General features: G+C 41.5%; 1 protein-coding gene and 2 long non-coding RNA genes across 3 annotated transcripts; 2 read left to right on the top strand and 1 right to left on the bottom strand.

The window, feature by feature from the left end:
* Positions 1-3,711: 3,711 nt before the first annotated feature.
* LOC115172745 (uncharacterized) lies at positions 3,712-8,074 on the bottom strand. The gene is made up of 4 exons (XR_003871481.1): positions 7,197-8,074; positions 5,568-6,596; positions 4,945-5,261; positions 3,712-4,704 (listed from the first exon to the last, which is right to left on the bottom strand). It is a non-coding gene; the product is annotated as an uncharacterized LOC115172745 (long non-coding RNA).
* A 25,339-nt stretch (positions 8,075-33,413) lies between these two features.
* On the top strand, positions 33,414-36,509 carry LOC115172744 (hepatocyte nuclear factor 3-beta). The gene is made up of 2 exons (XM_029730463.1): positions 33,414-34,182; positions 34,941-36,509. Exons 1-2 carry the CDS (start codon positions 34,111-34,113, stop codon positions 36,123-36,125), a joined length of 1,257 nt encoding a protein of 418 aa, XP_029586323.1. The 5' UTR covers positions 33,414-34,110; the 3' UTR covers positions 36,126-36,509.
* A 1,849-nt stretch (positions 36,510-38,358) lies between these two features.
* Positions 38,359-41,710, top strand: LOC115172743 (uncharacterized). The gene is made up of 2 exons (XR_003871480.1): positions 38,359-38,847; positions 38,932-41,710. It is a non-coding gene; the product is annotated as an uncharacterized LOC115172743 (long non-coding RNA).
* Positions 41,711-60,948: the final 19,238 nt, after the last annotated feature.

Here is a 60,948-nt window from a genome sequence, read left to right as displayed (position 1 = left end):
ACAAAACATTTCACCACGTCATTGGATTTAGGTGCAAAAATTTCGAAATGTTGATACTTTTTGCAAATCCAGTCAGTTTTCTACGTTGATTCAATCACAGATTTGGGGGGTAGAAATTACGTGAAAACAACTTTGATTCAACCAGTTTTCGCCCAGTGGGATGAGAGTCAACTAAACACTAAAGCACCAGCTCCACAAAGAGATCATGTGTAAATTCGGCTCAGTTAGGAGCATGATGTTGTGATTCAATTTCTTGGCTTCTCTCATCAGCCACCACTCATACCCTCTAAAGAAGTTCTTAATAAATCCTCTTTATGATCGGACCCCTTTTTTCAATTTTCGCCTAAAATGACATACCCAAATCTAACTACCTGTAGCTCAGGAGCTGAAGCAAGGATATGCATATTCTTGAAAGGGAACACTTTGAAGTGTGTGGAAATGTGAAACTAACGTATAAGAATTTAACACATTAGATCTGGTAAAAGATAATACAAACAAAAAAAAACATGTGTTTTCAATTATTGTTTTTTTCCCCATCATCTTTGAAATGCAAGAGAAAGGCCAAAATATAATATTGCAGTTTAGGCGCAATTTTGATTTTGGCCACTAGATGGAAGAAGTGTGTGTGCAAAGTTTTAGATTGATCAAGTGAAGCGTTGCAATACCGGACAATATTTTGTAACAAGTCTGCCAAAATGTGCCGAATTGATACATTTAAGTACATAACTATAGAGAACATACAAAAATGATATGGTAATACAAAATGTAAGTTAACACACTCCCAGGAATGTCTTACATGATGGATCATTAGCTTATACACTAACTTTCACACATCTAGATGACCGGGCGGGGTGGTGTGGAGCCAGAGACAGCAGGGGTTCAAACTGTAGAACCCAGTTCCTACATTTGAATATAGATTTTATCAAACAAAACTATGCTACATTTTATCTCTGGGATCCTCATGATGACAAATCAGAGCAAGATTACTGAATTTAAGGTCTTTATTTACTTTCAGAGGTGAATGTATCAAACCAGTTGCCTTGATACGTTTTTGTTGTTGTTGTGCACTCTCCTCAAACAATAGCATTGTATTTTCCCACTGGGATAGCTACAGTAAATTTGAGAGTTAGATTAACAAGAATTTAAGTTTTCTGCCCATATAAGACATGTCTATGTCCTGGAAAGTTTGCTGTTACTTACAACATCATGCTAATCACATTAGCGCACGTTAGCTCAACCGTTCCATCTATAACCGTTCCACATGTTATGTAAAGTAGCCTGAACTCAAAGCCACTCTGGCTGCCATAATTGATAAACACATTTGTCCAAAATGGCACCCCTATTCCCTATATAGCACAATACTTTTGACAGGGCCCTGGTCAAAAGTAGTGCACTATAAAGGAAATAGGGTACTATTTGGGAACCAGACAAAGGGATGAAGGGAACACTTTCCATGTTTACCTGTGGTCTGTCTAGGTGTCACCTCCAATCTGTCATTTGTAGAGGAGCCCCAAAGTTTGGCTGGAGACAGCAAATAAAAGTTACATAGGGATACTCTTAGACTACATCACACCAAGACACGGGTAGTGCATGGTTATCCATGAAATGAGATTAGAAGAAGTCAGATTTAACAATGAATGTAAACCACTGTAGACCTTGAAGAAATTGTCCAATATCAGGCTGCTGTAGCGTTCAGCACAGCTCTCAAAATCCCTTCTCTATGTAGGGTTTTCAGCGGTTAGCTTTAGCCACGGCTGTCCATATTTTTTACATCAGAGAAAGATTATTTCAAATAAAGATACTTGCTGTAGCAGATTTGCACAGATCCATACGCTGTGGGCCTCCACGTTGATGAACTACAATTCCTCCCCAGTTACGCTTACACACAGGTGTTCGCAGCACGCTAGATAGCTAATTAGCACAGGCACCTGCCTTTTTTCTGTCTTCCGTAAACAAGCCCTGTAACATTTGAGATAAGGCCTTGTGGGAACACTAACCCTATTAAGGTGTTTAGTAATTGAAACTTCTTTTGGTTGAAAATTATTTATTGCTGATATGAAAGATGCGTTCTTTAATGTTTCCAAAACCGTACCGCAAGTGAAGCTTGTCAACGTTTAGAGCAAGCGTTGGGGCTCTTAGCAAAAGTCCCAAGGAAGAAGATACCTTCATCAATAGGCACTAAAGGTAGTTGGCATCTATGAATGGGCTAGGTTCAGCACAATTCACCAACAGGGAAAGGTGGCAGAAGTGGTTTTTTTTTTTGCAAATTGCCAGAGTGAATTTACAAATGTGTTTTGTCTAAAGAATGGTCCAAAAGGAACACATTTCCCCCCTCCAGTCTCCATCACCTGATGCCAATGAGGTAGGGTTAGACTAGGTCGTATGCCAACTGGGAACTTGGAAATCTCTGACTTCAGAGCATTCAAGACAACTGGGAACTCTGATAAAACAAAAATTGTTTTGAATGTCCGAAACTCTGTCATGTTTCTAGAACTTCGACTTTCCGACCTGAAGATCATTGACCTCATGAATTGACCTAGTTTTTTCTCGACTTTCCAGTTGCCTTGAAAGCACCCCAAATCAAAAACATTTTTGAAAGCACTCCCTCCCCTGCTCAGATGTTGCATGCATCAACCAATGATTGCGTGCTCTGTCATCGACTGTGCCGTCTGACAACAGATTGCTATAACATAAACTCAGCAAAAAAAGAAAAGTCCCCTTTTCAGGACCCTGTCTTTCAGAGATAATTAGTAAAAATCCAAATAACTTCAGATCTTCATTGTAAAGGGTTTAAACACTGTTTCCCATGCTTGTTCAATGAACCATAAACAATTAATGAACATGCACCTGTGGAACGGTCGTTAAGACACTAACAGCTTACAGATGGTAGGCAATTAAAGTCATAGTTATGAAAACTTAGGACACTAAAGAGGCCTTTCTAGTGACTGAAAAACACCAAAAGAAAGATCCCCAGGGTCCCTGCTCATCTGCGTGAACATGTCTTAGTTATGATGTAAGGAGGCATGAGGACTGCAGATGTGGCCAGGGCAATAAATTGCAATGTCCGTACTGGGAGACGCCTAAGACAGCGCTACAGGGAGACAGGACGGACAGCTGATCGTCCTCGGAGTGGCAGACCACGTGTAACAACACCTGACAGAAATGTCAGTGTTCTGCCATGGCCAGCGAAGAGCCCGGATCTCAATCCCATTGAGCACGTCTGGGACCTGTTGGATCGGAGGATGAGGGCTAGGGTGGGGTAACATCTCACAGCAAGAAATGGCAAATCTGGTGCAGTCGATGAGGAGATGCACTGCAGTACTTAATGCAGCTGGTGGCCACACCAGACTTTGTTCAGGGACACATTCCATTTCTGTTAGTCACATGTCTGGAACTTGTTCAGTTTATGTCTCAGTTGTTGAATCTTATGTTCATACAAATATTTACACATGTTAAGTTTGTTGAAAATAAAAGCAGTTGACAGTGAGAGGACGTTTGTTTTTTTGCTGAGTTTGTGGTTAGCCGATATGTAAAATACCAGTGGTGGAAAAAGTACCCAAAAGCCATACTTGAGTAAAAGTAAAGATACCTTACTTGAAAATTACTCAAGTAAAAGTCACCCATTAGAATACTACTTGAGTAAAAGTCTTAAAGTACCTGATATTAAATGTACTTAAGTATAATAAGTTAAAAAATGAAACGTAACAGCCATAAAGCAAAACAGACAGACCTTTTATTTGGTTTGAGCTTTTTTGAAAGGTAACATTCTTACGGATGCAAGAACAGCTCCGATTTTTTTTAAATTATGTGGATTCTCAAATAGGCAACACTTCAAAATATATCTTACAGACAAAATAGAATGCCTTAATGAAGGAATATTGCCAGTAAACATAAGCACTGACAATCACAGTCACTTTGCTTTAGAAAGAACATGCTATAATAGAACCCTATACATAAAAAAAAGTACATGTACAGAACTACACCCAACCTTCCTAAAGCAATAAGGACATCACCACTGATGGAACTGTACTAGAAATCAGTGTGTCAGGTCATGCTTTTGTAACAAGGACATCTATAACTGGTGAATTTAAATAAATGAACAAAATGCATAAGGCATCCGTGTCCTTGGGCTTGCTAGCGTTAAGCTGTCATTATTTGAAGTTGAAGGATTTTATCTTCAGTAAAAGCTGGTTATCAAAGTTTATGGAATCTACCCTTGCTCTCCTGGGGCTAAAAACAAATCCTGCAATGCTGAACAGCCTTTCACAGCCAGTTGATGCAGGTAAGGGTGTGTTTAGCCTCAGACAGCTTACAGACTGCCGGGAAGGACTTGAGCAACTCCATATGATCAGCTGAACAGGCCAGGTATCTGTCCAGCTGTTTGGAGCTTTCTTGTGCTTGAGACGTCTTAATTTATTTTATTTAACCAGGCAAGTCAGTTAAGAACAAATTCTTATTTACAATGACGGCCTACCCCGACCAAACCCTAACCCGAACGACACCGCCCTATGGGACTCCCAATCACGGTCGGTTGTGATACAGCCTGGAATCGAACCAGGGTCTGTAGTGACACTTCTAGCACTGAGATGCAGTGCCTTAGACCGCTGCGCCACTCGGGAGAGAAGATGTCCTCATCTGATGAACTGGTGCCATCACCTAGCTGCAGCAAGGGTTCTTCCAGGTGGTCCTTGATGTAGTCCATTCCTGAAATACAAGGAAGATGACAATAGAAATCATGTTGATATGAGTCTACATTAATCCATCCCTATCCCCCATCTATATAAACCAAGCAACAGGGCTAAGTAGGCTACCCATTGGACTGAACCACAAAGTCAGGATTGTAGTTTATATGGGTGGTTCTCAAATCTATGAAGTGTCAAAATGTACACTATACACAGCTGTTTATGAATAATAAAATACTGTTAATTAACCACGTCGTCATACCCATTCTGATGGTGGCGTCATCCTTTGTCCACGTTGTTTTGAATTTGGGGAGAAGGATTGCAGCTGTGATCAGCTCAGGGTCGCGAATGTGTGGCTGAAGCGCTTCTTCAGTCCCAGTTGTAGCACATCCACCAGAGGCTTACAGTACTTCAGAGACAACTTGATTTGGTCCAGTTTTGTGATCAGAAGGTTGATAGTAGGAAGTAGCCACCCCATCTGGATATTGGTTTCAGCCTGCAGGATGTTGATGGCCTTTGAGACTGGGCTCATGGTAGAAGCATACTCTGTGAGGAAGGATGAGTGCAGCTGGATTGGACCTGTAAAAAAAATAATTATTATATATATATAATATATATATATATATAATATATATATATATATAATAATAATAATAATACTCTGTTTCCTAACCCTATACAAAAGGGGACTACTAACCATTTCACCTGATTTAACTGCAGTAATCAATGGCTGGATGAGTAGTTTACTAAATGGATCAATTTAGTGTGTGGCTACAACATGTGAAACAATTATTAGTCCCCAAGCAAAAGGTCAGAAAACACTGCAACAGATTTAGACAACATTCAAGACCTTAAATTATGACAAAACACATAATCCTTACTTACATTGGAACCTCGAAGTCTATGCAGAGAACTCTGATGGCTGCCTCTCCTTTGTCGATCCTCAGGAGTCTTTCTACAGCCATGAACCAGGACTTCCACCTCGTAGCATTTGGGCGCAGCAGCTGGAGGTCGCAAGCATCCTTCAACCGTTTTGGCTGCAAGTGTGTATCTTCCGCATTTGTTCCAAAGTGCTTGGCACTTGCCAAATGGGACACTTTTTTGTAAGCCTCACTGGATGTTGGTTTCAGGGCATCGACTGTAGATACTAAGTTGAGTAGGTGGTAAGCACAGCGCTGGTGCTTTGCCAGCTGGTACTCAAAACCATCATCTTCATTCAGGATCGTTGCCACATCAACAAACTCCACTTCTTCACTCTCCTCTTGTTCCTCGTCGCCATCTTCCTGTCCTGGCTGAGCTGCTTCACCACACACTGCTTCCACTGTCTCGTTTTCACCTTCTCCAAAAACTTGGAAAGCTTTCAATAAGTTAGAGCCGTTGTTGTTCACACAATCTTAACCTGGATTTCAAACTCAGAATAGATGTCATTTAGGGCGCCTGCCAACACATCAAAGTTGTGCGATCCTCTCAACCGTTCACAGGCAGGGCTGCAGAACATCTGTTGAGACTGTCAGGGTCTATCCAGTGGGATGTAACACCAATGAAGCTCTGTCTTCTTGCAGACCAGCAGTCGGTGGTGGTGGCGATGTGGTCAATTCCTCTCATGGCCTCAGTCACCTTCTTAATTTCCTTGGAGGCTTCATCAATCCCGGAGTGCAGTGTGGGCCTTGATAAGATCTTTGAGTTAGGCTGCAGATCTTGGACAAACTCTCTGAATCGTTCTTGTTCTACAACAGCAAATGGTTGGAGAACTTGGACCACATACTTCACCACAGCTTTGTCAATGGATTTTTGAGACACTGTCTTCAGTAATGTGCTCTGCTTGATGGTGGAGGGAGTCTCAGGAGCATGTTTTCTCTCCAGTGTGTTTGCTGTCAGTTCTCCATACTTCTTAAGATGGTGTACATGCTTTCTCTGAAATAATAAGAAAAGATAAATAGTTACTTAGCTAGATAACTACCATCACCAAATACTTAAGGTATAGGATACTATTTTTAAAGCTATAAACATTAGTTAAGTGAGTGCTTGTGACCATTTAATATTACAATGATAAAAAACAATTGATCTAGCTAGTAGGTTACGTCAATAACTTAAGTCTACAGTAATTAGCTAGGCAAGAACAACTGTATCAACTAACAAGGAATAAAATGGCTAGCTAACTGAGTGTTTGCTAAAATTCGAAAGCTAACATTAGTTAGCTAGCTAGACCAGGTGTTTAGGGAAAATGTATTCGGCTAGACTAACGTTAGCTGACTAAAATGTACCCAGATTCATTAACTACTATTTAGCTACTGTAGCTAGTTAGCTCAAGTCAGTTTAGTTAGATTGCGTTAGCTAACAAAGCTTCCAAATCTGGCCATATTTTAGCCAGCTAAAGTAGGTATCTACTTGCTAGTGAACTATTGAGGTGTAGGATTAGCTAACATCAACTAACACTGCTTGTTACATTAGCAAATGTTGGTTAGCTCATGTTAGCTAGCATGCTAACTTTATTCTAGCTAACAGTAGGCTTACCTCAATTTGTTTTTTAAGTTAGACGGCGAGATCTTGAAGGCTAGTATTTCCTGAACTGTTGGTAAACATAACAGACATTTCATCCGGTAGGATGAAAACTTCATTCCGAGAAAAGACAACATTTATTATAGATACAGCCAAGGGAGTTCATCCTCATCAGGAAGTGGTGGTAGAACGATGTCGGACATGATTGTGGATGACTGTTTTGGGTTGGCAAGTAACGTTAACAGGCTCCCTCCCGATGGGTGGGGTTGACACGTTAGGACCCTTGGATTTGCCCAAACTGGTGAGGATTGGATCAACTCTGCATGTCGTCGCCTGCTGCCTAGCAAAACAAGTTCCCCCATGAGCGTGCCGATGTTTCTTGCATATTTTTTCCAACATGATTGTCTTTTTCTTCCAGCTTCAGATTGATTTGATTTTGTAGCGAGTAACGAATGTCTCAGGGGAAATGTATCGGAGTAAATGTAGACTTTTTTTCATTTTTTTATGTAGTGAAGTAAAAGTTGATAGAAATATGAATAGTAAAGTACTGATACCCAAAAAAACGACTCAAGTACAGTAACGAAGTATTTCTACTTTGCACAACTGTAAAATACATATCCACGTGTTGTAAGATCTACTGGGCATAGCAACGCGCCCAAGATCGGTTTGGTTGAAATGGGAAACGCTATCAATCATGGGACTATTTGGTGGGGAAGAAAATGGAATGTTCTCGATATCCCGCTGTACTACAGAGAAATACTGTAAGTTATTTCTTACCAAAATGAAGTAGCCATGGCAGGAGTGTTCCATACAATGGCATTGTATTTATACCAATTGGCCTTAGCCTCTGGTCTCCACAGGCAAGGTTTACAACCATTCCGTTACTTATGATGTAGGCCGAAGGCTTGGCAGTGCATCAAAACGATTCTAAATATTTCAGAGACCCCAGATCAAGCAGGTTTGTACGTATATATTATATAAATACGGGTAATCAACTCCAGATCATTTCTACGGCGCTTGTCCTCGGGACACATGCAGAACAACATAATTGAACCCTCTCATTGCCTTGCCACTTGGTGTCGCTTTACATGAGAGGAAAATCAGGTCAGGGACCTGTAGCTCCAGAGAAGCACAGGTTCCATTGTGATTTTGTAGATGGCGAAACGATCCCTAAAATGCCTTTCTCTCGCAAAATGCTGTATGTAACAGATATCAGTTCAACAATGATTGTGATGTCTCTCAAACGGAGGTGGTGGATCTCCCATATTATGTATTTAACATGGTTCAATGGCGCCGGAAGAGATGGCTGCAGTTTTTCAGGTTCAAATCAAATGACATTTTATTTGTCAAATGCGCAGAATTTTTTACATTTTGTATTTTTTTATTTAACCTTTATTTAACCAGGCAAGTCAGGTAAGAACAAATTCTTATTTACAATGATGGCCTATGAGGGAACAGTGGGTTAACTGCCTTGTTCAGGGGCACGACGACAGATTTTTACATTGTCGGCTCCAGGATTTAATCCAGTAACATTTCGGTTATTGCCCAACACTAACCACTAGGCTCCCTGCCAAATACAACAGGTGTAGACTTTACAGTGTAATGCTTACTTACAAGCCCTTAACCAACAATGCAGTTTTAAGAAAAAAACAAGTGTTAAGTAAAAAATAAAAGTAACAAATAATTAAAGAGCAGCAGTAAAATAACTATAGCAAGGCTATATACAGGGGTTACAGGTACAGAGTCAAGGTGCGGTGCACCTGTTAGTCGAGGTAATTGAGGTAATGTGTACATGTAGAGTTAAAGTGACAATGCATAGATAATAAACAGAGAGTAGCAGCAGCGTAAGGGGGGGGGGCAGTGCAAATAGTCTGGGTAGCCATTTGATTAGCTGTTCAGGAGTCTTATGGCTTGAGGGTAGAAGCTGTTTAAAAGTATTTTAGACCTAGACTTGGCGCTCCGGTACCGCTTGCTGTGCGGTAGCAGAGAGAACAGTCTATGGCTAGGGTGGCTGGAGTCTGACAATTTTCAAGGCTCCTAACCAATTGTGCTATTGTGTGTGTTTTTTTGCATTATTTGTAACTTTTTTGGTACATAATGTTTCTGCCACCGCCTCTTATGACCGAAAAGAGCTTCTGGATATCAGAACAGCGATTACTCACCTCGTACTGGACAAAGATTTTTTCTTTAACGAGTCGGACACAAAGGATTTACTTCAGACACCGGACAAGGCCAAAATCTCCATCCTTCACATGAAGAAGACACAGAGATATAGGGGACGTAGGTCTGGGGGCCTTATAAGAATCCGACGGCGAGTGGGTAACCCGCCTCTATCATCCGTCATTTTAGCCAACATGCAATCATTGGATAATAAACTGGATGAGCTCCGATCAAGACTATCCTACCAACGGGACATTAAAAACTGTAATATCTTATGTTTCACTGAGTTGTGGCTGGACGACAACATGGATAATATACATTTGAAGTCAGAATTGTACATACACTTAGGTTGGAGTCATTAAAACATGTTTTTCAGCTACTCCACAAATTTCTTGTTAACAAACTATAGTTTTGGCAAGTCGGTTAGGACATCTACTTTGTGCATGACACAAGTAATTCTTCCAACAATTGTTTACAGACAGATTATTTCACTTATAATTCCCTTTATCACAATTCCAATGGGTCAGAAGTTTACATACACTAAGTTGACTGCCTTTAAACATCTTGGAAAATTCCAGAAAATGATGTCATGGCTTAAGAAGCTTCTGATAGGCTAATTGACATAATTTGAGTCAATTGGAGGTGTACCTGTGGATGTATTTCAAGGCCTACCTTCAAACTCAGTGCCTCTTGCTTGACATCATGGGAAAATCAAAAGAAATCAGCCAAGACCTCAGAAAAAATATTGTAGACCTCCACAAGTCTGGTTCATCCTTGGGAGCAATTTCCAAACGCCTGAATGTACCACGTTCATCTGTACAAACAATAGCACGCAAGTATAAACACCATGGGACCAGGCAGCCGTCATACCTCTTAGGAAGGAGACGCGTTCTGTCTCCTAGAGATGAACGTACTTTGGTGTGAAAAGTGCAAATCAATCCCAGAACAACAGCAAAGGACCTTGTGAAGATGCTGGAGGAAACAGGTACAAAAGTATCTATATCCACAGTAAAACGAGTCCTATATCGACATAACCTGAAAGGCCGCTCAGCAAGGAAGAAGCCTCTCCTCCAAAACCGCCATTAAAAAGCCAGACTACGGTTTGCAACTGCACATGGGGACAAAGATCGTACTTTTTGGAGAAATGTCCTCTGGTCTGATGAAACAAAAATAGAACTGTTTGGCCATAATGACCATCGTTATGTTTGGAGGAAAAAGGGGAGGCTTGCAAGCCGAAGAACACCCTCCCACAGTGAAGCACAGGGGTGGCAACATCATGTTGTGGGGTGCTTTGCTGCTGGAGGGACTGGTGCACTTCACAAAATAGATGGCATCATGTGGTAAGAAAATTATGTGGATATATTGAAGCAACATCTCAAGACATCAGTCAGGAAGTTAAAGCTTGGTCGCAAATGGGTCTTCCAAATGGACAATGACCCCAAGCATACTTCCAAAGTTGTGGCAAAATGGCTTAAGGACGTCAAGGTATTGGAGTGGCCATCACAAAGCCCTGACTTCAATCCTATAGAACATTTTTGGGCAGAACTGAAAAAGTGTGTGCGAGCAAGGAGGGCTTACAAACCTGACTCAGTTACACCAGCTCTGTCAGGAGGAATGGGCCAAAATTCATCCATCTTATTGTGGGAAGCTTGTGGAAGGCTACCCGAAACGTTTGACTCAAGTTTAACAATTTAAAGGCAATGCTACCAAATACTAATTGAATGTATGTAAACTTCTGACCCACTGGGAATGTGATGAAAGAAATAAAAGCTGAAATAAATCATTCTCTCTACTATTATTCTGACATTTCGCATTCTTAAAATAAAGTGGTGATCTTAACTGACCTAAGACAGGGAATTTTTACTAGGATTAAATGTCAGGAATTGTGAAAAACTGAGTTTAAATGTATTTGGCTAAGGTGTATGTAAACTTCCGACTTCAACTGTATCTGTCTATTTACCACCACAAACTGATGATGGCAGTAAGACCGCACTCAACGAGCTGTATAAGGCCATAAGCAAACAATAATATGCTCATCCAGAGGCGGCGCTCCTAGTGGCCGGGGACTTTAATGCAGGGAAACCTAAATGCGTTTAAATAATTTATACCAGCATGTCAAATGTTCAACCAGAGGAAAAAATAACTCGAGACCACCTTTACTCCACACACAGAGACGGGCACAAAGCTCTCCCTCGCCCTCCATTTGGATAATCTGACCATAACTCTATCCTCCTGATTCCTGCGTACAAGCCAAAAACTAAAGCAGCAAGTACCAGTGACTCGCTCAATCCTTAAGTGGTCAGATGACACAGATGCTAAGCAACAGGACTGTTTTGCTAGCACAGAGGGATTCTTCCGATGGCATTGAGTACACCACATCAGTCACTGGCTTCATCAATCAGTGCATCGATGAAGTTATCCCCACAGTGACCGTACGCACATACCCCAACCAGAAACCATGGATTACAGGCAAGATCCGCACTGAGCTAAAGGGTAGAGCTGCCGCTTTCAAGGAGCAGGACTCTAACCCGGACGCTTATAAGAAATCCTGCTATGCCCTCTGACGAACCATCAAACAGGCAAGCGTCAATACTACACCAGCTCTGACGCTCGTCTGATGTGGCAGGGCTTGCAAACTATTACGCACTACAAAGGGAAGCACAGCCACGAGCTGACCAGTAACACGAGCCTACCAGACGAGCTAAAAGACTTCCATGAGCGCTTCGAGGCAAGCAACACTGAAGCATGCATGAGAGCACCAGCTGCTCCGGACGACTGTGTGATCACACTCTCTGTAGCTGAGTGAGTAAGACCTTTAAACAGGACAACATTCACAAGGCCGCAGGGCCAGACAGATTACAAGGACGTGTACTCCAAGCATGCACTAACCGTCTGGCAAGTGTCTTCACTGACATTTTCAACCTGTCCCTGACCAATTCTGTAATACCAACATGTTTCAAGCAGACCACCATAGTCCCTGTGCCCAAGAACACCAAGGTAACCTGCATAAATGACTAACGACCCGTAGCACTCACGTCTGTAGCCATGAAGTACTTTGAAAGGCTGGTCATGGCTTACATCAACACCATTATCCCAGAAACCCTAGACCCACTCCAATTTGCATACCGACCCAACAGATCCACAGATGACGCAATCTCTATTGCACTCCACACTGCCCTTTCCCACCTGGACAAAAGGAACACCTACATGAGAATGCTATTCATTGACTACAGCTCAACTTTCAACACCATACACCTTACCTTTCTAAGGGCCCTGGCACTAAACACGTCCCTTTGCAAATGGATCCCTGACTTCCTGATGGGTCGCCCCCAGGTGGTAAGGGTAGGTAACAACACATCTGTCACACTGATCCTCAACACGGGGCCCCTCAGGGGTGCGTGCTCAGTCCCCTCCTGTATTCCCTATTCACCCATGACTGTATGACCAAGCACGACTCCAACACCATCATTAAGTTTGCCAGTGACACAACAGTGTTGGTAGGCCTGATCACCTACAACGACGAGACAGCCTATAGGGAGGAGGTCAGAGACCTGGCAGTGTGGTGCCAGGATAACAACCTCTCCCTCAACGTGATCAAGACAAAGGAGATGATCATGGACTACAGGAAAAGGAGAGCCGAGCACACCCCCATTCTCATCGACGGGGCTGTAGTGGAACAGGTTGAGAGCTTCAAGTTCCTTGGTATCCACATCACCAACAAACTATCATGGTCCAAACACACCAAGACAGTCATGAAGAGGGCACAACATGCCTATTCCCCCTCAGGAAACTAAAAAGATTTGGCATGGGTCCTCAGCTCCTCAAAACGGTATGCAGCTGCATCATCGATAGCATCCTGACTGGTTGCATCATCGCCTGGTATGGCAACTGCTCGGCCTCCGACCGCAAGGCACTACAGAGGGTGGTGCGTATAGCCCAGTACATCACTGGGGCCAAGCTTCCTGCCATCCAGGACCTCTATACCAGGCGATGTCAGAGGAAGGCCCTAAAAATTGCCAAAGACTCCAGCCACCCTAGTCATAGACTGTTCTCTCTGCTACCACACAGCAAGTGGTACCGGAGCACCAAGTCCAGGTCCAAAAGGCATCTTAACAGCTTCTACCCGCAAGGCATAAGACTCCTGAACAGATAATCAAATGGCTACCTGGACTATTTGCATTGCCCCCTGTGGTGGTTAATTTCTGTATTACCAAATGAGGAGAGAGACAAACTTCACAAACCAGTCAGAGTTATACTTAAACTACATCTTTAATAATAACAGCCTTGCAATAGTAATGACTTTCAACGATTCCCTATTTCTAATGTACCATTGAGAGTGACAACACAAAAGTACAAAGATCTTTTATAGCCAAGATACACCCCTCTCAACCTACATGATGAACAACAGATACATAGAATGGTCACAAGGTTAAGATTTGTATGAAAGACATCTATAATACATAGCAGACAGCAACTGCTGTGTCAACAGTTTTCATTGTATAGACCAGTGTCTGGCCCTCCTACTCCAAACTGGAACCGTTTCTTCCTGGTACGGTATAGAACAAAAACACCAACTCATCCAATGGCATAACTCAATTGTCAACTCTAGATACTCCCATCTCAAGTAAAACCCCTTCTTGACCCCACTCCTGGACAAGCTCACTGAGGGGAGTGAGTCTCTAGGTCATACACTATCCCAGGATAAGTGCAACATCAGAGAGGACATACAATGGTTCCATACACTGCCATACACCTCCACCAATGCCAAAGGAGGGAGTGACTTGCGCACAGACATTGTGGAGACAAGTAATTGGTTCCCCATTAATCACGCCATCCCTTCACATGGTTTAAGAATAGGTAAAGACACATTCACATATGAAGACAATGTTCCATCCTGTCCTCTTCCCTTTCTGATATTCTGCATAGCACCAGAGACATGTAAAAGACAAGTCTGACCTCTCCCCTCTCTGGGCCCCAAGTGACTGAGCCCCAGCTGAGGGAAGAAGTGTAACTGCCGACACCAGAGTCCAAAGGGATACATTCCAATAAGAAGTATATCACATAAGCATATTATGCAGATAAGACATCTTAATTATCTATGTTACCCAACTAATTCTGATTCATCTGCCACACCCCCCCCCCCCCCTTTTACGCTGCTGCTACTCTCTGTTTATTATCTATGCATTGTCACTTTATCACTACCTACATGTACATATTACCTCAATTACCTCGACTAACCTGTGCCCCCGCACATTGACTCTGTACCGGTACCCCCTGTATGTAGCCTTGTTACTTTTATTTTATTGTTGCTCTTTAATTATTTGTTATTTTTCTATTTTCTTATTTTTTTACTCCAGTTTATTTGAGTAAATACTTTCTTAACACTTATTCTTCTTAACTGCATTGTTGGTTAACCTGTCTGGGGTATGTGGGACGATTTCGTCCCACCTACGTAACAGCTACTGATATTCCAGTGGCGCGATTTTTGAATCGTTAGAAATACTATTACTTCAATTTCTCAAACATATGACTATTTTACAGCTATTTAAAGACAAGAATCTCGTTAATCTAACCCCACTGTCCGATTTCAAAAAGGCTTTACAACGAAAGCAAAACATTAGATTATGTCAGCAGAGTGCCCAGCCAGAAAAAATCAGACAGCCATTTTTCAAGCTAGCATATCATGTCACATAAACCCAAACCACAGCTAAATGCAGCACTAACCTTTGATGATCTTCATCAGATGACACACCTAGGACATTGTGTTATACAATACATGCATGTCTGTTCAATCAAGTTCATATTTATATCAAAAAACTGCTTTTTGCATTAGCATGTGACGTTCAGAAAACGCATAACCCCCGGCAAACTTCCGTTGAATTTACTAACAGTTTGCTAAATTACTCACGATAAACGTTCACAAAAAGCATAACAATTATTTTAAGAATTATAGATACATTACTCCTCTATGCACTCGATATGTCCGATTTTAAAATAGCTTTTCGGATGAAGCACATTTTGCAATAATCTAAGTACATAGCCCGGCATTACAGGGCTAGCTATTTAGATACCCACCCAGGTCAGCATCCACCAAAATCACATTTCCTATAAGAAAAATGTTCTTACCTTGCTTGTTCTTCATCAGAATACACTGCCAGGACTTCTACTTCAATAACAAATGTTGGTTTGGTCCCAAATAATCCATCGTTATATCCAAACAGCGACGTTTTGTTCGTGAGTTCTAGAATGCTTCTTCCCGGTTTCGCGCATGGCGCATTGGCGTGTCAAAAATGTCTAAATATTCCATTACCGTACTTCGAAGCATGTCAACCGCTGTTTAAAACCAATTTTTATGCCATTTATGTCGTAGAGAAGTGATAATATTCCGACCGGGAGTATGCATTGAGCCTAAACAGCCGAATAAAATTTCTCCTCAGAAGCGACTCATGCACGCGCATCATTCAAAGGTCCTCGGAGCATCCACTTACAAAAGGCGATAATATGTTTCAACCTGAGGCTCCCTCGTAAACCTTCAGTTATTTCGCGGGCTCTGAGAGCCTATTGGAGCCCTGGGAATTGTCACGTTACAGCTAAGATCCTTACTTTTCAATAAAAAGATGCAAGACGCACGACTCCTTGTCAGACAGGGTACTTCCTGCTTGAAACCTTGTCAGGTTTTTGCCTGCCATAGGAGTTCTGTTATACTCACAGACACCATTCAAACAGTTTTAGAAAATTCAGAGTGTTTTCTATCCAAACCTGAACAATAATATGCATATTCTAGCTTCTGAGTTGGTGTAGGAGGCAGTTAAAAATGGGAACATATTTTTCCAAAATTCTCAATACTGCCCCCTAGCCCAGACAGGTTTTAAGGGCTTGTAAGTAAGCATTTCACTGTAAGATCCTGCAAGTTCAGGGAGTGAGTGTTTTAATAAAATAAACACAACATAAAACAAGAAACACTAAAAGCACACAGACATGAAACTGAAACAGAAACAATGACACCTGGGGAAGGAACCAAAGGGAGTGTCACGTTCTGACCAGTAAAGGGGTTATTTGTTATTGTAGTTTGGTCAGGACGTGGCAGGGGGGTATTTGTTTTGTGGTTCGGGGTGTGTTATTATATGTGTTTATGTAGAGGGGTGTTTGGTTAGAGTATTCCGGGGTTTTTGGGTTATGTTCTATATTTTGTATTTCTATGTTCTGTCTATGTTGTGTATTTCTTTGTTGGCCTGGTATGGCTCTCAATCAGGAACAGCTGTACATCGTTGTTGCTGATTGAGTCATACTTAAGTAGCCCTGATTTCACCTGTCCCTTTGTGGGACGTTGTTGTTGCATAGCTGTGTTTAGCCTGCAATCCTGTTCCTTCGACCGTTTTCTTGTTTTGTTTGTTCAGTGTTAAATAAAGTCACTATGAGCACTCAACCCGCTGCGCCTTGGTCCACTACGTACGACGACCATTACAGGGAGTGACATATATAGGGCAGGTAATCAAGGAGATGATGGAGTCCAGGTGAGTCTGATGACGCGCAGGTGCGCGTAACGATGGTGACAGGTGTGCGCCATAACGAGCAGCCTAGTGACCTAGAGGCTGGAGAGGGAGCACATGTGACAAATAACATTTGATATGATGTTGAACATACCAAAGCTTTTGTCTTTAGCGAAAGGAAAATACATAATCCTCTGTGAGACAGCTTACATTGCACACAATGTGATGTATGATATCCTTATGTTTCATGATACTTTAGATGAGAAATGCATATTTTTCCTACACAGCAGATAACACAATTCACCCTCTTTTTGTGTCTACACATTTACACACAAGTATAGTATTTGGAGGGAAAATCCATTCATTTTTTCATGTAACAAAGGCTCATAGAGACGGGAGTCTGTCTTGTTGGGGACCTCATGTCTGCTTGTATTTGAGAACAGCTTTGCTCAGTAGATTCACTGTACTTCTCGTCACCTCTTGTGGAGGTCTAGTGATGGCTCGTGCCCTTCCTTCTCCATTCCGGGTGTCCATGGGTATAAGACCAAATAAGCAAACAAACAACACAAGAGCAAACCATTTCACAGAAAAGATTCGTCTGGGCTTGGGGAGAGATCTTGTTTGCACTGTGGTGGGCTGGTTCCATTTCAGTGTGATGACATAGGATGGCATAGGAACCCTCTCAGGTTTTAAATTTGTTTTGTCTGGTTGATACAGCGGCCCTCTATATCATAGCGCACCACCAGACCCAATACACTTTGTTATAGACCTAGTCTTTATCTAAGCTAATCAGAAATGTATTTAAGATTATACAGCATTCTGCTCGTATTAAGAAATCTTCATCTCAAGATAAATTGTGCTGTAGCACTCACTCATCATCCTTCCATCCTGCCACACATCATTTGATTTGCCAGTCCAAGAATGACATAGTGTGAAGAAAACATTTTTTAGCATATAGTCTATTATAAACCATCCAAAATATACCAAAGCACACTTACCAGGTAGCCTGGAAAACCAAAGGGAAACCAAAATGATGTGACACACTGAATCAAACCGACAAATAAACCGACTTCGCTACAATGTTTACTTCAAAGGTTTAATTCTGTATTCTTTTAACATTCCCTATGTCTTTGTTTCTGCTGTCCTTCCTGGAGGACAAACAGGAGCAGGTAAAGTCCATGTCTCCAATCTCTAATGCAATCTCACAGCCGACATTATTTATTTTCCCTATCTTTTTATTCACATTAAGGCCCAGGTGAGAATTGAAAGCAACGACTGGGGGCATTTACACCTTTGTGTATGTGTATTAGGGACAAAGGTGTTTTAAAAATGGCGAGTGGCTGACAAGATCAACTTTAAATTCCCCTGCCTGTTTACCTATCCGCAACACAGCATAATGACGAGACTCATGGGAGTAGCATATATGCCCATTTTCAATAAAGGCAAATAAAGTAGCATGTATGTTAGAGAATAAATAATTCATTTGGATAATAACATGAGTTTTGTCACTAAAGTCAGGTTTTTGCTATGCTATGCCAGAAGCAATCTCTGACCACTGGAGTCAGAAGAATGCAAAATGTCCAGGTTTACTTCTTGATATACTACAGTATCATGACTGTGGAGGGTGACACAAGTTTAATGTCCATTATATTTTTGTGATGACTGCAGAGATCTCTTATTCTTGTCCGTATTTTTTGAAACTGCATTGTTGGTTAAGGGCTTGTAAGTAAGCATTTCACTGTAAGGTCTACACCTGTTGTATTCGGCGCATGTGACTAATAAAATTTGATTTGATAATGAATGATTTCCTCAATGCTGGTAAATGCAGATTTGCTGAGCCCAGCTGTGGCTGAAGGTTTCACATGACTTGACACTGGCAGGGCTGCTGCGTGGGGCCATATGTACGCTCCTGCAAGCAGGCACAATACGCACCCCAGAATGGGATGGACATTGAACTCTTAGGCAAGTGGCAATATTTGCTCACCTGAAATACCCACATATTGCCGGTTGGGGTGGGTAAGGGCCCCTGGTGCAGCTGTAGCCTGGAGAAAGGGCAGAGCAGGAAGTTTTGTTGGGGGCTCCCCTGCTGAGCGGCTGTTTAGCGGTGGCTGCTCCATTGTGTTTTATGTGAGGCACGGCCATATTTGTCCGAAGCTGCAGGAGGCTGATGAGGTGCAAATCTGTTGAGTGACCGTGTAATTGGACCTCCTTTGCCAATGGCCTGTTAGCTGTCAGGGACGGTAAAAATGCCAAATTTACAGGCTCACTAAGACACTGCCAAGGATGTTCACGGGTAAGCTAACACAGATTGGAGACTTATGTTGTTGGGCAGGCAGGGAAGCTTTACCGCCAAGACCCTGGAGTGACACGTAGGCAGATCTGTTTGAGCCTTCTTCATTACCCAAATGGGACACTCGCTATGTTCCTCAGTAAACACTACAAATGACACATCTACATATGGATGGCCACCGGAAGATACAGGAAGGGTGCTGGACGACTGAACAGAGATCAGCTCTCCACAGACACCAGCTTTTAATTTCACTCTATTGTGAATAATCCCAGATGTTACTTATAAACCGAGGTAGTCTGGTGTGATGGTAGAAAGGCATTTCTGCCTCTGAGCCAGTGGGATCTAGTGGAGGCTCAGGTCATCCGTGGCTGTATCAGAGGTAAAACCAAACTTGAAATTCCCCATCAGCCTAGAATACAGATAAGACAGCTGCAGATATGGGACTGATGGAAAAGGAAATGGCCAAATGCCCCCGACAGGCAGATGAATAACTGATACGTGAATGTTTTCTAAACAAGTCCCTTTTGTTTCTCAGATTCAGCTCAATGGATTTCGAGATCTGAAGTTGTTGTGATGATTAGAATAAGTTATGTGCTCAATCATATAATACACAGTATGTGTTAAAAAAACTTAACATGAAGCTATGAAATTTGCATTTGATGATAACAAGGAATAGCTGGTCAATTATTCCATATATATGCATCAAAACAAGTGCAAAGGTAGCTTTTTGAGAAATCCCTTGATAATGTTTACCATTAGATGGACCAGTAACTGATAGATTCATTTCCAATCAGCCCTGATTGCGGCCTGTGATTTTAGAGCATAGCAGGTGAATGTGAATGACAGTACCTGACAGTTTATCAGGGCTGGTTGAAGTGATATTAGACTCAACTCTTCCCATGGGATCACACCAGGTTAATTAGCATAGCACTACTTGGCCCTACATTTAATTGCCTTCTGTCTGTGATTAAATGTGTATTGACTCTGCTAATGAATAAATCAAATCAAATTGTATTGGTTGCATACACATGTTTAGCAGAGCATATGTAGGCAATATTACATATTTTGCCCTAATACACATCAGTTCAAATGGTTTAACATAACATGTTGGAGCAATATGCAAGTTTGTTGTGTCCAAGCAATTGTACATACAATATTTCACCAGAAATAGAGGCTCATGGACAAAGATAAGAATGGTTCAGAAGCTAACATCACAAAGCACGCTCCACACGTGACCCTGTACCTCTTGTTGTATTATGTCCTTCAAAGTCCTTTGCTCTTAACATTTTGAGCATCTGACTGTAGCATCTCAAGATGTTGGGTCCCATGATATCTCCTCCTGTGGTCCACGGAGTAGACACTAGACAGTCACCTTGTTTGATCAATGCAGAGCATCACTCAGCTTAGGCCTCCTTTTTACATGACAAGAGAAAAGTATCACAAATGAAATTACCAGGCCCTAGATACAGCAAACATAAAACATAGGCTATTGCGTGGCATTCCTCAGCGCATTCCTCTCAATATCAAAAGGTACGTATTTGAGGAAATCCTTAGTCCATTTACGCCAGTGTTTGCCCCTGGACCCAGTGGGATGAATCAGTGTAATAACTGCTGCCCCCTTCCTCTGAATCACATCACTATGGCTGTCCTCCCTCTTCATTTAGCCGGGTTGTATGCCTTCCCCGTCTAGTCGCTTTTCACATTCATTTCCAGGTAAACACACTGTGGCAAGCCGCAAACCTGCAGCCAACAGGCGTTGTCACAGCTGTGGCAGATAATGGCAAGTCCAAACCCCGGGCCTGCTCTGGTATGTTTACTGTCACCACAGGCACTTGCCAGCAAACATTTTCCCATCACTTTCCGAAGAAAGAGGATCTTTATTCATTTCATTTTGATGATTCGCAAGCTTAACCTATTGGCCCCAGTGTTTTGTTTGAGGAGCCTCGGAGGAAAGTAATGCAAAAAAACCCTCAAAAGGTGGAAACTAAAGTGAAAACTGATGCAGCACAGTGGAAAGAAATCCTACTTTGAATGTGAAACTTAAAGTAACACATTCCAGCCAACAACTCCTAGGTGTTTGAAGGAATGTTAGATGGTCCCGCCTTTCTCACAGAGCAGAAAACACCAAGTTTTCCTCCCCCAGCCCAGCTCTGTTTCCATGCCCCTCTCAGGCACCCGTGGATGACCCTGAGGTGACGGGGATCCAAAGAACTAAGCTTTGTGATATGGCGTAATAGGATAATGTAATAGGATGATGTAATAGGATGATGTTATAGGATGGCGTAATAGGACGGCTTAATAGGATGATGTAATAGGATGATGTTATAGGAGGATGTTATAGGGTGAGATTATAGGATGATGTAATAGGATGGTGTAATAGGATGGCGTGACAAGATTATGTATTTAAAAAAAAAATAATCACCTTTATTTAACCAGGTAGGCAAGTTGAGAACAAGTTCTCATTTACAACTGCGACCTGGCCAAGATAAAGCAAAGCAGTTCGACAACATACAACAACACAGAGTTACACATGGAGTAAAACAAACATACAGTCAATAATACAGTAGAAAAATAAGTCTATATACAATGTGAGCAAATGAGGTGAGATAAGGGAGGTAAAGGCAAAAAAAAGGCCATGGTGGCAAAGTAAATACAATATAGCAAGTAAAACACTGGAATGGTAGATTTGTAGTAGAAGAAAGTGCAAAGTAGAAATAGAAATAATGGGGTGCAAAGGAGCAAAATAAATTAAATAAATAAATACAGTAGGGGAAGCGGTAGTTGTTTGGGCTAAATTATAGATGGGCTATGTACAGGTGCAGTGATCTGTGAGCTGCTCTGACAGCTGGTGCTTAAAGCTAGTGAGGGAGATAAGTGTTTCCAGTTTCAGAGATTTTTGTAGTTTGTTCCAGTCATTGGCAGCAGAGAACTGAAAGGAGAGACGGCCAAAGGAGGAATTGGCTTTGGGGGTGACCAGAGAGATATACCTGCTGGAGCGCGTGCTACAGGTGGGTGCTGCTATGGTGACCAGTGAGCGGAGATAAGGAGGGACTTTACCTAGCAGGGTCTTGTAGATGACCTGGAGCCAGTGGGTTTGGCGACGATTATGAAGCGAAGGCCAGCCAACGAGAGTGTACACGTCGCAGTGGTGGGTAGTATATGGGGCTTTGGTGACAAAACGGATGGCACTGTGATAGACTGCATCCAGTTTGTTGAGTAGGGTATTGGAGGCTATTTTGTAAATGACCGCCGAAGTCGAGGATCGGTAGGATGGTCAGTTTTACAAGGATATGTTTAGCAGCATGAGTGAAGGATGCTTTGTTGCGAAATAGGAAGCCAATTCTAGATTTAACTTTGGATTGGAGATGTTTGATGTTAGTCTGGAAGGAGAGTTTACAGTCTAACCAGACACCTAGGTATTTGTAGTTGTCCACATATTCTAAGTCAGAACCGTCCAGAGTAGTGATGCTGGACAGGCGGGCAGGTGCAGGCAGCGATCGGTTGAAGAGCATGCATTTAGTTTTACTTGTATTTAGGAGCAGTTGGAGGCCACGGAAGGAGAGTTGTATGGCATTGAAGCTCGTCTGGAGGGTTGTTAACAGTGTCCAAAGAAGGGCCAGAAGTATACAGAATGGTGTCGTCTGCGTAGAGTTGGATCAGAGAATCACCAGCAGCGAGAGCAACATCACTGATGTATACAGAGAAAAGAGTCGGCCCGAGAATTGAACCCTGTGGCACCCCCATAGAGACTGCCAGAGGTCTGGACAACAGGCCCTTGGATTTAACACACTGAACTCTATCTGAGAAGTAGTTGGTGAACCAGGCGATGCAATCGTTTGAGAAACCAAGGCTATTGAGTCTGCCGAGGAGGATGTGGTGATTGACAGAGTCGAATGCTTTGGCCAGGTCAATGAATACGGCAGCACAGTATTGTTTCTTATCGATCTCGGTTACGATATCATTTAGGACCTTGAGTGTGGCTGAGGTGCACCCATGACCAGCTCTGAAACCAGATTGCATAGCGGAGAAGGTGCGGTAATGGTCGGTAATCTGTTTGTTGACTTGGTTTTCGAAGACCTTAGAAAGGCAGGGTAGGATGGATATAGGTCTGTAGCAATTTGGGTCAAGAGTATCCCCTCCTTTGAAGAGGGGGATGACGGCAGCTGCTTTCCAATCTATGGGAATCTCAGACGACACGAAAGAGAGGTTGAAAAGGCTAGTAATAGAGGTTGCAATAATTTCGGCAGATAATTTAAGAAAGAAAGGGTCCAGATTGTCTAGCCCGGCTGATTTGTAGGGGTCCAGATTTTGCAGCTCTTTCAGAACATCAGCTGAATGGATTTGGGAGAAGGAGAAATGGGAAAGGCTTGGCCGAGTAGCTGTGGGGGGTGCAGTGCTGTTGACTGCAGTAGGGGTAGCCAGGCGGAAAGCATGGCCAGCCGTAGAAAAATGCTTATTGAAATTCTCAATTATAATGGGTTTATGGGTGGTGACAGAGTTTCCTATCCTCAGTGCAGTGGGCAGTTGGGAGGAGGTGTTCTTATTCTCCATGGACTTTACAATGTCCCAGAACTTTTTTGAATTTGTGTTGCAGGAAGCAAATTTCTGCTTGAAAAAGCTAGCCTTGGCTTTTCTAACTGCCTGTGTATATTGGTTTCTAACTTCCCTGAAAAGTTGCATATCACGGGGGCTGTTCGATGCTAATGCAGAACGCCACAGGATGTTTTTGTGTTGGTTAAGGGCAGTCAGGTCTGGGGAGAACCAAGGGCTCTATCTGTTCCTGGTTCAGAATTTTTTGAATGGGGCGTGCTTATTTAAGATGGTGAGGAAGGCATTTAAAAAAAATAACCAGGCATCCTCTACTGACGGGATGAGGTCAATATCCTTCCAGGATACCAGGGCCAGATCGATTAGAAAGGCTTGCTCACTGAAATGTTTCAGGGAGCGTTTGACAGTGATGAGTGGAGGTCGTTTGACCGCTGACCCTTTACGGATGCAGGCAATGAGGCAGTGATCGCTGAGATCTTGGTTGAAAACAGCAGAGGTGTATTTAGAGGGCAAGTTGGTTAGGATGATATCTATGAGGGTGCCAGTGTTTACGGCTTTGGGGTGGTACCTGGTGGGTTCATTAATAATTTGTGTGAGATTGAGGGCATCAAGCTTGGGTTGTAGGATGGCTGGGGTATTATGCATGTCACAGTTTAGGTCACCTAGTAGCACGAGCTCTGAAGATAGATGGGGGGCAATCAGTTCACATATGGTGTCCAGAGCACAGCTGGGGGCCGAGGGTGGTCTATAGCAGGCGGCAACGGTAAGAGACGTGTTTTTAGAGAGATGGATTTTTAAAAGTAGAAGTTCAAATTGTTTGGGAACAGACCTGGATAGTAGGACAGAACTCTGCAGGCTATCTCTACAATAGATTGCAACACCGCCCCCTTTGGCTGTTCTATCGTGTCTGAAAAGGTTGTAGTTAGGGATGAAGATTTCCGAGTTTTTGGTGGACTTCCTAAGCCAGGATTCAGACAGCACACGGTTGGCAGAGTGTGCTAAAGCAGTGAATAAAACAAACTTAGGGAGGAGGCTTCTAATGTTAACATGCATGAAACCAAGGCTTTTACTGTTACAGAAGTCATCAAAAGAGAGCACCTGGGGAGTAGGAGTGGAGCTAGGCACTGCAGGGCCTGGATTCACCTCAACATCACCAGATGAACAGAGAAGGATGAGGATAAGAGTACGGCTAAAAGCTATAAGAATTGGTCGTCTGTGACGTCCGGAATAGAGAGAAAAAGAAGCAGGTTTCTGGGGGTGATAAAATAGCTTCAAGGTATAATGTACAGACAAAGGTATGGTAGGATGTGAGTACAGTGGAGGTAAACCTAGGCATTTAGTGATGATGAGAGAGATATTGTCTGTAGAAACATCGTTGAAACAAGAAGATGTAATAGCATGTGTGGGTGGAGGAACTGAGAGGTTGGATAAGGTATAATAAGCAGGGCTAGAGGCTCTACAGTGAAATAAGCCAATAAACACTAACCAGAACAGCAATGGACAAGGCATATCGACATTAAGGAGAGGCATGCTTAGCCGAGTGATCAAAGGATATAGTGAGAATTAGACAGCTAGCCGAGCCATAGGTAGCAAGCTGGTAGAAGATGGAGGGAGGTCTGTTTTTAGCCACCTCGTGCGTTTCCGTCAGTAGATTAGTGGGGTTCCGTGTGGTAGGGGGGACTGGTCCAATGGCAAAATAGTTATAGTGGCCCAAGAAAGTTGTCCGATAGACCTATTCAGACAGCAGCCGATAAGATAGCTAACTAATTAGCGGGCCGCAGATGGGCGTTCAGGTTAAGTCGCGACGGAGGGGCCAGTTGGATAACTTCCTCGGGCAGATAACGTCGGTGGTCCAGTTGTGAAGGCCCGATGGGGCTCCGCATCGGCAGTAAAAACGGGTCCGGGTAGGTGGTTGTAGCCCAGGAGTGGCTGAAGGAACTCTTCAGCTGGCTAGCTCCGGAATAATTTATGTTAGCTCCAGGACCAACGTTTGTCAATAGTCACTCAGGTAGCAGCTAGCTCGCTGCAAGATCCAGGTGTAAATGTCCAGAGCCTGCGGTAGAAATCCAGGCATATGGAGAGAGAACAGGTCCGGTATGCTCTGGTCTGAGTCGCGCTGTACAAAAACTGCCGATAGCTTTTCGAGCTAATGGATAGCTGAGGACCGCTAACCGTGGCTAGCTGAACTCCAATGTTAGCCAGTGAAATGGCTAACCTCTGGCTAGCTTCTGTTGTGGATTTCAGATTTGAGGTAAATAATATATACTGCTCAAAAAAATAAAGGGAACACTTAAACAACACAATGTAACTCCAAGTCAATCACACTTCTGTGAAATCAAACTGTCCACTTAGGAAGCAACACTGATTGACAATACATTTCACATGCTGTTGTGCAAATGGAATAGACAACAGGTGGAAATTATAGGCAATTAGCAAGACACCCCCAATAAAGGAGTGGTTCTGCAGGTGGGGACCAAAGACCACTTCTCAGTTCCTATGCTTCCTGGCTGATGTTTTGGTCACTTTTGAATGCTGGCAGTGCTTTCACTCTAGTGGTAGCATGAGACGGAGTCTACAACCCACACAAGTGGCTCAGGTAGTGCAGCTCATCCAGGATGTCACATCAATGCGAGCTGTGGCAAGAAGGTTTGCTGTGTCTGTCAGCGTAGTGTCCAGAGCATGGAGGCACTACCAGGAGACAGGCCAGTACATCAGGAGACGTGGAGGAGGCCGTAGGAGGGCAACAACCCAGCAGCAGGACCGCTACCTCCGCCTTTGTGCAAGGAGGAGCAGGAGGAGCACTGCCAGAGCCCTGCAAAATAACCTCCAGCAGGCCACAAATGTGCATGTGTCTGCTCAAACGGTCAGAAACAGACTCCATGAGGGTGGTATGAGGGCCCGACGTCCACAGGTGGGGGTTGTGCTTACAGCCCAACACCGTGCAGGACGTTTGGCATTTGCCAGAGAACAACAAGATTGGCAAATTCGCCACTGGCGCCCTGTGCTCTTCACAGATGAAAGCAGGTTCACACTGAGCACGTGACAGACGTGACAGAGTCTGGAGACGACGTGGAGAACGTTCTGCTGCCTGCAACATCCTCCAGCATGACCGGTTTGGCGGTGGGTCAGTCATGGTGTGGGGTGGCATTTCTTTGGGGGGCCGCACAGCCCACCATGTGCTAGTCAGAGGTAGCCTGACTGCCATTAGGTACCGAGATGAGATCCTCAGACCCCTTGTGAGACCATATGCTGGTGCGGTTGGCCCTGGGTTCCTCCTAATGCAAGACAATGCTAGACCTCATGTGGCTGGAGTGTGTCAGCAGTTCCTGCAAGAGGAAGGCATTGATGCTATGGACTGGCCCGCCCGTTCCCCAGACCTGAATCCAATTGAGCACATCTGGGACATCATGTCTCGCTCCATCCACCAACGCCACGTTGCACCACAGACTGTCCAGGAGTTGGCGGATGCTTTAGTCCAGGTCTGGGAGGAGATCCCTCAGGAGACCATCCGCCACTTCATCAGGAGCATGCCCAGGCGTTGTAGGGAGGTCATACCGGCACGTGGAGGCCACACACACTACTGAGCCTCATTTTGACTTGTTTTAAGGACATTACATCAAAGTTGGATCAGCCTGTAGTGTGGTTTTCCACTTTCATTTTGAGTGTGACTCCAAATCCAGACCTCCATGGGTTGATAAATTGGATTTCCATTATTTATTTTTGTGTGATTTTGTTGTCAGCACATTCAACTATGTAAAGAAAAAAGTATTTAATAAGATTATTTCTTTCATTCAGATCTAGGATGTGTTGTTTAAGTGTTCCCTTTATTTTTTTGAGCAGTATATATATTTTTTTTTAATTGGTGAGGCGGGTTGCAGGAGAGTGTTTTGAGGTTGAGTTTTTAGAAAAAAATATGTAAAAAGATATGCGAAGAAATTATGTAAATATATATATATATATATACACGGGACAAGACAGGAGGAGAACAAAGAACGTCTCATCTTGGAAGTAAAACGTGATGGAAGGTGTGTTGTGATAGCACAGGTGTCAGACTGTCACTTTCTGTTTGTGACCCTTGAGATAGTTTCCCCAGGGTTATTTTGAGGTTTTCCTTTCACAGTTCCACAATGACATGTTTAGTGTGGAAATTACTAGAGGATTCAACTCAGGTCCTTTAGGGCCACAATGTTTGAAAGTGGCCTTTGAAGCCTGGAGCTGTGCACTTGTGCACCTGTGGGCTAGAGACATAAATTCAAGTGCTGTAGTATCATAATCATATTCAATGTTTCATTCATGAAGGCAGACAAGAAATAATTGTATCCCAAGAGCTGCCTTGTCCTCTTAGTTTCCAGTACCTGGTATGAATAACAAATCGTCCGAGAATAGAATCCAAGATCTCCATAAAATCAAAGCATAATGTGCCCTTATGTTAAGCTGACCATACCAACCAGTTTGTAAGGGGATAATGCACTGCGATGCCAGCGCTAAAGAACTATAGCACAAACCCTTCTGTGAAATGTGAAAAAAGTGTGGGATCCTTTTCTGTCACCTATTGGACAAGTTATTACTGCACTCATGCCATACAAGCAAACATGACAAAGGACAAAGGATATGTAAGTCTCAATTTGTTAAAATGGTCTAAATTCATTGTTATAAGGCCATTATAATGTTATAGTTTTGTTTTTATAATATAAACCAATATGTGACCTTTACATGAGAGGACATGCTTAGGGGATATGCTGTTTAACATTTAATTACAGAATGAATACTTTTTAATGTCCAAAGAATGCAGATTTAGGCTTATGTTATGCTTCTCAATAAATGAAAGTAAACGTGTCCTTAAACATAGCAAGAGATGCACGATCTAATTGCCAAGTTAAGAAGACTGTCTGTTGGCCCCTCGTCAACATGTCACGGGTTACTCTCCTTTAATAATGGCTTTTCCCGATAGTTATGTTCTTACGTGTATGTACAGTCAAATAGATGTTCAACCAACCAACGGCACGTGGCTGGCACCACTCTGTCCTCGCCTTGATACAGTAAATATTTTATCAATGTCCCAAATGCCTGGGCCAATGACTCGCTGCATGACAGGGAGTTAGTAAAAAAATCCAATTAAATTGTATTTGTCACATCCGCCGAATAAAACTGGTGTAGACTTTGCCATGAAATGCTTACTTACGAGCCCTTCTCAACGATGGAGAGTTAAAAAATAATAATATAAATAATAATAGTAACACGAGGAACAAAATAAAATACACAATAATTGAGCTATATACATGGAGTAGAAGTACCGGATCAATGTGTAGAGGTATGAGGTATTTGAAGTAGATATGTACATGAAGGCAGGGTAAAGTGACTAGGCATCAGGATAGATAATAATAAGGTATTTGAGGTAGATATGTACATGAAGGCAGGGTAAAGTGACTAGGCATCAGGATAGATAATAATAAGGTATTTGAAGTAGATATGTACATGAAGGCAGGGTAAAGTGACTAGGCATCCAGATAGATAATAATAAGGTATTTGAGGATGATATGTACATGAAGGCAGGGTAAAGTGACTAGGCCTCAGGATAGATAATAATAAGGTATTTGAGGATGATATGTACATGAAGGCAGGGTAAAGTGACTAGGCATCAGGATAGATAATAATAAGGTATTTGAGGTAGATATGTACATGAAGGCAGGGTAAAGTGACTAGGCAACATGATAGATAATAATAAGGTATTTGATGTAGATATGTACATGAAGGCAGGGTAAAGTGACTAGGCATCAGGATAGATAATAATAAGGTATTTGAGGATGATATGTACATGAAGGCAGGGTAAAGTGACTAGGTATCAGGATAGATAATAATAAGGTATTTGAGGTAGATATGTACATGAAGGCAGGGTAAAGTGACTAGGCATCAGGATAGATAATAACAAGGTATTTGAGGATGATATGTACATGAAGGCAGGGTAAAGTGACTAGGTATCAGGATAGATAATAATAAGGTATTTGAGGTAGATATGTACATGAAGGCAGGGTAAAGTGACTAGGCATCAGGATAGATAATAATAAGGTATTTGAGGATGATATGTACATGAAGGCAGGGTAAAGTGACTAGGCATCAGGATAGATAATAATAAGGTATTTGAGGATGATATGTACATGAAGGCAGGGTAAAGTGACTAGGCATCAGGATAGATAATAATAAGGTATTTGATGTAGATATGTACATGAAGGCAGGGTAAAGTGACTAGGCAACATGATAGATAATAATAAGGTATTTGAGGTAGATATGTACATGAAGGCAGGGTAAAGTGACTAGGCATCAGGATAGATAATAATAAGGTATTTGAAGTAGATATATACATGACGGCAGGGTAAAGTGACTAGGCATCAGGATAGATAATAATAAGGTATTTGAAGTAGATATGTACATGAAGGCAGGGTAAAGTGACTAGGCATCAGGATAGATAATAATAAGGTATTTGAGGATGATATGTACATGAAAGCAGGGTAAAGTGACTAGGCATCAGGATAGATAATAATAAGGTATTTGAAGTAGATATGTACATGAAGGCAGGGTAAAGTGACTAGGCATCAGGATAGATAATAATAAGGTATTTGAGGATGATATGTACATGAAGGCAGGGTAAAGTGACTAGGCATCAGGATAGATAATAATAAGGTATTTGATGTAGATATGTACATGAAGGCAGGGTAAAGTGACTAGGCAACATGATAGATAATAATAAGGTATTTGAAGTAGATATGTACATGAAGGCAGGGTAAAGTGACTAGGCATCAGGATAGATAATAACAAGGTATTTGAGGATGATATGTACATGAAGGCAGGGTAAAGTGACTAGGCATCAGGATAGATAATAATAAGGTATTTGAGGATGATATGTACATGAAGGCAGGGTAAAGTGACTAGGCATCAGGATAGATAATAATAAGGTATTTGAAGTAGATATGTACATGAAAGCAGGGTAAAGTGACTAGGCATCAGGATAGATAATAATAAGGTATTTGAGGATGATATGTACATGAAGGCAGGGTAAAGTGACTAGGCATCAGGATAGATAATAATAAGGTATTTGAAGTAGATATGTACATGAAGGCAGGGTAAAGTGACTAGGCAACATGATAGATAATAATAAGGTATTAGAAGTAGATATGTACATGAAGGCAGGGTAAAGTGACTAGGCAACATGATAGATAATAATAAGGTATTTGAGGTAGATATGTACATGAAGGCAGGGTAAAGTGACTAGGTATCAGGATAGATAATAATAAGGTATTTGAGGTAGATATGTACATGAAGGCAGGGTAAAGTGACTAGGCATCAGGATAGATAATAATAAGGTATTTGAGGTAGATATGTACATGAAGGCAGGGTAAAGTGACTAGGTATCAGGATAGATAATAATAAGGTATTTGAGGATGATATGTACATGAAGGCAGGGTAAAGTGACTAGGCATCAGGATAGATAATAATAAGGTATTTGAGGTAGATATGTACATGAAGGCAGGGTAAAGTGACTAGACACCAGGATAGATAATAATAAGGTATTTGAGGTAGATATGTACATGAAGACAGGGTAAAGTGACTAGGCATCAGGATAGATAATAATAAGGTATTAGAAGTAGATATGTACATGAAGGCAGGGTAAAGTGACTAGGCATCAGGATAGATAATAATAAGGTATTTGAGGTAGATATGTACATGAAGGCAGGGTAAAGTGACTAGGCATCAGGATAGATAATAATAAGGTATTTGATGTAGATATGTACATGAAGGCAGGGTAAAGTGACTAGGCCTCAGGATAGATAATAACAAGGTATTTGAGGTAGATATGTACATGAAGGCAGGGTAAAGTGACTAGGCATCAGGATAGATAATAATAAGGTATTTGAGGTAGATATGTACATGAAGGCAGGGTAAAGTGACTAGGCATCAGGATAGATAATAGGTTCGGTGTGGCTCAGTTGGTAGAGCATGGCACTTGCAACGCCAACGTCATTGACCTCTTTCCAAACTTCTCAGGTCTGTACATAAATAGGGTCAAATGTGACTGGCCAGACTGTCACAAAGTAATGTTGAAGGAAAGCCATTATGGAAAACATTTTATGGGTGACAATTTGCTTTATACATGACCAACTGGACAACGTAATGTAAGATATTTAGCTAATTCCGTAATTAAATGTAAACCAGCATATCCCCTCCACACATCCGCTCATGTAAAGGTCCCAAATTGGTTTTATTCCCGCCGGGGACAAGGTAAGTAAAATGCATGCAGCCACTACTGTAAGTCGCTCTGGATACGAACGTCTGATAAATGACTAAAATGTAAAATAATAATACGCGTAAAATAAAGAACAGAGTAGCAGTAGCAAAGGAGTGTGAATGTGTTTGTGTTGTCTGTTTGCGTATATATATATATATATATATGTATGTATGTATGTATGTATGTATGTATGTATGTATGTATGTATGTATGTATGTATGTATGTATGTATGTATGTATGTATATATGTATATATGTATGTATGTATGTATGTATGTATGTATGTATGTATGTATGTATGTATGTATGTATGTATGTATGTATGTGTGTGTGTGTGTGTGTGTAGTGTCTGAGAATGTGTGTGTGGGTTTTGTGTTGGAGTGTCAATGTGAGTGTGTGTATATAGTCTAGTGAGTGTATATAGTTTATTCATTAAAATAAAGATAGGCTATATAGATAGATGTTAAAGGTTGTTGTTTTATAACCAAATGCGCCGAACTATTATTGTTGGACAAATATAACCAAGAGAGGGCGCTATGAAACTTCAATCTTCTTAAACAAACCCTTAGAAATAGCCTAATTAAAAAACGATTACTTTTCGTTTGATTTGATAATAGAGTAACCTTAAAACATTGTCGTTATTATGTTTTATCAAATCTGCAGGGGGGAAATATGGGCAGGGAGAAAATATGGACAGTTTTAAAATGGATTATTATAATTGGCTGGATAATTTTATTCTAGCCTAAATCATTCTTCCTGAGCCTTCATGCCTTCATTTTTTTAAATGTTGTTTTATTTAAAATGTATTTAACTAGGCAAGACAGTTATGAACAAATTATTATTTTACAATGACGGCCTACGTTGAGGTGATCCGTTAAATCGTCAGTGCTCAAACACATTGAATAAACTTTACTTTGTTTAAATGTATCTAGCTAACAGCAGCGCGTTTGTCCTCAGCAATCAATAGTCCACACCTTGACCCTCACGCGCGCAAACGGACTACACTTCATCTGGACTACTTTAGTCCACACATTTTATAGCAATAGAAGCAACCAAGTGAATAATACCTTATAAAATTAAAATAAATAACAAACTGGCAATATGGGGGTTCCCGAGTGGCGCAGTGGTCTAAGGCACTGCATCTTAGTGGTAGAGGCGTCACTACAGACACCCTGGTTAGAATTCAGGCTGTATCACAACCGGCGTGATTGTGAGTCCCATAGCTCGGCGCACAATTGGCCCAGCGTCGTCCGGCTTTGGCCTAGTTAAATAAAGGTTAAATAACAATATATATATATTTCTTTGCTATACATATTAGGCCCATGTGGGATTATTGCTTGTGCAATAGGGGTTTAAAATATGAATATTATTCTTCAGGGGCCAATAATATGAGTTCTTACTGTAAAACTGGTTGAATACCCTGAATTGTTAGCTTAGGCTACAAATTATATCAACTAATTGATAAACTTAAACTAAATAATTGCTCTATCGCCTCACCAAAGCTATATTTAATTCGGTTAATTTGTTATAACACTTCAATAAGACGGAGTAGACTAGTGAACAAGTACATGTCCTCGTCAAATACTCACCAGGCCTCAGGCCTTGGTGGGAAAAACAATTAAGATGCTTTTAAATGACTTTTTCAGCAATGTCTGAAAAATAACATCACAGAATCGTGCACGCTGCTTTTTCAACGTGCACGATGAAAAAGCAGCGTTAAAGTAGCACTTAACCCCCCCCCTTTCTGACATTAAATAAGATTCGTTTATAGTGGATCTTTTCATAAGGCTGTTCATTTTAGTTCGCGCAGGTGTACAATAGGGGGGCACGTCGAGGAGTCTCAACACTAGGTGTGAGGAGATTATTCAAATAGGGCAAGCGAAGAAGTAGGCTAGGGATTGGAGGCTCGACTAGCGCACAGAGCTATATCATAGCGTTTACAGCCAGCTTTGAATGTCATTTCAACTCCAGTCATCACCAGACGCTTTTCAGCGCCCGTGGGCACGGCTGGCTGAAAGACAGACCACACATGCGCCAGTACTTGACAGAGCATAGGCTACCAACGACCCGAATACCCCGTGGTCCCAAATCACCGTCTGTTAGAGCGCGTTTTGCCATTTCTTCTGCGGAGAAACAGTTTGAAAACTATTCGGAACTTCCATGATGCTTGGAGCAGTTAAAATGGAAGGACACGAACACACAGACTGGAGCACCTACTACGGAGAGCCCGAGGTGGGTACCTTAAATATATTTTTTCGTCTAAAGCCGATCCCATTTTATACAATTCAATATTAGCCCAGAGATAATATTAACTTTGTGATCAAATATTGACTTGAGGCGCCTCCAAATCCTGCCCCATCTCTACGCACGGCACTATCCTAACAAAGATGTTCTTGACATGTAGGGGAAACGTTTTACTCAAATTGTAATTGCATATGTCTCCATTTTATCTTTTTCAAAATCATACACAGTTTTTTATTATTTTCTTTACCCATGGAGCAAATATTTGTGTTGCAGGTTCTTTAGCCTAATATCGTCCACATATATATATATATAGCCTATGCTTATTACACACTAGAACAAGTTGATCGAGTTTCTATTTTATGATGTTTAGCTGAGGTAAGACATGTTGACAACTCTTCGTTTTACTTGCTTGGTGTAGGCTAGACATTACAATTGGTCACATCATTGAGTGAAATTATATTATTGTCAAGAAATGTTCTTTACCAAATTTAGACTTGGATTTCAACAGAGCACGAAACTGCAGTGGTTGCTTTCACACCAATTTATTATCACACCGTTTTAATAGTAGGCCTAATGATGATCGTATTGTTGTTGATTGTTATTATTATTGCTGATATTAGGCTACTGTTATGTTAGTATCATAGCTATATTAAGTATACTACACATCTATAGGCTGTAGTGTCAAACTTCCTAAAATCTCAATACATAACAGGCTAACAATCTTTGTTTTCCATCTTGCTTTCTAGTGTTACTCCTCGGTTGGCAACATGAACACAGGCCTGGGCATGAACTCAATGAACACCTACATGAGCATGTCGGGCATGAGCACTACGGCCAACATGGCAGCCAACTCCATGAACATGTCATACGTGAACACAGCCATGAGCCCCTCAATGACCGGCATGTCACCGGGCACCGGAGCCATGAACAGCATGGGCGCGGGCATGACAGCCATGAGCGCCGCGCTCAGCCCCAGCATGAGCCCCATGACCGCGCAGCCTCAGTCCATGAACTCCCTAACCTCCTCCTACGCCAACATGAACGCCATGAGCCCCATGTATGGACAGTCCAGCATCAACAGATCTAGGGACCCCAAGACATACCGGAGGAGCTACACTCACGCCAAGCCCCCGTACTCTTACATTTCCCTCATCACTATGGCTATCCAACAGTCCCCCAGCAAGATGCTGACGCTGGCTGAGATCTATCAGTGGATCATGGACCTTTTCCCGTTCTACCGACAGAACCAGCAACGCTGGCAGAACTCAATTCGCCACTCTCTATCCTTCAATGATTGTTTCCTCAAAGTGCCTCGTTCCCCAGATAAGCCCGGAAAGGGCTCGTTTTGGACCCTCCACCCGGATTCGGGAAACATGTTCGAGAACGGCTGCTATCTGAGGAGGCAGAAGCGGTTTAAGTGTGCCGGCCAAAAGAAGATGTGCAAGGAGTCGGGTCGGAAGACATCAGAAGGCGGCTCCAACAGCAGCTCGGAGAGTTGCAACGGCAACGAGTCTCCCCATTCCAACCTGTCCCCCAACGACCACAAAAGGTCTCTGTCAGACATGAAGTCGACCCAGGCTCTGAGTCCGGAGCACGCCACCTCACCGGTGTCCCATTCCCAGGCACATGGGCACCTCATGTCCCAGCATCACTCGGTCCTCGCACACGAAGCACACCTGAAACCCGAGCATCACTACTCGTTCAACCACCCCTTCTCTATCAACAACCTCATGTCCTCGGAGCAACAGCATCACAAAATGGATCTAAAGACTTACGAGCAGGTGATGCACTATTCCGGCTACGGTTCCCCCATGGCCGGGGCGCTATCCATGGGTTCAATGGGCAAAACGGGCTTAGATTCCTCGTCAATACCCGCTGATGCATCTTACTATCATGGTGTCTACTCCAGGCCTATTATGAACTCCTCATAAACTCTGACCCCAAACCTCAAACAGACCTTTTTCAGCAATTTGTACATTTGTAAAATTATAGTTTGTGCATATTATGTAGGCCTATTCCATATATTTTTGACGTTTCCCACTGATGTAGTTGTCAAGTTGGTTTAGTAATTATTTTGTAAAGGGATGTTAATAATAATGTGTCAAAATCTGTTTAAAAGTCTGCTTTGAGAATGGACCAAAAGACGATTAGCCTACTGTAAAATGCATCTGAATAGCGGGAATTTTAAATGATTTTAATGCATTGTGGGAGATTGAAGTTCTTCAATCAATTGTGTAATTCTTATTTATGGCTTGTAAATGTGTATTCTTGTAGTTGACAACAAGAACAGAATCTATATTAAAGTGTTATTTGGATTTTTTTTTTAACACAATGGTGGATTTTTTTTAATGTATAGCCTACGCAGCAATGCAATTATGATAATAATAAAATATGAAAGATGATTATTATTAGTAGTAGTGGTTGTAGTAGTTGTGTGCATAGGCCTATACCATTAGCAGCATCAACAGCGGCAGCACCAGATAAACCCATGCCTGATATATTTGACTTAGAATGACAATATTCGTTTTTATTGAAAATATCAGCATCTCTTAACTATTAAAAAAGGGGTCTATTATGTCGAAGAAAAACACTTGAAAGAGGAATTACTTTAAACATTACACCACGAAAAAAGCGTATTTTTATCTTGTCACCCGTGTTCATAACGTATCGAGATGCGTCCTATCCAGTTGTGTATTGAAGATGGAGGAAAAAAAGGTTTTGATCCTATCAATGACTACAGTAAGTGGCAACATATTTTGACAATGACAAAAAAGCAAAGGCCTATAATAGTAAAAAAAAAAAGAGGCAAGAAATACACTAGATTTATATGCAGAATATTTGGCATTTCAAATTTGTAGATTTTTTTTTGACTGCAGTTATTCATCTATATTGAGATCTGCACCTTCATGTCCCCTGAACAAAAATGTCTAAAAAGGGCCTTAGGTCTCACAACGATCTCTTTTTGTGCCTGCCATGGGTAACAAGTAGACTATTCTCACTTTGGCCAAATATGTTTGATTGAATTCCATCTACCATTTTATATCGAAAATGTTAATGATATTAATATAATAATAAATGCTATAATATAATTCATATGAACACAATTCCTATGCGAAAGCAACCAGCAATATTGACCTATTTATCCACATGGCTCCTATATTGGCTCCTATATATGGTTAAATAAAGGTTAAATAAATAAATAAAAAATATTTAGCAAACAAGAACAGCAAAACATAGGCTAAAGTATAGCTTTATGATTTGTCACAAACTTTAGATTCCAAGTGACAGTTGTGAAATAGGGGTGGAGGGTGGAGCTGCTGACGACATGGCCACAAGCAGTCAACCTATGATATACAGGTGAGGACATGCACCAAACAATATCCTCCAGCTCAGCTCAACACAGTCATGTGTTTTCTGTCATAATATTATGGTGTCGATCTTTTTCAAACGTACAGTCGTGTATGATACCATATAGTCAAGGGCAGCTCAATGTCGAAAAGCAGAAACAACAACGACAGGCCTACTCATATCTTAGTGCAGAATGAAGACCAATGTTAAAATGTGCTTTATGTCCTAAGTGCTCAATAAAATTATTAGGCCTATATTAATCATTACTATTAATGATTACAAGTAATTACATTGGCACAAGGCTTTCGCTAGTCGTGTCTATAGACTATTTTACAACATAATGCATTATCACATTTATTACATACAGTATCTCTCTCCCTCTTTAACACACACACACACACACACACACACACACACACACACACACACACACACACACACACACACACACACACACACATAGTGTGAGTCCTCCCTAATGGAAGACACACTAAAGTTGAGATCTTTCAAGGAAATGTGTTTCATTATTACATAAAAGTATCCCGTAGCGTCAGAGAATAGCTGTGGGAAAGGGTGCTGATTGAGAACAGTGTCTACTGAATGTGATGCTCTGCCTGCTTTGTTCTGTATCACTAAGCCATTGTCTGGGGATTCTTTTAAACTACTTGGAGATCCCTTCTCAATGGACCTAAAGATAAGATATAGTTGTATTCGAAATGAATCAAAATTCTCACATTCCCAACACGGCAAGACGCCCAATCTTTCACTCCACAGACCGGGGGATAGCAAGCCCCTGCCGATGTGCTTGGAAATCCAAGGGCAGAGAGGAAGTTTGTCTCCCTGCCAGATAGGACACCGGTTCACCTTCTGAACACGTAAAGGGTGCGTTTATTCTCCAGTCCCTCTCACAAATCGTACTTTAAACACCAGTGATCTGCGAATAAACAAAGGCAGTAAACAATGGAGTCGAGGCTATGCCCACAATATGGGAAGTGTACATGCACAACCAAATTGCAGGAGTGTAAACTTTGAATAGGACGTCACCGCACATTTCGTTCTCTTGTTTTTAGACATAATGCTAAGCTGATTTTTTTTATAGCACACTGATCGATATCTTGGTAAAACAAGACTTTTTTTTTTTAAACTAGCGGGACACTGAAATCTTTGCTTTGTGCTAAAGTCAACAGTGACAGAGTTTGAGCTCAAATAAATGCCGTGATGTCTCCAGCCCTTTGCAGTAGCTGAAGGCGAGGCTGCACAATGGGCTCCGGTAGCTTGCCAATAAGCATCGACTGTATTGCACAGGTATGGACATTTGATTTGATTGTATGTTTCCTAAATTTATTTAAATTCAATCGTTTTGTGATATGAGTTATTTGTTTGGGGTAGGCAAGATGAGAGTTGAGCGTTGGCTCAAACCTGGGCTCATGAGAAAGGTCCTCGAGCAAGAGGGATTGGATTGTATGACAACGGAGTTCAAATCTTCAAAAAGGCTGAGGTGATTTGCAAGTTCTGTGATAGAGGTGGCGTCAGTGTCTTTAAATGGCGTGTCAGAGAGCTATTACAGCTGATAGATATCATTGATGTCATCAGAGGAGCACTTGCGTATGGAACTCAGTTTTACACTATCAAACCCTGCGGCTACAACATTAAAATGTTAGCGTTCGGTTGGTTTATAACCTATCCATTTTTGAGGATTCTGCTGTGTGCCTCCGGTTTTCAGAAATCAATTGGGTTTGCAATTTTCTATTGGCTTTCTTTTGGGGATGTTTTAAACATAATTTTACGCACACTGCTTGAGAATAATTCAAACACTTTAATCAATAGGCCTATGTGGAATTCTAAATGTCACCATTTTTTATTCCATTAATTAGCTATCATAAATTATCCTCATTCTTTTCACCATCTCATTGGTACCCATTTACAATTGGTTAAGGACTTCTAATGATAATCTATGGCTAATAATAATAATAATAAGAAAAAAACAAGGCTTCATTTATTTCTGCTTAATAATCGTACTGTATAAAAAATATACCATTGTGTTTAGAAAATAGAAGTAATAACATTTGTAATGTTGAGATAAAACCGCATAATGCGCCCTAAAAACACTGGGGACAGTTTTTCAATAATTAATTCCCCTCCAATCTCGCTCTCACAAGGAGCAAGAGCCCTCGAAAATACCTATTACCCATTATTAAATGAGCGTATGCCGAAACTCTTCCTTTGATGGAGGGGATAACCCCAGTCAAGCCTCCTCCAGAGTGGAGTGAAATGGGAATGGCCTTTTGGAACCCTGGTTCAAAGGTAACCGGCCTCAATCTGCACTGGAGAACCTTTTTACCAAACGTACACGAGCGTTTACGCCACTGACATCAGTCTCCTAGGCCTACATAATACAATTTAGTTACCTAACATACATGACATGGCGAACCTTCATTATTGTGTAGGACCATTTAAAAAGGCCTACCTCCGAAAAGTTGTTTTCGCTCAAATAGGAAAAATGGACAATAGAGATAATGAGCAGATGCCATGGCCAGGTAGACGCACGCACGCACGCGTCCACACAAACACACACACCAAAAAGGGTTTGAAATGTCAGCAGAGAGAGATGCCTCTGCTAAGGTCATGGGCGCACCATCAGTGGCAACCTCTTCACGGTTGTTATAGCAACAAGATGAGCGATGGTACAGCTTAAATTGGTAACCCAATTTAATTACAGTTCTTACCGGTCTTCCTATTTGCATATTTCTAGATTAGGAACCAATGGCACTTCTCCAGACTGAAACCTAGTCTGGAATTCTTGGAACAAGTTGTGGTCAAACTTGGCTTAAATTCCTCCTGCAGTGATCACGACAGGTTTTGTCCATTCATGCTCCCCTCTAGAGTCTGAGGCTGGATTTACTGAAAGCTTATCTGTCCTTATGTTTACTTTTCTATTGCACGAGCTTTGGAACAAAACTGGGATAATGTTTCTCGTAACACTGGGATAAATCGATACAAGCATCAAAACAAGATGTCCAGGTTTGAAACAGGTTAAAAATAGGTATTACTTTTTAAAACATATATTGTTGTCCCGGGGTATTGTTCTTGATAATCTAAATTGCCATAGTTCATGTTCTTACTGGAACCAGAATTGCATTAGTTGAATAAAGCGATTGAATTTCTAGCAGTAAATACACATAGTCCCATAGGCATATAGGCCTACATTAACACCTGTGTTTTGATGGGTTTCCAACTCTGGCCCTATATTCCCTTTGAAAGCACTAGTAGCCTAAGCTCACATTCAGCCACCAGGGCCTGGAACACCCAAGTAGAACGGTCTCCCGGGTGATAGCGGGACACCGGTCTAACAAGCTGTAATTCTGTTTCAGCCTATTGCAGGGGTGGGACCGTCCACATACCCCGATTTAACTCCTCTTTCACGCGAAATACTCCTAATCCCATATCTTAGCAAGGGAGACTGCTATCCCACAGTATATTAAAGGACAACAAAGTCAAAACTCAAAGCCACCCATGGTTTCTTAGCAGTCAGTGCCTCTCATGATTTACGCTCATCATGTCCACCCATCTCGCTTCAATTAACATTAACATTAGTGGCCATTTTCTCAATTAGACAAGTTGACACTTTGCATGAATACTTTTCAATGCTATTCAAATAAGTGTATACGCTTAGGATACAATACATCTAGGCCTATACATTTATATAGGCCTGCAATTATTTTATATAAATAGATTCATACCAAAAAAAGGCAACATAGGTTGTCTGCTGCTGGCGGAAACCTATTTTTACACTGTGAGTAAATAATCATATTTCTGTTTTTTATTATGTTTATGATGATGATGATTATTGTTATTACAATTATTATTGTTGTTATTATTATTATTATCCATGTAGACTATTGATATGATTACTCCTTTGAAATGGATGATCAAATTAAATTGATGATCAAATATGAGGCAATGTTTATATGACCCCCTCTCAAACAGTCCCTTATTTAGCACTTCTTCGCAGGTATACCCCTTTAACAAATATCAGTAGGTAACTGGTCAATTGGGAGAGGTGGGGGTGTTGTTAAAGGTCCAATGCAGCCGTTTTATCTCATTATTAAATCATTTCAGGGTAACAAAGTACCTTACTGTGATTGTTTTCAATTAAAATAGTCAAAAAGAAACAAAAATAGGTTGTTAGCAAAGAACAATTTCTCAAACAAGAATTTTGCTCAGACTGTCTGGAAGTGATCTGAGTGGGGAGCTAGCTGTTATTAGCAGAGAAGTTTGGAACTCTCTTTCTTATTGGTCTATTAACTAATTTATCACCTGGTGATGTCACCAGGCAGGTCAAAACTCCATCCCACCAAAACAGGCAAAGAGTTCAGGCGGTCTTCTCCAACAGCTCCAACACTAAAAGGGGATTATCATTATTTTCACAATATCACAATATTATTCCAACCTCATTGTGTGCAAATATATATAAAACACTGGTAAATCACGTTTTTGACTGCACTGGGCCTTTAAACCATGGGGGCGGTTTGCAGTTCAAATTAGGGAGGTGTTAAACAATGGAAGTGTAATGAATTTACCTGCAAAAAATCAGAGAATCATTCACACAGACCCAATACCTGTATTTTGGTTACAGGGTTTGTGAAATTGCAGGAATCGTGAGAAGGTCTTTAGGTGACTTTTATTTTCCATGTTTTTTACCCCCAACCCCTTTCAGATATATGAAAAAGTTGGTATATAAATGCAGGCATGGTAAATTAGTGGGATTTTGGTCTGTGTATGAAAGGGATATATACACTGAACAAAAGTATAAACACAACATGTAAAGTATTGGTCCCATGTTTCATGAGCTGAAAATCCCAGAAATGTTCCATACACACAAAAAGCTTATTTCTCAAAAAATGTGTCCACAAATGTGTTTACTTCCCTGTTAGTGAGCGCTTCTACTTTGCCAAGATAATCCATCCTCCTGACAGGTGTGGCATATCAAGAAGCTGATTAAACAGCATGATCATTCTACAGGTGCACCTTGTGCTGGGAACAATAAAAGGCCACTTTAAAATGTGCAGGTTTGTCACACATCACAATGCCACAGATGTCTCAAGTTTTGAGGGAGTGCGCAATTGGCATGCTGACTGCAGGAATGTCCACCAGAGCTGTTGCCAGATAATTTAATGTTAATTTCTCTACCAGAAGCTGCATCAAACGTTGTTTTAAAGAACTTATCAGTACGTACAACTGGCCTCATATAAGCAGACGACGTGTAACCATGCCAGCACAGGACGTCCACATCCGGCTTTATCACCTGTGGGATCGTCTGAGGGAGGGTTGGGGCGCTGAGTAATAAAGCCCTTTCACGGGGAAAAACTCATTATGATTGGCTGGGCCTGGCTCCCCAGTGGGTGGGTCTGGCTGCCAAGTGGGTGGGCCTATGCCCTCCAAGGCCCACCCATTGCTGCACCCCTGCCCAGTCATGTGAAATCCATAGATTAGGACCTCATTTATTTATTTCAATTGACTGATTTCCTTATATGAACTGTAACTCAGTAAGATCTTTGAAATTGTTGGATGTTGTGTTTATATTTTTGTTCAGTGTAACAAATATTGTATAAGACCAAGAGGCACATACGAAAAATAAACATTCAATATTGATTAAGGTAGATAATAGATTTTTTTGAGACTACAGATAACAAAACCAATTGATTTACTGATTCTTACTAATAAGAATTTTGAGTAGCCTGTTCTGGCCATTTCAATATATGGGGAAAAACTAGGTGTCAGACAACAATTTTTGTTTTTCTTTTCATTTTCATTTATAAGCGAAAATATATCAAGTTAAAAAGAACTTGCACTTTTTCTTACAATATTTCTAATTTGTTATGATAATTATGCAAAGTAAAAAATGGAAAAGGATACCTTATATACAGTAGGCTACCTTTTATAAATTTGAATGCATGGCCAGGTTTCCCTTACAAATTCACAGGTTCATTGGGCCTGCTTTGATGTGCCTATTCAAATCATTTTTACCAATATTTTCAATGAATTTCACAATTACTAATATCAGAAGTCATAAACACTAAAAAAAGTATTGGTTCCATGTTTTATAAGCTGAAATAAAAGATCCCAGTAATGTTCCATATGCACAAAAGGCTTATTTCTCAAAAATGTTGTGCACAAATTTGTTTACACCCCTGTAGGTGAGCATTTCTCCTTTGCCAAAATAATCCATCCACCTGACAGGTGTGGCATATCAAGAAGCTGATTAAACAGCATGGTCATTACACAGGTGATCCTTGTGCTGGGGACAATAAAAATACACTAAAATGTATAGGTTTGTCACACATCACAATGCCACAAATGTCTCAAGTTTTGAGGGAGTGTGCAATTGGCATGCTGACTGCAGGAATGTCCACCAAATCAAATCAAATCAAACTTTATTTGTCACATGCGGCAAATACAACAAGTGTAGACCTTACCGTGAAATGCTTACTTTACAAGCCCTTAACCAACAGTGCAGTTCAAGAAGAGTTAAGAAAATATTTACCAAATTAACTAAAGTAAAAAATTATAAAAAGTAACACAATAACAGGTTAGAGGGTACAGGTTAGAGGTCATTTGTACATGTAGGTAGGGGTAAAGTGACTATGCATAGATAATAAACAGCGAGTAGCAGCAGTGTACAAAACAAATGGGGGGGGGGTGTTCAATGTAATAGTCTGGTGGCCATTTGATTAATTGTTCAGCAGTCTTATGGCTTGGGGGTAGAAGCTGTTAAGGAAGGAGCCTTTTGGTCCTAGACTTGGCACTCCGGTACCGCTTGCTGTGCGGTAGCAGAGTAAACAGTCTATGACTTGGGTGACTGGAGTCTCTGACAATTTAATGGGTTTTCCTCTGACCGTGTATTATACAGGTCCTGGATTGCAGGGAGCTTGGCCCCAGTGATGTACTGGGCCGTACGCACTACCCTCTGTAGCACCTTACGGTCAGATGCCGAGCAGTTGCCATACCAGGCTGAGATGCAACCGGTCAGGATGCGCTCGATGGTGCAGCTGTAGAACTTTTTGAGGATCTGGGGACCCATGCCGAATCTTTTCAGTCTCCTGAGAGGGAAGAGGTTTTGTTGTGCCCTCTTCCCGACTGTCTTAGTGTGTTTGGACCATGATAGATCGTTGATGATGTGGACACCAAGGAACTTGAAACTCTCTTGAAACTTGAAACCAGAGTTGTTGCCAGAGAATTGAATGTCAATTTCTCTACCTTAAGCGACCTCCAATGTCGTTTTAGAGAATTTGGCAGTACGTCCAACCGGCCTCACAACCGCAGACCACCTGTAACCAAGCCAGCCCAGGACCTCCACATCCAGCTTCTTCACCTGCGGGATTTTCTGAGACCAGCCACCCGACAGCTGATGAAACTGAGGAGCATTTCTGTTTGTAATATAGCCCTTTTGTTGGGAAAAACTAAAAACTAAAACAAATAATTTCCTGTACCTCTGTCTCTATAGGCTGCACACGTCTCTCCTATACACACCTTCCTCCCAGACACACCTCTTAACTCTACACACCTCTTTCCCATACACAATGTCTGAGATATGAACAGATATATCGGGGGAAAAAATATAGAGACAGTTTTGAGGAAACAACTCCTATTTGAAGTAAAGGTAACACTATACATTACAGCTGGCTTGTTATTTATTGATATTCTCAGAAGATACATTCCAGACATCATTTCGGATTTGACCAAGCAGAGCAGAGCAGATAGTGGTCAGAGAGAGGGTCAGTATAAATACCTGACACGATAGGAAAAGGAGGAGGGGGACAGGGTGACTGTGATGTGTCTGTACCTCTCTAACACGGCAGTGTGACATTTCAGACCAGGGGTTCCACTCACCCTGAGCCAGGCCGCATGGCCGTGTGGTCCACACATCCACATTCACACACACACACAGGGCTGTGCTGGCATCACAGAGAGGCCAGTCAACAATAGCCATTGACTGTCTGGAGGCAGCAGCTGATGGGACAAGCACTGACCTGAAGACAACCTATTCAGGGCAGGATGGGGTGCCTTTCAGTCCCCTGCTGCTTTTGTATCACTCAGAGTGGATGGATTGTCCGGTGCTTGTCCTACAGTATGCATTGTAGGTCGTCATGGTGAGGAGAGATATTAACCTAAATTTACTGAAGAGTCATCTGAAAATATACGCAGTGATGTGGATACGAAGTAATCAGCAATACAGAATGCACAGCCTTGTGGATAAACAGGATTAAGTGAGAAATAAGAACAAAAATGTACAAGTGGTGTTGATTCTTATTGAATAAAGCAGAAGAACATGAAATGGGGAGGACAGGCAAGGCCTTTGTCTCTGAGGAGAGAACAGTGAAGAGAGGCTCAGGCATGCTAGGATGGAAGATTAGCTTCCCAAAGACATACATGAAGCTCAGGAAGCCCATGGCAAGATAATACATGTGTTCAACCATGCAGCAAGACACTGTATTAAATCAAGATTAGAGAAGTCCAAAATATGAATCTAGGTATTACCGGGATTGAAATGGAGAAGTTATGCATGTGTGTTGTGTTGTTTACGTGCTTCTATTGCCTTTTTCTGTAACATGTATATGAATTTGACAGTCACATTTCTCTATGGGTTTGATGCAAGTGTTTGAGAGGGAACTATGTTGGAAAGCCACCATAAAACATTATTTCATTCAGCTGTGGTAAAGAGATTTCTTCTCAGTTATCATATATTGATCCGACATGATTCCTTTATTCCCCCTGAAGCCTGAAAACCTTTGAGTGGGGTTTTAAATTCAGACTGGCATAACTGATGGATATCTAGCTGAAGGTTTCTCTGCCTTGGACTCACGACTTGTATTTCCTTTTCCTGTGGCCATCCAGTGCAGACATTCACAGGAATGGCTGCTAAGCTCTCTCCTCACCCACCTCCAATCCTAGGGAGCTGAGGCCTGAGCCCACAGGCCAGTCAAAGCGAAGGACATACAACTCATTAAAAGTTAATGAAACCTATAAACGCAGTGCGCCAGCGATTCATTTAAACCCCAAAGCAATCTCCTCTTCCAGCAAAGGCAAACAAGCCCGTGTGGCCCCCCAACGCTCTGAATAACAAACTACGTAATATTTTCTTCTGTATAAGTTCCCTATGCAGACATGTTCAGTGTGATAGGCCATCTTACAATGGGACTTGTCCAATTTATTGAACGCGGGGAAAAAGTGTTCTGCAGGGGTGAATTCTGTAATCTGCTTCCAAGTTGAATTTAATACCTTTACTTTACACTGCCTCAGCTTGTCAGGGAGGCTGACATATATGCCATTTCAACATTCATGAGAATCAATGACATTCAAATAATGTGCTCATTTTAATACCATACGAGTGAGAAAAAAAATCATTGTTAAATCCTGCATTTGTTCTCCTTCATGGTATAACAGTACAGAGGACTGCTCCTGATCTGTGCATTGTTTACCATGCATAGGCTATTTCAACCCTTTAAAGCAACCCACCCCTCTCAGTCTTGCCCAGGGAAGCCCTCATCTAATAACATTTCAACTCAATTTAATAACAACCAATCGACAGCAATAACATGGCAAAGTGTGTAAAGATAAGTGTCAATTGAAAACTAAGCGTAGAACAATAACCACCCACTTTAACATGACCTCCCACAGCCCATAGAGGTATCCTCCAAGGATTCAAATTAAATTCCCTCCATGTGTAGCAGCACTGTCAGCCATTTAATCAATTCGCATACCCTGACTTGAGTTAAATAAATCCCCAATTGAATCCCATATAAATGGCTGGGGCGTTTATCATGTACAGGCTGATGCTTAACTGAAGGGTCCTGGAAAGCTCGTTGGTGTCTATAGAGCAGTTGAGCAGATTATCATTAAAGACAAGAGCTGTACGTTTCCTCTAACAGACTATTCCCCTGATACACACGATTTAACCCATCGCCTGTTCACCGCTGTCTGTGAAATAGTCTGGACTGGGGTTTAATATCCTGTCTGATGAAGAAGTCACCCATCCAGATTTATGTGTCATGATCGGATACCTTTATTTCCCTATGTGCTATAGCGGCAAGTATTCAACTGTTTATACCAAAGACACATAAAAAATGTTATTTCTGGTTTCTTCAATGTATTGGTGCAACACCCCATTGACATTTTTTCTGAAAAATATTGTTTCCAGTTACAGTAGCTGTGTGTTTGGGATTGTCTGAGGTTTCAGAGACTGTTGCGTTACTGTAATGATGCACATTTCAGGTGGGGTCATACTTAAAATGAACACTGAGTCAGTAAGCTGATGTAAACCACTGGGCAGATTGATGATTGTCAGTGATGTGTTTATGAAAGGTAGTTTGTAAAGGACTAATCCATACAAATGCTACAGTATCGTGTGGGACAGTGCTAATGAGTTGAGAATGGAAATGCATACCAGCCTCTCACAGAGGTTTGAATAACACTGTGTTTTGGTTTTCATGTTTAGACAAACTATAAGATCAACACATACAATTCTCCTGTCATAGTCAGGGTGGCGTCGTATGGCGTTTGCACCGTAAAACAAGACATTTCTGATGATAGAGGAGTTGTTAAGTAGGACTGAATAGGAACAGTTGTCTGGTTTGCTGTCTCTGGCATTAGAAACCAAGCGTAGTTAGCAAACAGATATAGCAGTGTCACAGATGCAAAATGTTTCATATCTAGTTGCTAAGTAAGCAGTGATTTGGGATGATTTTGTGGGTGACAGAAGGTTCTAAGGTCACTTTAGCTGTTCTGACGGAGGTTCCAGACTCTATATCCCATTCCACCAAATGTCTGACCAGATATGTTTTATGGCGGCATCTGCAAGCTCTGTCAATTTTCTGCCAAGCCTGAGTCATGTATCTATCATCATCATCATAGAAAAAAACAAACAAGAAACTTTTCAATTCACCCCTATACCACCAAATCCTGGACAGAAGTTGGTCCATCACTATTCATACCATTGTACTGCCATTACAACAACTAAACGCATCATTTGTGTTTCCGAAATCCATCCTGTATGTATCCAATACCAAATGTCTGGTGACTGAAAGCCTATACGTAGCGGGCGGGGGTGCATAATTGCTAGGAAACATTTGACTGAACATTTGGTGATAAAACGCAGTGGTCGCCCCGCCATCCCCCCCAGCTTAAAACTAATTAATTCAGGATCCTGACATAAACTCTCCAATCCTTTGACAGCTTGGAGCTGAAATAAAAATGCTAGTTCTCCTGGGAACGGCAGGAGATAGCCGGCTCTTTTCTGGACTGTTTGCTCACTGGCCCTGAGAGCAATCTTCTTCAGTCAGAATGAAATGCAAGGACACAAACAATGTACCACGGAGAGAATGGGAGATGGGGAATGAACAGTTTGGACTATTTGCTCAGCAGAAGGGCAGCCACAATGGCCGGCGGATGGCTTTCCCATGCATCAAGCCTCTTAGTCTTAGGCCTCCCTTTGTTGCCGGTTTTCTTCGCCCTGGCCAGATAAGAGCCCAGCTGCCCTATACTTTTAATTCCCATTGTACACCGTACTGTATCGTCATTTATCTGCCTACGTACTGCCTGCCATGATGTTTCTGTCTAATTGAACGGGTTATCGCCTGTGTATCTCAGTGGCTAAGGTTCACCTTAGCATGTGCTGCCGTTTAAGGCTTGAATCCCTTTCTCTTCGGTAAACAGCGGAGAGGTGGTTAGGGTGGAGGAATAACGTATGACCCCTCTTCTCTCCAGAAAGGAGGCAGCACAAGTCAAGAACAGGATATGATAATGATCCCCATCAACAGTTACTTCATACTGCATATGTATAGTTCACATGGAGCAGGGCTCACCATGAAGGAAATGCAGCTCAAATACACAACTAAGACACAGGGAGGAGCCACCAAAGTGAAATAGACATTTCAACATTGTTTTTCAGCCTCAGACGTTGACAGAGATGTCCTTTAGGCTCCTATACTGCTAAATACTGCAGACGGCCCTTGAGAGAGCGATCAGATGCAGTCATTAAATTACCGAATGCCAACTCAAGTTAGAACCAAATAAAGCCAGTAGTCGCCCTGACTGAGACCAGGATCCATGTTGTGGTCTTTTGTTTCAGTTTGTTAGTTTGTGTTTGCTTTACATTGACTAGTTATTAGTGGAATTTGTATTCAGACAGAGTGTTTGTAATGTCTATTTGACAGGAACAGCAATTACTACAGTTCCCTCTTGTAGTCTACTGAGGAAATGTAAAAATGGTAACAATTTCTCCAAAAAACGTCTGATATCATACACACACACTCAAATACACACCCATCCCCCACCTTAAAGGCTGTAATGCCACAGGGCCCTGTGGGTGGTCAGATCCAGATGCTGAGAGGATGGTGGTGGAACATAGGGCCGTTAATTCAAAGTTACAATGAACCTTGTGAGGTTGCTGCCATTTTATAGGTAATTCCTGTCATTGACTTGTCAATTTCTACTATGCATTTTATGCATGGATTACAATTCAGAGGGACAGCATGTGAGCCTGATTATCCCAGTGTAAGAATGGGCAATTACAAGCTGGTCATGTTTCAAAGAGATGTGCTAATACCTGCTCCGAATGAACTCTGGAACACGATGGAAGTGGAGCTGAATACCCAAAGAGGGAGCAATTTTATGTCAATGATTTTATAAAAGAGATCAAATATAAAATATAGATCAAATGTAGCTTGGATATTAGCAAAGATAAAATCTTCTTTAAGGAACAATAAGTGCTTGTTTTGGTTGAGAGTGAGTAGCTTGACAGTTTATTGTGCCTCTAAACGTTTGGTGAGCATGTCAGAGCTCAGGTATGGGAGGAGAAATGCGTTTCTTACTGGGCTGTGTGAGCGGAGCGGCAGCCGCCTCTGGGGTGGGTGGTGCCGGGCTTGGCAGACCTCTCAGCTTCACGCTCCAATGACCCTGAAATAAAGCTATGTTCAAGGCATTTTAACACTGCTTAAGGTTGTCAGTGGCCGTGTAATTTATGACTTCTGAGAACATCAGTTTTGGGTTCCGTACAACACACAATCTCCTGGCATTCAAACATGGAGAAAGAGCCAGTGAGTCATACAAGATGAAACGTACAACACTCCTCCAATTACCCCAAGCACTGTCGACCTCTAGCTCACTGTGCTGTTGTCTTGTGTCAGAGAGCACTCGGAGGACTCGCTCAGAGTTTATGTTATGATGCTTCAGGCCGTCTGACATGTACTGTGTTCAAGGTGGTCTTTTGTCACCTGTACGGTTGTCTAAAGCCTGAGGCTACATTCACAGCCGTGAAATATCAGGCCCTGCAGCTCCTAGTGGATGGCCAGAGGCAGAATTCATTGTCATTGGCTTCTCCTGAAGTTGAATGAGGTGATGCACTTTGCATTGTATGTATTAAAAAATGCATGTTTTATTGGCAATATTAGTTTGCCATTGTATGGGAAATGCAATCAAATGTAAAAATATAGTTTTTCTCTTCAAATAAGTATATACTTTCAAGGGCATTATTTGTATTTTTTCTTAAATTGCAGCTTGTGGTGGATTGAATTAACAGCTGATTCAACAATGTACTGTATGTCAATGTTCACTCACGATTTGATAACCACTAGAACATTATGTTGAATTAAATTGCAGAACAAGATATTGGTAAATAGCCCTTTTCTATTTTCTTAACTAAACCATATCTCACATAGTAAGACATTAATTTAAGCTCTCCTCACGATACGTTGATTTGATCAACTGAAAGACATTGTACAATATAACAGCATTTTTATTTGTTTTTATGAAGCATCTTACAAACCTGTAAAGCTAGAATCTGTAGTTGAAACAATAACAAAGCGGACACCCCGTCTCTGTTTTGGGAAGAAGCTGACGGATGGGCCTGGAAAAATGTAAATCCTCAAATTCATAGACAGAGAAATGAATGCAAGGGCTGACGATCCATAATATCACAATTATAGTTTAAAATGTATTTTTTTGTTGTTGAGGCTATACAGTGTTTGTTTACATTTCCTTTGTTTACAAACATTGGATTAAAAAAAGCTTATATTTTTGGTTCTGATGGGATATGACAGTTGAAATAAGCTCATGAGGCATTCATAAGTTATGTTCTTCAAGAATAAATGGGTATATCACTAATGTATAAGTCCAAAAATGAATGCAACAACTAAGGATTCTAGCTCCTATAAGGAAAATATACAATTATGTACTACAATTGAAACTTTTAGGAGAACTGCAAGTTGTCCTTGTATATTATATAATTTAGAGGCAAATAGATACATCATGAAATGACTTCATAATGAAATGACTTCACTGTGTGGATAATATTACACATCTTCTGTAGGGCTACATACTATTTGCTTTTGCGAGAGCTATAGAAAATAAACAAGAACATTATTCTCCACGGAAGAATGTCAAATGAATAGGAAAGCATTTCTTAGCATTCTATAAATGGAATGATTTATTTCTATAATTTTTGTGAGATAGTTACGAGGTTTTCATAGGATATTGAGAATAATTCAAGTCAATATACTGACCCATTTGTCAGCAATTTGTCTGTGGGTTTCGTAAAGTTACTATTTCAATTACATGACATTTGACTATAATTATGTAACTGTATTGTTTTTCTTGAATTCTATAAATAGAAATTAATTACATTAGTAGAACATCATTGAAAAATAATTTAATATGTCTTGGAGTTGTGTTAACAGAGAGAAAATTCAGCAAATTTTCTTCCTCAGCATGTAGGGTCATAATATAATTCTGAGATATCCCAAAATGGCACATAATTCTGAGATATCCCAAAATGGTACATAATTCTAAGATATCCCAAAATGGTATATAATTCTAAGATATCCCAAAATGGTATATAATTCTGAGATATCCCAAAATGGCACATAATTCTGAGATATCCCAAAATGGTACATAATTCTGAGATATCCCAAAATGGTATATAATTCTGAGATATCCCAAAATGGCACATAATTCTGAGATATCCCAAAATGGTATATAATTCTGAGATATCCCAAAATGGAGGTGATGTTGACTGAGTAATTGACAAAAGAGCAACATACATCCATCCCTCAATTTCTAAAAGGATGACAATTGTTAATCTGAGATTTGTTGTTGAATTCAAGTTATTTTTCCTTTCCCCGGTTGCAAAGATCTTATTTTTCTATTTATTTATACAGACAAATGACCATATATTATACACATGGGAAACTTGCATATTTTATGACTGCAATTTTATTTTAGATCATGCTCAATATTCTATATTTGTTTTATGCCAGTGTGCCTATTGTGTGGCACTTGTTTTGTGGTATTTCTGAGTATATGTTTATACTGTGCCTCTGCATTGGGTCCGCTAAACACACTGAGTACTCAGCACAAGCAGCCCACTGACCATGTCGTTCACATCACTACCTTTCTCACTATGCGGAGGTGTCAACACCCTGCAAACACCTTTGACACACGTGCTTGAATGTGGCGGGCAAGTTGGCTAAACATTCCTGGGTGTTCCCCATTCTCCTCTCTATACCTACCTACCACTACCCACACTGAGCTGCTTTAGTTCTGTCTCTGTCTCCCACAATGCAAAGTTGACTGTCTCACAGGGAATATAACAATTTACCTCTCTCTATTCAACCTATTTTGCGCCAATATCAAAGCTAATGTTAAAAGTTGTATGCATGTATATGTTGTGTTATTGCCAAAATATTAGGATAGACATTGGTATAAAACAGCATTAAGAAGTCAAAATGTGTATTTAAAAAAATATATATTTCACCTTTATTTAACCAGGTAGGCCAGTTGAGAACAAGTTGTCATTTGTATAATCTGTGAGATTTCTCTTTGCAATAGCCTGTATGTTCTTAACTGTGACTGGATAAAATGTTATGCTTTGGGAATTCAGTGTCGCCATCCCATGCTTATCGGCACATCCAGCCTATTTGAGTGGTTTTGAAATGCTGGGTCTCTGAGGACGGATCACAGCAGAGCTATAACCACACATCAAATAAAGAAGGGAAAAGGGTTTACGGAGCTTCTCTCCTTCTCTCTGTCTATCAGGGCTCCGCTGGGGAGAGCTCCGCTGGGGAGAGCTCCGCTGGGGAGAGCTCCGCTGGGGAGAGCTCCGCTGGGGAGAGCTCCGCTGGGGAGAGCTCCGCTGGGGAGAGCTCCGCTGGGGAGAGCTCCGCTGGGGAGAGCGCCGCTGGGGAGAGCTCCGCTGGGGAGAGCTCCGCTGGGGAGAGCTCCATGGCTGTGCCGTCGGAGAGGTGCCTTCGGAGAGAGGATGGATAGGGAGGAGAGGAGGCCTCAACGTAAGGAGGGATAAGAGTAGAGGAGGCCATAATGATACATAGAAGGAGAGTACTGGTTCGGACAGAAGAAGCAGATGGATCTGACTGCCACACACAATGTCCCTTCAGTCGTGGGCTGTGCTGTGACCGCCCCATGGCACCCGCCAGGTATGTCAGCCATGTTTACCAAGCCATCCATCTCCTACCTGCCCTTCTGGAACAGGAACCTTTGTTAGAAGCATACAGTCGTTAAGCCACCCTTTGACTCGGCTTAACCCAATTTATTTCCTGGTGGGTGAAGCAGCATGGAATTTATTGCCACCTTAGTTTTGACCATTTTTTTTTTTTTTTTTACAATGCTAATGTATTTAGATGACTCAGAGAAGAGTGGCTGATTGTGGTCAGGAGAGGTGGTGAGTTATGGAGAGGGGCAGCAATTGTCCTTATCATGGGTAGCCAGGATTAGCAAATAAACTGGCCATGGAAGACAACACACACGTACTGGGAGGATTTCAACCCTATGACGTTCAGACATGCCTGTTATAAACAAGCACATGGTTCAAGGGTATGAAATTGAAAAGAAAATGGCTAACAACATAAGACAAACAATATGGATAAGAGGATCTGAAAGGAAGGAAGCAATTATTTCCAAGTCATTAGAGCTAATAAATGGATAAATATTATTGCGGCTGTTTACCAATTGTTTTTGAATGTTGTTGTATCAGTGATGAAGGGAGTTGAGGCAAGGAGAAATTGGGAAGTGAGGGGATGTAGTAAAAGCTTTTCAGTCAAGGCAACAACATCAGTTGTTCATAGCAGTACTTTCTAAAACTACTATTAATACGATCCCTTACTCTTACCTGAATGAATCAACTTGACCTAATTGTTAATGGAACAAAGGTGACATTTTCTGAGTGAGATTCTGGCATGAAAACTCTTTAACTCTAGTTTCTCTACTGCTGTGTGCCAAGCACTTTTAGTCCCAGCTTCACACTGTTCCTTGAAACACAAACCTCTCTACTTCTCTACTGCTGTGTGCCAAGCACTTTTAGTTCCATCTTCACACTCTTCCTTAAAACACAAACCTCCATTTATCTCTCACTTCTCCTCACTAGGAGAGAGCAGATATCTCTGAATACGCCGCGTTAATGATTGACTCGTAGTTTGCAAAATACTCTACATATGGCAGCCACTTTGTTCACTTACGTTTCACTATATTTTCAGCCATACACCCTTGAGCTTCCACAACCCTCTCCAACTCTCATACAGTATAATTGGCTTTGGGGGTTGGAGTGGGTGGACTGTGACAAACTCTTTAGAAAACCATCGGCAAGTTCAGGCAAATGGGAGATAAGGGCTGTCGCTGCCCCTTTGAGTGGGTTATAAGATTGAGGCTGTGTAGACTTCATTCTCCTGTAAGATAAATGTGGCCTTTCTGAAAGCTAGTTTATGCTTCCCCTTTCTGCCATAAAGCCCATTTTGACAGCCATGAAATGAGCCCTGGACTTCTCATTCACATCATGAACTAGGGAGCAAACCAAGCATATGGTATTTTAATGAACTATGGGTGGGTAAAACAGGGACAATGTTGGACAAACAGAGAGGTGGTTCTGATTAGATTCGATCAAAATACACATTTATTGGGAAATGTCAAGCTCTCGTTCTTATCACCACACCATTTCTGACACTATACGACATATTGAAAGCTCAGTGATATGCTATAATGGTTGAAGTTTTGTGCTGTTGTATATTTGAGGAAAGCAGTGTTGAAGAAGTTTTTCTGAGAGGTGTTTTGTTGGGGATTAACTCTTTGTGTTATTTTGGCTTTATCCTCCACAGATGGAGACGGCCTACCTTGACTTATGTGTGGAATGGGACCAATGGGATCGATGCAGTCCTGCCTACGACCTTCTCCCCGCATCACCACAGATCCACAGACACACAAAGGCACTTTCCTCTCTGAGTGCATGTCTACCTGACTACGTCTGCTTCTGACCTGTCTGCATCTATGAAATATCAAAGCTTGTGTCAGGCAGCGCTGAATAGGGACAAAAAAGAGGCACCATTAATGATTAACTGTTCTAAAAGTCCTGGCTTTTTTATTCCCATGGTTCCCGGGTTATCTTGCAGCCATGTGACTTGCTCGCAGTGTTTTTCAAGCAGATTGGGGGAACGCTAGTGAGCAAACACAGGTGCTTTGGACTGGAGTCGCAGACGCTGTCAGGGACAACCACAAACAAGAGCAGCAATGCCTGGCTAAATGAGAGCCCATCCCCTTACTTACTCCCTGGCTAGCTTAGCTTTGTCACTGACCGCAGTGGCTGGAGATACTCACCACAGCCCAAGTCCAATGTCCTCCTAGTGTTCCACAACTTTTCCCACTCTCCAAAGAAACAAACAAATAAAATGTGAGGACTGGAGCCCACTTGGCACTTGCTCTGGTCTTGAGTATAGAGGGAGAGCAAACATATGAATGGTGTTCCATTTCTCACTTTCTAAAACAAACCAAATGTGGTTTTCCTAAAGTGGGGCAATTCCAGTGACCCTGGTGTCAAACAGGGTTCAACACTCCGGTACTTGGGAAGCGTAGTGGGAAATGAGAGCGAGATATTCAGAAAGGTGCTATGGGTTCTCAGAACTATGCAGGAAGACAATCTGATTCTCAGAAAATGGAGTGGTTGATTTGATTGTTTCATGAATGTTTCATGACAGGAGGATGACGAATAAATCATGAATACATAAAAGCATATTTTCTGTCAACAAAGTATACTTTTTCGTTGTTCTGATTTGATTGAGTTCTGAAAATGTTCTTGAGTTGTTTTCAAGGTTCTATAAACACAGTCTGGGCACTTAACCCTTTTCTTTTCAATAACGTCTGTCCCTTTGTAAAACGACTGAGAGCGTTCTGTAGCACAACTTTGATAACACAATCATATAATATGATGGCGTTATCTGAACACGGCTTTCCGGCAGCGAGATAAATGAACAGCATGATAACGTGAACAAAAGTGTGGTTCTGATTGGTTGGTCTATGAATAGAAAAAATGCAGCATGGAAAGTCTCCACAATAAGGGCAATTCATTAGATTTGTAATTTTCTACAATCTACATGACCAGGGTCAGACGGACAGCTTTTGTTTCAGTCAAATATTTATTTGTGTGTTAGCAGGTCTTTTGGTTCATACTCTGCAATTACAGTGAGCCTGTAAAACTGAGATGATAAAAGTGTTTAAAAACAAACACTCCAAATCAACAGGAGAGGAAATGAAGCTGGAGAGAGGTGGGGGGGGGGATGAGAGAGAGAGAGAATGAGCTGGAGGTCAAAACTAGTTTCCTCTGAGGCCAGCAGTACCTTTGGAACTCTACGATCTAGCTGACTTTTTGAGCCCAATTCTCTGAGTTTGTGTGTGTACACAATCCAGGGACTCACTCAAAGCTGTGTTTGCTCTCCTCCTGAAACTGATTGAAGAAATATTGGGGTCCTGATGTAGAATATTGGAAATGGAAAATAATAAAAACACTATCTATAATTTAAAGTATTATTTTTTAAGAAATATGTTTTCTCCCTTTTATTGCCTGAAATTCTTTGCAATTGTTTATTGTAGCTACTACCTGCCATTTTCAATTTGCTAAAATGTTGAAAAACAAGATGGACAGTTGAAAGAATAGCAGTATGTTTCACTTCTTGTAAGCTTTCTTTATGGACATGCTGTTCAGGCCTCAATAGAAACTAACTAAGGAGACCCATCTGATCAGCTCAACTCATGTCATACAGTAGATCCCTGTGGGGATATAATGTGAGGTGATTGTGAACAGTCTGATCTGAGGAGTTACAAATCCTCACTTTGAGATTTTACTATAATTCACATGCAGGATCTGAGTCAAAGCGTGGGGGGGGGGGGGGTTGAGTTAAAGCATGGGGGCCAACCATCTCGGGAGGATTTCAGACAACAGCTTTGTTGCCAAGTCATTGTGCTACTGTCAAAGTTGTCTAGCCTATTGTCGGATGAAACTCGGCTCAATCAAATAACTATTTCCAGTAATGAGGTAAGAAGATGAAAGCTCATTGAACATAGCGACATGCTCAAAGGCCCTTTTGATGTCGCAGGCACAATGCTAAAATTTCAAAAGAGCAAAGTGTGCCTAAGCTGCAATGCACTGCATTAACCCCTAGTCTTTTGTCAGGCCTACACTTTCAATTAAGGAATATTCCATTCTATGGAAAATGTAATTCATGAATGATATGCTCTTTGAAAAGAAAGCTCACCACCAATGTACTTGACTCCTCTCTAGAAAAGGTGATCAAGGGATGGATAGTGTTGACTTGTATTTAAAGGAAATATGCTTTAGTTTGCTATATAATGAAATCACTTTCCCACAAACGCATTGAAATATTTCACATGAAGACCTTCAATTCCACAAATGAACTTTTAACAAGGCGCACCTGTTAATTGAAATGCATTCCAGGTGACTATCTCATGAAGGTGGCTGAGAGAATGCCAAGAGTGTGCAAAGCTGTCATCAAGGCAAAGGGTGGCTACTTTGAAGAATCTAAAATCTAAAATAGATTTTGATTTGTTTAACACTTTTTGGTTACTACAAGATTCCATGTGTTATTTCATAGTTTTGATGTCTTCACTATTATTCTACAATGTAGAAAATAGTAAAGCTATAGAAAAAGACGGTGTGTCCAAACTTTTGACTGGTACTGTAGATACAGTGCCTTCAGACCTTTTCCATATTTTGTTACGTTACAGCCTTATTCAATTTTTTTTAAGTCATCATAAATCTACACACAATACCCCATAATGACAAAGCAAAAACACGTTTTTAGAAATATTTGCTAATTGATATAAAAAAAAAAACAGAAATATAAAATTTACATAAGTATTAAGACCATTTACTCAGTACTTTGTTGAAGCACCTTTGGCAGCGATTACAGCATAGAGTCTTCTTTGGTATGACGCTACAAGCTTGGCACACCTGTATTTGGGAAGTTTCTCACATTCTTCTCTGCAGATCCTCTTAAGCTCTGTCAGGCTGGATGGGGAGAGTTGATGTACAGCTATTTTCAGGTCTCTCCAGAGATGTTCAATCGTGTTCAAGCCCGGGCTCGGCTTGGCCACTCAAAGACATTCAGAGACTTGTCCCAAAGCCCCTTCTGCGTTGTCTTGGCTGTGTGCTTACGGAAGGTGTTGGAAGGCGAACCTTCGTCCCAGTCTGAGGTCCTGAGCGCTCTGGAGCAGGTTTTCGTCAAGGATGTCTCTGTACTTTGCTCCGTTCAACTTTGCCTCGATTATGAGTAGTCTCCCAGTCCCTGCTGCTGAAACACATCCCCACAGCATGATGCTGCCACCACCATGCTTCACTGTAGGGATGGTGCCAGGTTTCCTCCAGACGTGATGCTTGGCATTCAGGCCAAAGAGTTCCATCTTGGTTTCATTAGACCAGAGAATCTTGTTATTCATGGTTTGATAGTCTTTAGGTGACTTTTGACAAACTCCAAACGGGCTGTCATGTGCCTTTTACTGAGGAGTGGCTTCTGTCTGGCCGTTCTACCATAAAGGCCTGATTGGCGGAGTGCTGCAAAGATGCTTGTCCTTCTGGAAGGTTCTCCCATCTCTACAGAGGAACTCTAGAGCTCTGTCAGTGTGACCATTGGGTTCTTGGTTACCTCCCTGACCAAGGCCCTTCTCCCCCATTGCTCCGTTTGGCCGGGCGGTCAGCTCTAGGAAGAGTCTTGGTGGTTCCAAACTTCTTCCATTTAAGAATGATGGAGGCCACTGTGTTCTTGGGGAACTTTAATGCTGCAGACATTTTTTGGAACCCTTCCCCAGATCTTTGCCTCGACACAATCCTGTCTTGGAGCTCTACAGACAACTCTTTTGACCTCACGGCTTGGTTTTGCTCTGTCAACTGAGTGACCTTACATAAACAGGCATGTGCCTTTCCAAATCATGTCCAATCAATTGAATTTACCACAGGTGGACTCCGAACAAGTTGTAGAAACATCTCAAGGATGATCAATGGAAACAGGATGCACCTGAGCTCAATTTCGAGTCTCATAGCAAAGGGTCTGAATACTTACGTAAATAAGGTATTTCTGTTTTTTATTTTGAATACATTTGCAAACATTTCTAAAAACCTGTTTTCCCTTTGTCATTATGGGGTATTGTGTATAGATTGCTGATTTTTAAAATGTTATTTAATCCGTTTTAGAATAAGGCTGTAACGTATAAAAAAAGTGGAAAAAGTAAAGGGGTCTGAAAACTTTACGAATGCGCTGTATATATAACCTGTTATCAGGTGTTCCATTTAGTTCCTTTCAATTGGTTAACTGCTCATTGGAGGTGGCAACATACACAGCAGTCACGCTTGTCATGGGTCACTGCAGGGCCAATCTCTCCACATCAGGCATCTGCAAACTTCTCTCCAGACAAGAAGAGCAATTAAACATACCTATTTTTGTTTAAGAGATTAGGTTGCAGGGTTTGACCCACACAGAATATATAAAATGATACATGCCCAGTGTAAAAATAGATCAGCTTTGGACATCAACTTCCCTTCATTGATTGTGCTACTTAGAGTTCTAGTTTACATGGTTCGGCCAGATGCCACTGCTGTATATCATCATAAAGAACGTGGAACAAAACGTAACAGCTGGTTTACTGTGGAGCACCTTTCCCCTCCTGGAACAGTGGGATGTTTTGAGTTTCATCTGATATCTGATTTATTCTCAGTGACAGGTGTGCCTCCAGCCAGGTAGGTGTTGACCCCCCTCTCCCCCACTCGCCTTGTCTGTCAGCTGGCCTCTTTCACCAAGAGAAGTGCCGCTCAACTCATCAGTGAGTATTCATTTTCTACATGGTGCTAAGACAAAGGCCGTCTGCCAGGAAAATGGATAGAGGTCGTAGGCGAGACAGGGCAGGAGACCTCTCTGCAACAAGCTCTCACAGTCTCACTGCAGAATTAGACGTTCATCCACATTTCAAAATGTTTTTGTTGCTCCTGTTGCTCTGTATTGTTCCATATTTCCAAACGTTAAATTTAGAAGTTACAGGTGTAGACCATAACGTGAAATGCCTACT

Source organism: Salmo trutta, chromosome 33 (genome assembly GCF_901001165.1).
Source record: "Salmo trutta chromosome 33, fSalTru1.1, whole genome shotgun sequence".
NCBI lineage: Eukaryota > Metazoa > Chordata > Actinopteri > Salmoniformes > Salmonidae > Salmo > Salmo trutta.
Note: the sequence above shows the minus strand (reverse complement) of the source record. Positions and strands in the feature narration are given on the sequence as shown.

Excerpts from the sequence above, each read along its gene's own strand:
- LOC115172744 (XM_029730463.1), top strand. The coding sequence starts at position 34,111 with ATGATGCTTGGAGCAGTTAAAATGGAAGGACACGAACACACAGACTGG. Across the intron at positions 34,183-34,940 it reads CCTACTACGGAGAGCCCGAG|TGTTACTCCTCGGTTGGCAA; the intron begins GTGGGTACCTTA and ends CTTGCTTTCTAG.